At 54.6% G+C, this 70,287-nt stretch overlaps 2 protein-coding genes across 3 annotated transcripts; both read right to left on the reverse strand.

The window, feature by feature from the left end:
- Positions 1-31,187: 31,187 nt before the first annotated feature.
- On the reverse strand, positions 31,188-54,028 carry Jag2 (jagged canonical Notch ligand 2). Of its 2 annotated transcripts, XM_021179076.2 has the most exons (26): positions 53,653-54,028; positions 53,116-53,466; positions 46,243-46,300; positions 44,372-44,623; positions 43,579-43,639; positions 40,238-40,368; positions 40,033-40,152; positions 39,763-39,876; positions 39,283-39,396; positions 39,010-39,123; positions 38,876-38,922; positions 38,603-38,776; positions 37,765-37,915; positions 37,534-37,686; positions 37,344-37,457; positions 37,024-37,137; positions 36,799-36,912; positions 36,574-36,690; positions 36,105-36,132; positions 35,941-36,026; positions 35,321-35,434; positions 35,115-35,230; positions 34,463-34,711; positions 33,846-33,977; positions 32,907-33,063; positions 31,188-32,755 (listed from the first exon to the last, which is right to left on the reverse strand). In XM_021179076.2, exons 1-26 carry the CDS (start codon positions 53,716-53,718, stop codon positions 32,259-32,261), a joined length of 3,744 nt encoding a protein of 1,247 aa, XP_021034735.1. In that variant the 5' UTR covers positions 53,719-54,028; the 3' UTR covers positions 31,188-32,258. The 2 variants fall into 2 exon arrangements, with proteins under 2 accessions (XP_021034735.1, XP_029340782.1); XM_029484922.2 differs by lacking the exon at positions 39,010-39,123.
- A 4,919-nt stretch (positions 54,029-58,947) lies between these two features.
- Nudt14 (nudix hydrolase 14) lies at positions 58,948-66,319 on the reverse strand. The gene is made up of 5 exons (XM_021179333.1): positions 66,173-66,319; positions 63,427-63,470; positions 62,942-63,006; positions 62,514-62,751; positions 58,948-59,266 (listed from the first exon to the last, which is right to left on the reverse strand). Exons 1-5 carry the CDS (start codon positions 66,251-66,253, stop codon positions 59,026-59,028), a joined length of 669 nt encoding a protein of 222 aa, XP_021034992.1. The 5' UTR covers positions 66,254-66,319; the 3' UTR covers positions 58,948-59,025.
- Between the last annotated feature and the right edge of the window lie 3,968 nt (positions 66,320-70,287).

Here is a 70,287-nt window from a genome sequence, read left to right on the forward strand (position 1 = left end):
CACAGGTGCATGCTCTTGTGCATTAGTCACCAAAGCCTTACCCATGTATTCATGTTCCAAACCATATAGATGGCTATAAATGTCTAGTCCCAGAAGCCCTATGCTAGGTCACTGTGGGTTTCCCAAGTTTTGTGTCATAGAAAACAAAGTCTAGGACCAAAGACCTCAGCCTGACCCACACCTCCTTCAGCATGATCACCCGAAGGTTCAAGCTGAGTACGTTCTCCCAGAGGAGCAGTGATGAGACCAGCTGGCCTCCTCTGGCACTCGGACATAGGCTGGGAAAGCTAGCCTAAAACCTAAGTCAACCCTGCGGCCACAAGGGGGCACCCAGCTCCACAGATAAGGTGGGGGACCATGTTCTTGGAGCCAGAGAGGGCTCCGGAGGCAGAGTGTTTGCCGGGACCTCACATCATCATGACGACTCAGGGAAGTGGTATTGTGATGCCATTCTCCCACTGAGGACACGTGCCAGAGAAAGGGACATCACTGGTCCTGACACTTAGGGCTGGAAGATTTGGGCCTCAGAATTTTCCATGTCTACCCTGAACCAGCTTGTGTCTAGCTTGGGTCCAGCTTGCTGCATGACTCCGGGAATGCTACTTGACCTTGAGGTGATGGTGGTGTGAGGAAGCAATAATTGGACCCTGGGACCAGGGGTCTATCCTCCAGCCAGCACAGGGGCTTCAGGGCTGCTGTTTACAGGCAGGTTCCTATTACTCAGCGGGAGGAGAGTTTGCAAAACTCCATCGACTCCTATACAGAACCCCCTGCTACCTCATGCAACTGTAGAATGCCCACCTAACAGTGCCCCCTCCCCACTGTGGCCCTACCAGCCCAGAGCCAGTACAGCAGTCAGGAATTGGATTGGCAGTGTGGACCCCCTTTGACTCTCCTGCCTAATGCCATCCAGGGCAGCCAGATTGGGCAAGGCCACCGCCTGGACCTGGCAAAGGTTGCCGCGTGCCTCCCAGGCAGCTGGAGCTGAGTGCTGGTAGCGCAGTCTTTCCCACGCTCCGCGATGCCAGTCTTGGCACTCCAGCTCCGCCCCACCCTTGCCTTGCTGGGCCCCGGGCACCCGGAATGTGGCTGAAGATTCTGTCCCCCGGGGCCACGGATTCCTGTCTCAGTGGGTGTGGGCGGAGGCCCGCTTTCCGCCCTTTGATCCCGGCCAACTCCAGCTAGCGGGCCACGCCCAAACCCTGCCAGCCCGGCCCAGGCGCAAGATGGAGGCGGGGCTAGTCTCGACTCCCCAGGCTCTCGAACTCTGGCTCCTAGAGTTCTGGCTCTACCTTGGAGCACTAGCAGTGATTGACTCCTTACTACCCAATGTGCAGCCTGATGCCGGTCAGGGCTGCAGTTAGACAAGGAAATCCGAGACTCTTCTAGTACGGTTTCTCTCGTGGTCGCTGTGAGCTGGGTGGTAGTTTGCCTATCTCCAATCTCTCTCAACAACTAATCCTGGGACATGGGGTCGACTAGAGGGAAGGAGAGGCACCCTCTAAGCCCAGGAAGACAAGGGCAGCGTCTCAGAACCCAAAGGGATGGGCTAGTTCTGGAGTCCACCAGAGGTGGTCTCCAGAGGTTATGGGAGCTCCTGAGATGCAAGATGCGCAGCCATCTGGAGAGTTCACTTGCCTCAGTTTCCCCATTTACTGGATAGAATGACAGTAATGAATATCCTGTTTCCATTTGGACTTACTCCATCCTTCCAAGTGGCCTCACTACGCTTTTCTAGTCGAGCCACGGAAGCCATCTGGCATTGCTTAGAGCCTTGGAGGAATGAGCCGAGGTGAGCCTCGCTGCTTCTGTGGGCTACCTGCCTCGTGTTGGTGTCGTCACTCCTGGTCAGTCCTTACCGCCAGTGTCTACCTGGCCACCGAGTGCGAGAGTCTTGCCATGTTCGTTCAAGTAGAGCGTCTGCTGCGGAAACTCAGAATAGGAACTCCACAGGGTCCTTTGCCTCCTAGGTTGGGGGTGAGAAGGACACAAGGAAGGAACTCTCAACCCGGGAGAAGGGGTCCTAAAAGGGCCCACTGGGTGTAGGAAGTTTCCCAGGGAACGGAAAAACTGTGTGGCAGGACTCCTGAGCCACCCAGGTCCCTCGTGGCCGCTGACTCCCTCGGGACAGAATGGAGTAGGGGGTGGGACGGGGCGGCAAGCAGATTCCAGCACGGGGGTCAGACAAGCCCGCGCCTGCGCGCCGCCCGCCGGGTAGGGCTCCCGAGTTGGGGGTAGGGCGGGGAGGAGAGGACCCTGATCGCGACACACCCCCAGCGAAGGCGGGGAGGGACCCAGAGAGGCAGGCGGGAAGCGGACAGCGTGGGGCAGAGAGCAGGGGTGCGGCGGAATGCGCCTTTGTGCGCGCGGTCCTTGAGCTTGTTCTGGCGGGCCCTGCCGACCGCGCTCCAGCGTCCGCCCCCGGCCCGGTGCATACCTGGCGAGGCTGGGGTGCTGTTGGGCGGGGTTCATAGGCTGTCTCAGGTCTGTGCTGAGCCTTTGCTGACTGGAGAGGTAGAGGATCCCTTCAGCAAGGACTGGACCCTGCCAGGAGCCCTTCCGATGGCTGTAATCCTTAAGTCGTGCTCCAGTTCCTAGCCAGTGCAGGCTTGGCACCTATCGTGATGCAATGGACTGACAGGCCCTCAGGAAAGTGGCTAGGCTAGCCTAGGGCAAGGCTTCGGGGATTGATCTCCCAAATTATAGGTGTCTAGAGCCAGGTGGCTGCTGCAGCTCATGGCTGCAGAAGGCGACCAACTGGCCAACTGAGATTACCACTGGGTAGAGAATTTAATGGAGTTTCTCTATAGTTTTGACGGAAGAGGACCTGGAAGCAGCCTGTAGAGCAGGGGGCACAGGCTGTGGGGAAGGAGGCCAGTGGTGGGTGCTGGGAGCACCTGAAAGCTTGGTGATTGAAGAAGCATATTTTAGGATTGTGTGTTTCATCCCCCATGTGACCAGAAACCCTTCTAGAACCTTCATCATTGACTTAAGTCGTACCAACCCTGCTGTAACAGGAGGTGAACATAGTCTCCCTGGGCTTGAGGGCTCAGCTGTAGGAAAACTAGTGGGCTGAGCTCCCAGCTGTCCCCTCCTTCACACAAGCCGACCATCGTGTGACCCATCCGTGCGCAGACTCAGGGTTGATGGATCAGTACCCCTCAGAGAGATCCTTTAACAGGAATTATGGGTGACATCGTGGTTATAGTAGGGCGCAGAGGAGGGAGAGGCAGGAAGTGCACATGGGGTGTGGCCTCTGGGTTGAGTTAAAAGGCAGAGAGTAGAGAGCTACAAGGGTGGACCAGGAAAAAAATGTATGGAATCCTCAGGTGGAGAAATGGGGTGCAGGGTGGGGCCTGGGCTTTAGCATCATCAGGAGGCAGCTGGGAGCCATGAGAGGTGTTTGAACAGAGGAGCAAGGTCAGATCTGAAGTCTGGAGCAACACTCAAGTGCCCCTTGTAGCCTGACCCTCCCTCTGGTCTTCAGGAGGGGCCTTTGTGTACAGGAATTTTCCCTGCACGTTGGACATTTCCAGATTCCTACAGTGGTCTCCCACAAGGCTCGCTGTCCATGTCACACCAAGCCACTGAAGCCAGTCTCTAGGATAAGTATTGTTTGGTTCCAAGGAAGCCCAGACTGGCTTCAAACTCACTGTGAATTCAGGGCTGACTATGAACTCTTGATTCTGCTTTCATCTCCTGAATCCTGAGATTATGGTCGAGTAACATCATTTCCAGCTCTAGAGCTTCTTGAAGGTCATCGGCTGCTGGTGAAGGGTGAATACACACACACACACACACACACACACATGACCATCACAGATACCCTCTTGGTTTGTTAGCTGACTTTGGCATTGATGCTTTGATTTTTAAACTTGGATTTCCTGGGAGAATGATGAGCGTGGACGCGTCCCTCTGTGCTTCTCTCTGAGTTTGCTTCTGTTCTGGCGGGCAGCCCACCCTCCTGAGCATTGAGTGTCATGGCAGTCGACTCTGTGCGCACCCATTCAGCCAGCAGCCACAAAGGGTCTCACCCACAAGAAGAGTAACAGCTCAGAGCCTGAGGAATCAGGGTGTTGCTGTCTCCTCCATAGACACTGAATGTGCTGGTGACAGAGAAGAAAAGGCCCAGGGCCTCAGACCTCTGCAGTTAGAGTTCTTTCTAGAACCCTGGCCCTTCCATGGCCCTGGTAAGCCTGCATGGAGTGCTCACACTCAGTGCCTCATAGCAGACATATGCACAGCTGCAACCCTCCAACAGGCAATGGTGTCCTTCCTGCCACGAGCTGAGGTCCCACGTGTCTTCCTGCCTGACTCTTGGCTAATCTCCCTCTCACGCCTAGTCTTCCACATAGATCTAAACAGATTCGGAACCTGTAATCAATGTGGAAGGCAGAGGCAGGTGTGGCCTGGCTCTGGCCCTCACTGGCTGTGCCAGGCCTGTGCTAGCTAGCATTCAGGGCAAAGGAGAGTTGCTTAGAGAGTTTTGGGGAAGCTGGCTTAACACCACAGCTGTCTCTCTGCCTCCTCCACCTACCTTGGGCCTCTCTCCATCCAGCTGGCCCTATGTGGACACAGTCCCTATCCATGTCTCCGTGGCCTTCTGACTTCCAGGGAATCTTCCTTACCCTCTGTCCTCAGACCATCCCCTCTTCCTGTACCAACGTTCTCTCCAGTCACCTCCCCTAGAGGCCCTGCTAGGCCTTGGCTCTGGACCCTACCTTGGTGCTAACAGTGTTTACACCTGAATCACCAGCCCTGCCTCCTCTGACCACTGAGTCTCCAGGTGGCTTTGTTTCTTCCCCACATCTCCCAGTCCTCCCCATCTGAGGCATCCCTCCCAGATGGCAGGTTAGAGCTGTCTCCCTTCCCTTCCCCATCACATCAGCCTCCTAGCAATTTGCCCACTGAGCACATGGCCCAGCCCTATCTGCCACCATCCCACGCTGATGGATTCTAGGCTTCCACTCAGCTCTCCTGCATCCTGTTGCTGAGTATTTTTTTCAATGCCACCTCAGCTTTGGAGCCAGCCTCACTATTGACACCACCCTACACCACGGTGCCCTCCCAGGGTCTGCTTCACACTGGAGTTCAAGCCTAAGACTCTCACCCTGTAGGACACTGGCCTTCCTCCCCGTACCCCTGGGTGCCTCGAACCCCACGATCCAGCTCTACAGCTCCTCACTGTCCCCTGCCCAGGTGGGAAGATCAACACAGCCACCCTTGCTTCTTTGTCCTGCCCTAGCTCTGGGCTGTGCCCTGTGGGTGGGACACAGCACCCCTCAGAGAGGTCAAGTGACTGGCACCGAGTCACACAGCATATCACACAGGGCCAAATGACCCAGTGGTAAAAAAAAAAAGGAACCCTCTGGAAGCTGAAAAAATGCCACTCCTTTCCTGCTCAGGGTAAAGCTGGCTGTTACTGACTGTCCCCTTACACACACACACACACACACACACACACACACACACACACAGGAAAAGCTGAGCACCTTGCCTGAACCAGGCAGAGAGCATGCTCTAGCATGCCTTGAATTCCTGCCTGATGGGCTGGGAAGAACTCAGGTAGGCCTGATCACCATCTGATGTCTCAGGAACTCAGGCTACAGAGCGGGGTGGATAGAGGCTCCAACACAGCCCTATCTACCTGTGACCCAGTACACAGCAGGGACTAGGGCATACCATTTGCTTACTCTTAGTCCCAAGACCACATGGCAAGGGCAGCTTAGGAAGAACCTGGGAGTGGCTAGGTCTGAACACCTCAGGTGGGAAGGGCCTGAGCCCAGCCCATGGGATCACCAGGCACGAGGACAAATCTCTCCACTGAGGCATCTTGGGTCAAAGGCAGACCCACCGGACCCGTGGTTTTCTTGTTCCCAAGCCTGCTACTCAATGCTTCTCCCAAGCCTCCAAAGCCACAGGAATTTGGGTAGAGAAGCCAGCCCACTTGGCTAAGGCACCGGTAGCCTGGAGTGCACCCTGGCAACCTGGCCCCATCCACTGAGGAGGCAGAAAGATGCTGTCTGTTCCAGCCCTCCACCATGACAGAAGTTTGTTTGTTTGTTTGTTTTCATTTTTCATTGTTTGGTTTTATGTTAAGGGGGAAGGGGTCCTGGATTTTAAATTTAATTCATTAACATTTTATTCTTTCTGAAAATAGTATCACGTGTGTTTAAGTTGCATGTGTATTTTAGTATGTTAAAGTGATGTTGACTTTTTTAGTGGACAACCTTGCTGAGACCTTATGGGTGCTGATGGGTCATCTCTTGGTTGCTTGGGGCTTTCTGTGGAAGTTGACACATCTACTAAAAGGTCAGTAGATGTGGGGATCAATTTTGTTTTCCCTTCTGTGATTCCTGAACTCATGAAGTCTTTTCCTTGTCTTGCTGCATTGGCCAGGACACCCAGAATGATGCTGAGCACTGAGCGCCAGCATCCAGGTGACGCTGTGACGCTGGCCCAACTGTGTCCCACGGGAACATCCTCTCCATTGCTTATTCTCTAGAGTCCCTTTCAAAGCCCCACGTATGGCGTGTCACCAAACGCTTGATGCTGCACAGATGTAGTGCTTTCGTTACTTTCCTTCTTGCTCATGGGAGTCACCATGTTACTTCTTTTAGGACTTATTTTTACTATGGTTTAATTATGTGCATGTGCCTGTGTGTGGGCATGTGCACATGAGTGCAGGTGCCCATGGGAACCAGAGTTGTCCCGTCCCCTGGAGCTGGAGCTACAGATGGTTGTGAAGTGCCTCAGATGAGTGCTGGGAACTGAACCCAGGTCCTGGAAGAGCCCTGAGTGCTCCTAACAGCTGAGCTGTCTCTCCAGCTGACTTGGAGATTCTTTTTTAAGATTTTTATTTTATATATATATATATGATGAGTACACTGTAGCTGTCTTCAGACACCCCAGAAGAGGGCATCGGATCCCATTACAGATGGTTGTGAGGCACCATATGGTTGCTGGGATTTCCACTCAGGACCTCTGGAAGAGCAGCCAGTGCTCTTAACTGCTGAGTCATCTCTGCAGCCCCCAGTCAGTGTTCTTAACCTTTGAGCCATCTCTCTAGCCCCAAGATTTATATGTATATATATGCATATATAATTACATTTTTGTTGTTTTGAGACAGAGTTTTTCTGTGTAGTGTAGGCTTGGCTGTCCTGGAACTCACTTTGTAGACCAGGTTGGCCTTGAACTCACAGAGATCTGCCTGTCTGCTTCTGTGAGGATTAAAGGCATGCAACACCACTGCCCAGCATCTTTGAACTTTTTAAAACATCAGCAGGACTGGCTGACAGCTTTGCATTTCCCTTCCCAGCTCTGTGCTGGCTTTGTAAGGTGGGTGGCACTGCTGTTCTCTCTACTGTCCCCTTTTCGTGGGACAGCTAGTGTATAGCTACATTATCTGTTCACAGAGAGTTTTTGGTAAATGTATTTTAGGGTTGGGGCTGTAAAACATGTCTGCGTGTATGTTGTAGAAAATATTTAATCACAATTCAAGGTTTCTACCCCACCTTTGGTCATTCATTTCCCAGATAAAAAGCACAAAACCTTTATGAAAAACCCTTAATGCACTAGAGATGGGCAGATATCTACCCTGTAAGCTATTAGGATCTATTTCCCATCAATAACCCCGAGTTATAACTTGCCATGTTCTATATGGGCAGCTCTTAACCCCAATTGGCCAGCCCTTATGGCCATGTTTCCAAGATTCACCTACCCCATGGCGTCCTCTCTTCCTTCTTTTGTGCTCTTTCCTCGGACCACAAGCATCTTTATTCCAGTTTTGATAGCTGCATTCTGATCGTTTGTTGAGGATCGTAACAAGGAAAGCACACCCAGAATGATTGCTGGTGACGGATGGGCATTGGATTGGCAGTGGACTCTTAAGTGGTTCGGGGAAACATTAAGAATGTTTCTGACGCCATAAGAATGCTTAGAAACACTTTGTCCCTTTGACCTTATGTAAAATTTCAGCCGAACGGAACAACACATATGTAAGAGGTTTTCAAACATCCCTTCAAGCACATTTTCTCTTAGTGGATTTTGAGAGTTGTTCCCGCTGTTCTTGGGAGTGAGTTTTCTTACATGTCGCTTGATCCTGCTTATTTCATAGTTCTGCATTGGAGTTAATCAATGCAAAAATTTATGGTATTTTTCTGCATTTTAAAAGTTTTGATCAACATTTATTGAGAAATACTTTTAAACCGGAGTGTGATGGTACATGCCTTTAGTCAAGGGACTATGAAGACAGAGGAAGGTGAACTCTGTGAGTTCAAAGCCAACCTGGTCTACATAGTGAGTTCCGGGACAGCCAGGGCAATATAGAGAGACCCTGCATAAACAAACAAACAAAAACACCTTAAAATATGCAGAGCTCCTTATTATTTTGTATTCCGGATAGAAATGCTTCATGTTGTGATAAGGTTAGACAGTCTTTATAAAATGTACAGTATTCTGGGAGCTGGAAAGATGGCTCAGTGCTTATGGGCTGGTATCTGTTCTTAAGGAGGATACAAGTTCATTTTCTATTGCCCATGTCAGATGGCTTATGACCACCTGCAAATCTAACTTCAGGGCATCCAATGTCCTCTCTTAGCCTCCTGGCATCTATACTCTCAGGCAGGCACCCACACATGAGCACACACACGCACGTACACACACACACACACACGTGCACAATTTAAAAATAAAAACAAATCTCATAAAAATATGCAACATTCACGTGAAACGGCCTGGGTCTGGCGAGTTTTATGGGACTGCTCTCTGCAAATGGCCTCCTTAATTGGTATGCTTAAGTTTTTAGGTATTTTCAGGCATCTGTTGTAATATAATTATGGTTTTCAATTATAACATGTTTCTAGAAGATCATCTGTTTGAACCAGGCTTTATTTATTTGGTTGGCATTCAGAATGCTCTCTTCCAATTAACCTTTTCTCTCTGTGTGATTATTTTCTTCTTTTGTGTGTTTTAACATTCCTCTTTCCTTCCTTGGGTTTTCTATTTCTCTATTTTGATTTTTGTTCCAAATAATTAGCCCTTAGGTTTGTTTACAAGTTCTAATCATCTTTTTGTCTTCAGATCCATGTATTTTTTTTTTTTTTTTTTTTTGTGGTTTTTCAAGACAGGGTTTCTCTGTGTAGCTCTGGCTGTCCTGGAACTCACTTTGTAGACCAAGCTGGCCTCGAACTCAGAAATCCGCCTGCCTCTGCCTCCCGAGTGCTAGGATTAAAGGCGTGCGCCACCACGCCCGGCTTGTATTTTTCTTTTATCTCTACTATCTGACCTTTAAAACAAAACAAAACTGCCCACTATCCCCCATTGCCCACAGTACTGGCTGGTTTTGTGTGTCAACTTGACACAGGTTGGAGTTATCACAGAGAAAAGAGCTTCAGGTGAGAAAATGCCTCCATGAGATCTAACTATAAGGCATTTTCTCAATTAATGTTCAAGGGGGGAGGGCCCATCGTGGGTGGTTCCATCACTAGGCTGGTAGTCTTAGGTTCTATAAGAAAGCAAGCTGAGCAAGCCAGGGGAAGCAAGCCAGTAAGAAACATCTCTCCATGGCCTCTGCATCAGCTCCTGTATCCTGACCTGCTTGAGTTCCAGTCCTGACTTCCTTTGGTGATGAACAGCAATTTGGAAGGTGTAAGCTGAATAAACCCTTTCCTCGCCACAAGCACATCCCTGGGAATTGTCTTGATTGTGTCAGTTGCTATGGGAAACATCAGCCTGAAAGCAGGTAGCACCGTTCTTGGTTTGGGTCTGGGCTGTATAACAGCAGAAAACCTGAGCTGAGCCTGAGTGCTCGCTCGCGCTCTCTCTCTCTCTCTCAACTACAGATATGACAAACTGCCTTGACTTCCCCACAACGATGGGCTGTAACAAGGGGTTACATGCCCAATGGATAGTTTCTCTCCTGAGTCCAGGGCCAGGCAGTCTCATGGACTGGGCCTTTGGTGAGGGTTTGCTTCGTTCATGTCATGGTGCGCTATGCCACGGGGGCAGTGGGAGGTGAGATGGGGCTGGAGAGGAGATCCCAGACAGAGAGTCAGAGCAAGAGATAGGAGCCTCACAAGAACTGCAGTGACCCCTTCATGGGGACACACCCCAAATGATCTAAGAGCCTCCCATTGAACCCCACATCTTAAAAGCCCCACTCCCTCTTAACATGGCCACTGAGAACCAAGCTCTCAGTGCACGAACCTTTAGGGGAGAGACCATACTGAAGCCCTGGCAACTCCTATTTGCTCCCACCTGAGGGACAGCTACCTAGGTGTCAGAATGTCAAGTGTTTCACACCCCTCTTCCTCAGTGTCCCTGGAATCCAGGTGTGAATGACTCCTCTCCTCTGCTTCAGGCATCCTTTTCCAATAGACCACAGCATCCCAGCAACTCAGCCTCAGCCCTGGAGGTCACTCGCAAGAAGAAAGATGGCAACACCTCCTCTGCTAACTCCAGCTAATATCATGGGGTTGGGGGAAGAGACAGAGAGAAAGAGAGAGAGGAGAGAGACAGAGAGAGGCAGAGAGAGAGGAGAGAGAGAGACAGAGACAGAGAGAGAAGGGAGGGGAGGGGGGAGGGAGAGTTGAAGGACACAGGTCCCACGTGCACGTCTTCCCTCCCACACAGCCCCATCTTCTAGCCCTATAAATGGCAAGCCTTGCAAAGCTTTTGATGTGGAAGCCTTCTTTCCCCAAACTAGGTTTGTACTTATCCCCCTGGGACATGCTGGGATCTGATGCTAATTGCAGGTTTGCAAGCAGTGAGGGTGGCGGTGAGGAAGTGTGAGGAGGATCGGCACCTGCTTGCAGAGTAACTGCATCAGGTGAGGTCAGGGTGAGGTCGCCTGACAAGCCAGGGCAGGCTGGGGGCTGGGGAGGAGGGTTCTGCTGCCTCCCTTTCTCTCTCAAAATTCTAGAATCCTTCTCTGCCAACCCAACCAATACCCAGACTCTCCCCGTAAACTAGGGAAGCGGGGGGGGGGGGGGGAGGGGGGGGCTCAATCTGCATCAACCTTGCATCCTTCCTTCCTGCATATGCCTCTGGAGGCCAGGGGCTCAGCAGCCTTGAGCTGCAGTGACTATAGGACACTCCCACCCCCACCCCCCATCACTGTCCTTCCTGACAGTTGATGTGACTGAGCACAGCCAGCCCACTTCTCTCCCTGGCTCCAAGTGTCACTGATCTGGTGTCAACTGTCAAGTGTCACTGATCAAGTGTCAGGTGCCCTAGATGATTGTTTGGGGTTTGGGTCACTGCCTCACCACTGTAGGCTGTAGGTTCCAGGAGCACTGTCATCTGCAACCAAAACCAGCTGGAACCTAGCTGGTGAGTGCCTGCAGTCACTTCTGACTCTGCACATGGAAAGAGTTAGGCTTCCCTAGGGTCTAACACCTGGCCTCTCAGCAAACTGTGACTTCCACCTAGGGCAGAAGGGTCCAGGCTAAGACTGGGGGTGGGGGAAGGGAGAGAGAAGTGCTCCATGCTTTCCATAAGAATAGGGCCTCGACTGGCTGTCCCTTGGATATGGCTAATCACAAGCCATTTCACCACCCATGAATGGGAACCAGTCTTGGGACCAGCCTTGTGAAAAAGACACATGGAAGGATAGAGACCCAGCTGCTGCTTTTGGTGCTTCAGGGGCTGGAGGCATGTGAACAAGCATCAGCCAGCCCCAGACTGAAGCCCCAAGGCAGCAAGAGCCAATCAGACCCCCAGAAACATACTGACAGCAGAGCCAACAGCTTGTGAGCCTTGTGAGCCTAGGAGGGGGGGCCAACCGGTGGTCTGCAATCATTCCTGACTGCACTAAGGTTTCAGAGACAGGTGTGATCTCATCTTTACAGTGTGTGTTTGCCCACCTCCTCCACTAATGTGTGTGTACCCCAGAACTTCATAACAAATTTCAGTGGTCATGTCTAGTCCCATTTCCAAGTCTGGGCACTTTAAGCAGAAACACACACAGAAAATTACATATTGATGGAAGAGCCTGCTGTTGTGTAACAGTTTCCTCGGGGATTGAAACATTCTATCCTGAAGGGAAGCTCCTTAAGCAGGAAGGCAAACAATTCTAATAGCTTCAGGAAGTCCCTGAAACTGATCAGACTCACTAGGGAGAGCCCCACCAGAGTAACCAAGAAAAGCTGAGAGTTCCTTTCAGACTAGGAGAAGGAAAGACCCTCAGGCAAGCCAAGCTGCTAAGAAGATTCAGACTCAGTCCTGGAAAACAGAAACCAGCTGAGCTACTGTTTAAATCAACTGAAGATCCTGGAAAGGACACTCTCCAACCTGTTGAGCAGCCTAAGGCTGTACCGTATGCTTCAGGTTCCCAGCGTTGTGAATTGTCACCCATGCTGGGGTGGGCTTTGGTGATACAACTGTCTTTGTGACATTTCTGCTGCTGTAAGCAACCTTAACCCATACTCCTGAAAGTAACCCAAATAAAACTCATGGTTCACCAGGTTAGACTCTTCTTGTCTCTGTACTTTGATCTGCCATGGTTCTTGATCTGGGTTGAGTAGAGTATGTGTCTTCCTAGACATAGTGTCTTCCTAGGAAAGTTTTGTCACTCAACAGAGGCAAAGGAAACTGAGTGGAAAGGGACCTGACGTTCATCTGCACCTCATCACAACAGCCCCAGCTCATCCGCCCTGCCTCACAACAGCCCCAGCTCACCCACACTGCCTCACAACAGCCCCAGCTCATCCGCCCTGCCTCACAACAGCCCCAGCTCACCCACACTGCCTCACAACAGCCCCAGCTCACCTGCACTGCCTCACAACAGCCCCAGCTCTACGCACTGCCTCACAACAGCCCCAGCTCATCCGCACTGCCTCACAACAGCCCCAGCTCACCTGCACTGCCTCACAACAGCCCCAGCTCATCCGCCCTGCCTCACAACAGCCCCAGCTCATCCTCCCTGCCTCACAACAGCCCCAGCTCACCTGCACTGCCTCACAACAGCCCCAGCTCATCCTCCCTGCCTCACAACAGCCCCAGCTCACCTGCACTGCCTCACAACAGCCCCAGCTCATCCGCACTGCCTCACAACAGCCCCAGCTCATCCGCACTGCCTCACAACAGTCCCAGCTCATCCGCCCTGCCTCACAACAGTCCCAGCTCATCCGCACTGCCTCACAACAGCCCCAGCTCACCCACACTGCCTCACAACAGCCCCAGCTCACCTGCACTGCCTCACAACAGCCCCAGCTCATCCTCCCTGCCTCACAACAGCCCCAGCTCACCCACACTGCCTCACAACAGCCCCAGCTCATCCTCCCTGCCTCACAACAGCCCCAGCTCATCCTCCCTGCCTCACAACAGCCCCAGCTCATCCGCACTGCCTCACAACAGCCCCAGCTCACCTGCACTGCCTCACAACAGCCCCAGCTCATCCTCCCTGCCTCACAACAGCCCCAGCTCACCCACACTGCCTCACAACAGGCCCAGCTCACCCGCACTGCCTCACAACAGCCCCAGCTCACCCACACTGCCTCACAACAACCCCAGCTCATCCGCACTGCCTCACAACAGCCCCAGCTCATCCTCCCTGCCTCACAACAGCCCCAGCTCATCCGCACTGCCTCACAACAGCCCCAGCTCATCCTCCCTGCCTCACAACAGCCCCAGCTCACCTGCACTGCCTCACAACAGCCCCAGCTCATCCTCCCTGCCTCACAACAGCCCCAGCTCATCCTCCCTGCCTCACAACAGCCCCAGCTCACCTGCACTGCCTCACAACAGCCCCAGCTCATCCGCCCTGCCTCACAACAGCCCCAGCTCATCCTCCCTGCCTCACAACAGCCCCAGCTCACCTGCACTGCCTCACAACAGCCCCAGCTCATCCTCCCTGCCTCACAACAGCCCCAGCTCACCTACACTGCCTCACAACAGCCCCAGCTCATCCTCCCTGCCTCACAACAGCCCCAGCTCATCCTCCCTGCCTCACAACAGCCCCAGCTCACCTGCACTGCCTCACAACAGCCCCAGCTCATCCGCCCTGCCTCACAACAGCCCCAGCTCATCCTCCCTGCCTCACAACAGCCCCAGCTCATCCGCCCTGCCTCACAACAGCCCCAGCTCATCCGCCCTGCCTCACAACAGCCCCAGCTCACCTGCACTGTCTCACAACAGCCCCAGCTCACCTGCACTGTCTCACAACAGCCCCAGCTCACCCACACTGCCTCACAACAGCCCCAGCTCATCCTCCCTGCCTCACAACAGCCCCAGCTCATCCTCCCTGCCTCACAACAGCCCCAGCTCATCCTCCCTGCCTCACAACAGCCCCAGCTCACCTGCACTGCCTCACAACAGCCCCAGCTCACCTGCACTGCCTCACAACAGCCCCAGCTCACCTGCACTGCCTCACAACAGCCCCAGCTCATCCTCCCTGCCTCACAACAGCCCCAGCTCATCCGCCCTGCCTCACAACAGCCCCAGCTCATCCGCACTGCCTCACAACAGCCCCAGCTCACCTGCACTGCCTCACAACAGCCCCAGCTCATCCTCCCTGCCTCACAACAGCCCCAGCTCATCCGCACTGCCTCACAACAGTCCCGGTTTCCTACAGAAACTAGCAATTGATCCTAAAATTCATCTGAAAGTGCTCAGATACTCGAAATGAAAAATAAAACAGCTTTTGACTTAAAAATTACTACAGAGGGGCTAGGGAGTTTGCTTAGTTGGTAAAGTGCCTGTCATGCAAGCATGAAAACCTGACTTTGGATATCCAACACCCATTAAAAATTTGGGCATGGCAGCATGCAGTTGTAATCCCAATAATGGAGAGGCAAGGGGATCCTAGACCTCACTGGCTATTAGCCTAGCCAAACCGACAGCTCCAAGTTCAATTAGAGACATTGTCTTAAACAGTAAGGTGGAGAGCAATTGAGGAAGACACAAAATGTCTTACTCTGGCCTTCACATGCATGTACAAAATGCACACACACACACACACACATGAACAAATAGATTCAAACCACACACAAAAATGTTACTATAGTAAATTACAGTAATAGACACAGTGTGATCCTGCCCCTCCACAAAAAACATCAATGGAATAGAACTGGGAGTCTGGAAATAGCCCTGCACATTAGGGTCAGTTGATTTTCACTGAAGAATGCCAGCACACAAAATGTAGAGTTCGATGGTAGAAATAAAAGGCCAGGAGCTGGAGAGATGGTACAGCGAGAATATGCTGTTCTTGCAGAGGATCTGAGCTCAGTCCTTAGTGCCTACATTCACAACCATATATAATTCCAGTTCGAGGGGATCCAACATCCTCTTCTGGTCTCCTTGGACACTGCACTCTCAGGTGCATGCACATGCTCTCTCTCTCTCTCTCTCTCTCTCTCTCTCTCACACACACACACACACACACACACACACACAGACACACACATCATGCATACACACATATGCAAACACATAAATATTTGTATACATCAAATAAAAAACAATCTTGCTTTCAAATGGTTACGCTGGGTGTGGTGATACATGCTTTTGCTCCTTTTTGCTTTTTTTAAAAATTATTTATCTTATGTAGGTGAGTACACTGTCGCTGTCTTCAGACATCCCAGAATAGGGCATCAGATCCCATTACAGATGCTTGTGAGCCACCATGTGGTTGGTGGGAATTGAACTCATGACCTCTGGAAGAGCTGTCAGTGCTCTTAACGGCTGAGCCTTCTCTCCAGCCCGATGATGCACACTTTTAATGCCAGCACTTAGGAGGCAGAGGCAAGTGGATGTCTTTAAGTTCAAGGCCAGCCTGGTCTACAGAGTGATTCTAGACCAGTCAGGACCACTCAGTGGGATTTGAACACACATGCAGATACTTTTAAATGGCAAAATTAATAGAGAAATGCAAATCAAAGCACTAGGAGATGCCACATTGGCCTCAGGGGAGTGGCTTTGGGAAGAAGATGTCGGTGAGGACTAGGGAGGCTGTACAGAGAGAAGCACTTGTGCTGCTAGAGAGGCAGCGGTGGCACAGAAGCTGCTCTGAAGCCTTCTGCAGATCCTTCCAATGGGAAGCACTGATTTTGCACACGACCCAACAATTACACGCCTAGATATTGAGAAAGGAGAGATGAACATCTAGGCCTACATAGTCTCATTCATGAACATTCATAACTATATTGTCAATGATCACCCAGACTGGAGTGTCCTCAAGTGTGCTTCTCCTGATGGACAGTGTCTGGTCTGCCACACAACAGCCTCCAACAAGGTCCTGGTCCTGGTGCCATCAATCATTATCCCAAATGAAATCTAAAAGCCCCCTCCCCAGGAAGAACAACAATATCAACCAACCAGACCCCACCCCACCCCGAGCTCCCGGGGACTAAACCACCAACCAAAGAGTACACATGGGGGTGGGGGGACCATGACTCCAGCTGGATATGCAGCAGAGCATGGCCTTATCTGGCATCAATGGTAGGGGAGCCCCTTGGTCCTGTGGAGGCTCTATGATCCGGGTAGGGGAATGCTAGGACACTGAGGCAGGAGTGGGTGGGCAGGTGGGGGAGCACAGGGGAGGCAGGGAGGGATAGGATAGGGGGTTTGTTGAGGGGAAACTTGGAAGGGAGTAACATTTAAAATGTTAATAAATAAAATAACCAATAAAAATTTTAAAAATTAAATATAAAAGACAATGATTTCGTTCATACAAAATATCCAAGGCTGTGGTTGGCAGCAGGAGTGGGGTAAACTTAACAGCAAAGCCAAGTCCAACCCTGGGAAAGCCCTGGTTGCTCCGACCATGTCCTTAGGACACAAACAGGGCTGACCAAGCTATGCTGGACAGTTACTCTTTGCATATGTGTGAGAGTACATTCTGGGGGTCTGGGCCCACTTCTCACCTGAGCATGCAAGCCCAGCCTGGCTCTATGGTCTGGACCATGGTTCCAGAAAGAGGAAGGCCAATGGGAAGGAGCATCAAGCCTGGGAGTTCCTTGGCTACAGCAGGTGAGGGAAGCAGGGGAGTGAAGAATGAGATGGAGTCGCCTTTGCATGGCCTGGGTCAGGCTATGCCAGAAGCTTCAGGGGCCAGGGAGAGCAAAGGTGAGGTCCTCAGGCTAACACAGGACTCCTGGAGAACTTACAGCATGGAAAGCCCTTGGGCGTCTCACTATTTCTGGAGAAGGTGAGGGTGGGGGAGAGGAGGAGGAGGAGGAGGAGGAGGAGGAGAAGGAGGAGGAGGAGGAGGGAGGGGAGGAGGAGGAAGAGGAGGAGCGGGGAGAGGAGGGGAGGAGGGAGAGGAGGGGGAGGAGGAAGAAGAGGAGGAGGAAGAGAAGGAAGAGGAAGAGGAGGAGGAGGGGGAGGAGGAGGGAGAGGCATCAATCCAGAATAGACATCCTGAAGGCAGGACCAGGCTGATTCCCCAGTCATGGTGAACTCCTAAGTGGTGGGCCAACCTCTTTCTTTCCCTCTTTGTACCCCTAGAGGCTGAGGGGAACTGGGGCATTCCAGACTAGGCTGGCTGAATTCCAGCTATGCCTAAGTAGAAGGAATCACACAGAATTGCCACCATGTGGCTGTTTAGACTGAAAGAAAAAAAAAAAAAAAAAAAAAAAAAGCACTTTCACATGGTTCATCCTGACAGAACCAAAGACCACTAGTTGTGAAAGTCAGAGGGACCCATAAGGACATGCATGGGTGGGCCAGCAGTGTGAAGGGGGTGGGAGTCCGTGGTCCTCACTTCTTGCCATTCCTTCATAGGTGGAAGCTCTTGGTCAGGCAATTCCAGTGCTCTTGTGCCCGCCTACAATGGGCTACATGTAGGCCATACAGGCCATGCAGATGGGGACTCTCTCCTGGCACTTCTTAGCTCTGCTGCTGATGCTCGGGCACCCCACAGGGCTGCTGTGGTGGGGGTGCAGGAGGAGGATGCTATCATCTCAGAACTCTCCTGTGACAGGCTTCAACTGGTTGGCTTAAGAGACGAGCTCTCCTATGTATAAATCAGAAAACAGTTTTGGAAGCAATTTGGCAGCAGGGATTCTAAATGTTCTGTGACCCACAACCCAGCAATTTAGTGTCTAGGAATTTAAACAGCAAATTGGCCAGATGACTCAATCTCCACCTCCACCAATGGAGCTCAGGCTGTTTCTCAAAAGCAGAGACAAGCAAGAGAAGCCAGCCAGGCTACAGGATACAAGGTTAGTGGGGGTGAAGGATTCAGTGGGGAGAAAGAAGTAACATTGGGGAAAGATCCGATGCCAGTAGCAGCCCGGGGACGAGTGTGACGGACATGCTCTGCCTGTCAGGAGAAAACCACAAAGCTTGAGCTGAGCATGACGGAGGGTGAGACTGTATGACCTATACCATGTAGCCTTGCATGGTAACAAACACATGTAAAGAGAACAGAGAACCAAGCATAGGGGAAGCCCGGGACCACTGCTCTTGTTTCTGCATGGTGGGATGAGATTCCCACCCCCCCCACCCCCCGACGCTTACACAGTCTCTGTACTTTCCTGTCCATTCACAGTTCTCCCCAAATGGGCGAGTGCTACTTTATAATTGGAAATGAGTGAGCTAATTTTAAAATCAACACAGCATTACTGGGAGAAAGCCACAGAGTAGAGAGAGGACCAAAGCTCTCTGGCAGCTCAGAAGACTGGGCTTGCTAAAGTGTCAGTCAGCTCAGAAGTCCATCTCTGAAGAACACCAGCCCTGCAAGATCCCAGCAAGGGCTGCAGCCACTCAGGAAATCAAGCAGACACTTCTCATAAAGCCAAACAGGAACTTCCTCCTACCAGCAGTAAGGCACCGACCAGGAAGAAGTAAAACCACTGTCCTGGAGCTGGAGAGAGGAACCGTGAAGTTCAGGCCTCTCCAGAGCAGAGGTTTGAGAATGTGGGATTGGGGAAGCAGGCTGCTGGGGGCTTCTCAGCCAGGACTCTCCTGGAGCCTGTCGGGAGGATACCCCTCTTTCATGAACTTTTTTCATCCGAGATTCACCAGGTTATCACAGCTTGTGATGCTAGGCACGTCATAGACGCCGTGGGGAGAGAGAAGGGAGCCATTTACAAAGTCCAGAGCATTGGGTTTGCCCGAGAACCTGCCCTCAGGAAGCAGCTGCCAATCAGAGAAGTGCCCAGTTCCACCCCCAATCCAGGAACATAGGCTGTAGTGATGTTCACCAAGGCTAAGCCATTTGCTGGGCATCAGGACATGTCTTCTGCACGCGTGTCACCACCACAGCACTGATGGCTTGTTAACTGCGGTTCTCTTGCCTGTTCATCATGGCCAACGTGAGCAAGACTGACAAGCCTGTCAAAAGGCAACACAAAGTCTGTAGAGGCAGAGGCAGCCTCAGAGTCAAGGAGGACAGAAGTGCAGGAGAACCAGACAGGAGTTCCTGCAGAGGGACCCAGCTGGGACACAGAGGCTAAGGTCACGTCCAATAGCAGAAGTGGTGAATGAGCCCAGCAGGCAATAAGAGTGTAGAGGCAGAGTCCCAGGAAAGGGTCTAAAGGAACACAAAGACCCAAGCCACCCTGATGGAAATGAAGAACTCCCAGTGCTGTGCCGTGACTGCACACAGCCGAGGAAAGGCTCTCCCGGCTCAGGGCCATGGCAATAGAAACTGAAAACAAGAACCATGTTTGATGGTGCCAGTCATCCTAGCGCTTGAGACACTGAGGCGGGGAATCCAGAATTCTGGCAACCCTGGGCTATACAGCAGGGTGCTGGAAGAGGGGAGGGGAGGGGAGGGGAGGGGAGGGGAGGGGAGGGGAGGGGAGGGGAGGGGAGGGGAGGGGAGGGGAGGGGAGGGGAGGGGAGGGGAGGGGAGGGGAGGGAAGGGAAGGGAAGGGAAGGGAAGGGAAGGGAAGGGAAGGGAAGGGAAGGGAAGGGAAGGGAAGGGAAGGGAAGTTCCATTCCTGGGACCCACATAGTAGAGAAAAGAAAATGATTTCCACAAGTTGTCCCTCTGACTTCCTCACATGCACCAAGATGTTCAAGGTGTTCACATGTGTGCATGTACACACAGATACACACGAATGCACACACATACGGGGGGGGGGGAGAGAGAAAGGGAGGGAGGGAGAGAGAGGAAGAGAACCCAATAAAACACTTCATCCAGGAACTTTATTTTTTGTAATATATATATATATATATATATAGATATATATAGATATATATACATGAATGACAAGTACACTGTAGCTATCGTCAGACACACCAGAAGAGGGCATTGGATCGCATTACAGATGGTTGTGAGCCACCATGTGGTTACTGGGAATTGAACTCAGGACCTCTAGAAGAGCAGCCAGTGCTCTTAACCACTGAGCCATCTCTCCATCCCCAACTGGGGTATTCTTAAATAGTAATGGATGAGTAGGTGTGTTACATCCAGGGGGTAGGCCACGACTCCTTAGCAGGAAGAAATGAGCCCATCATTCCCAGAAAACACGGAGGAACTGAAACCTATGCGACTACGTAGGAAGCCAGCCTGAAGAGACCCCGTGCGATCCCAGCACTAGGATATTGTAGTAAAAAGGCAAAAAACAGTCACAGGATCAGCAAAGGCGGGGAAATAGGGGATGCCAGGGGAATAGATACAGCACTAAGTGCGGTGGGCCAACCACAGTCAAGGAGCCTCTGGGAGTAGAAGGTGCCAGAGGTTGAGGGCTCAGGGGGTCCGTGGGACCTCTACTTTCAGCCTAATTTTACTGTAAACCTAAAAGTATCCTAAAAATAAAATTTGCTAATTTAAAGAAAAACGTAAAAATACACTTAGCCTACAGCCCAGTGTTTACACTCTTGGACATTTGTTCCTGAGCAATGAGAAAATGCCCTCTCACAGATATGTGTACAGTAACATAGGCAGGTGCTTTATTGCTAATTGTCTGGAAGAGGAAATAACACGTGTCCTTTAATAGCTGAACAAACCTCGGTGAGTCCACATAATGGCGTAATACCCAGAAGTAGGAAAGGGACACGCTGTCCACGTGCACTGTAATTTGTGTGGTTATTAATGACTCGAGGAAGAGAGCCAGCCTCAAAGGTTATTTATTGTACAATGCAACACATCTCTAAAATGACCAGATTACAGAAGCAGTCAGTCAACTTTCTGTCACTGTGACTTATAGAAGGAATCTGGCTCAGGACTCCAGAGGTTCCAACCCAGTCAGGGTTCCGTTGCTTTTAAGCTGTGACAAGGCAAGGACGAGTGGCAGAAGAAAACCACTTCTTTCATGTCAGCCAGGAAGCCGAGGGGGGGCGGGAAGGGACAAGACGTCCTCTAAGATGCACACCCCTGTGACTCACGTCCTCCAGCCCAACCCCAGCTTCTGATGGCTCCTCCTGTCTGACCTCTCCAGTTCATTAGCTCACGGATGAAGTTGCTGCCCTGTGAGCCAATCAGCTCACAGCCATACCCCCACCTCCCGCTAGAGATGAAGCCTTCCCCACAGGGGCTTTGGAGGATATTTTGCCCAACCCATAGCAGATGAATGAGTTAGCGGCTGTCAGGGCCTGATGAAGGGGGCGGGGTAGAGTGTGACCCATGACTGTAAGGGACAACAGTAGCAGTCTCCTGTCAGCGGCTGTGATTACATCCCGACAGAGTTAGCTGTCTGACTGACTCTACATTCATGATAAAAAATGTCATAGAAACCTGTTAGTTTGAGAACTGGGGATCGTGACAGGTAGTTTGTAATAGTGTTTATTTCTGAGGAGGCAAAGCCAAGGGTGACACCCAAAGTCGCACAGGGGCTGGAACAGCTTTGTAGGAACAATCGTTTGCCTGTGCCATCAACGAAGCTTTCTCTTTGGATAATTCCCACGAGGAAAGAACTCATTTGACTCCGAGCAGCTTCAGCTCTGGCCACCACACTGTCTTCTAGTTTCTAAATAAAATCTTTTTTATGTATACCCAAATAAAGAGTGTCATCAAAATACACAAACGCAGGCTAGGAGACAAGTTGTGAGGCCCTGAGGAGACCCGAGAGCCAGGCGGGACACCTCCACAGAGGATGGCAGGCGCATGCATTGCTACAGCTTCTGATGAGACAGAATTATGTGAAAACTGGAAGACATGGAGCTGGAGCGATGGCTCAGTGGTTAAGAGCACCGCCTGCTCTTGCAGAGGATTGGGCTTCAATTCCCAGCCCCTACATGGTGGTTCACAACCATGCATAACTGCAGTGATCCAGGCCATCCGAGGCTCCTTTTTGACCTCAGCCCATGTGTGGTGTGCAGACATTCATACAGGCAAGACACTCAGACATTTAATATAAAATAAAAGAAGGAAATTGGTTAGAAAAAAATTGTAAAGCAACTTGCTTTTGGAGCATAGGAATTGGGAATTTGACCTGACAACTCATGTGGAGATGTAAGGCTCCTAGAAGGGCCAAAACAACTGTAAAAACAAAACAAAACAAAACACCAAAAAAACCAATTACAATGTACCAACTTACAGTAAAGCTGCGGTCATCAAAACCACGTGGTCTGTCACACGGATGCAGACTGATGCGTGAAGTCAAGCTGAAGGAAAATGGATTTTCAGCAAATTACACAGCGATAGCCATAGCCAAGCAGCTGTTTGTCACAGACAAAACTAACTCACATGGGTAGGCATCTTAGGGGTTAAACAAAAAGTGCCAAGAAAAAAAAATCTAATTAAGAAAAAATGGGGAAGCTAGGAGTGGTGACACACGCCTTTAAATTGAAACCTAAGGAGGCAGGCGGATCTCTGAGTTTGAGGCCAGCCTAGTCTACAGAGTGAGTTCCAGGACAGCGAGAGCTACACAGAGAAACCCTGTCTCAAAACAACAAATAAAGGGGCTGGTGAGATGGCTCAGTGGGTAAGAGCACCCGACTGCTCTTCCAAAGGTCCAGAGTTCAAATCCCAGCAACCACATGGTGGCTCACAACCATCCGTAACGAGATCTGGCGCCCTCTTCTGGAGTGTCTGAAGACAGCTACAGTGTACTTACATATAATAAATAAATAAATCTTTAAAAACAAAAAACAAACAAACAAAAAAAAACAACAAATAAAATAAAATAAGGGGATGGGCAATGATGTGGCTTGGTGAGTAAAAGTGGCAACCTGTGTTCAAGCCCTGGGACATACACGGTAGAAGGAGACAACCGACCACTCAACTTATCCTTTGACACCTATAAACACTGTGGCACCTGTGTGTGTGCATGTGTAAGCATACTTAAATAAATAAGTGTAGTTTTTAAATTATAATTCAGGCCGGAGAGGGGGCTCCGTGGTTGGAAGCAGCAGCTGCTCTTCCAGGGGACTTGGGTTCAACTTCCAGCACCCACACGGGAGCTCACAATTACCCTATAACGCATTCCTAGGGGATTCAAGGTCCTCTTCTGGCCTCTGCAGACACACTTGGTGCATAGACATACATGCAGGCAAGACATACGTACATATAAAAATTTTTTAAAAATTAAAAACCATAATTGTTCTAGAAAAAAGAACTGGTGATAGTAATTGTGTGCGTGTGTGTGTGTGTGTGTGTGTGTGTGTGTGTGAGAGAGAGAGAGAGGGAGAGGGAGAGAGAGAGAGAGAGAGACAGACAGACAGACAGAGAGAGAGAGAGAGAGAGAGAGAGAGAGAGAATATGCCTCTTTAGATGAAACCTGGCTTCTGACAGCAGGGACGCACCAGAGGCGTTTATGTTCCCAGACCCATCACTCTTGGGGTGACTGCCTTCAGGTTACACAGCTCCACACAGCTCACTCCCTATTGGCTGAATGGTGAAAGAAGGGAATCCTTCACTGCCCAGCACAGTGCAATGTGTCACTGTCTCAGGGACCCGCAGGCTGTTCAGAAAAAACATCAAGGGGCTGGTGAGATGGCTCAGTGGGTAAGAGCACCCGACTGCTCTTCCGAAGGCCCGAAGTTCAAATCCCAGCAACCACATGGTGGCTCACAACCATTCATAATGAAATCCGATGACCTCTTCTGGAGTGTCTGAAGACAGTTACAGTGTACTTACATATAAGAAATAAATAAATCTTTAAAAAAAAAAAAAGAAAGAAAAAACATCAAACAGCAGGGGGGGGAGTATAGACTCCAGAGCCCCAGGTCCCAGGGACACACACACAAACACACACACATAGAGCATCTCTAGGCTGCCGTGTGGCACTTGGGGACCTCAGAGCTCTGGCCCCTCAAGACGCGTTTACCTTTTTGGCCACCAGTCCTCCTATTCTTGGTCTGAAAGCATATTTCAGGTTTCATCTTCATATAGAACGTATGGAAGTCAGCACCATGATCAGATCACTTGTTGTTCGGAGCCAGGTTGGGGGCAGGGTGTCTGTTTGGGCCTGAAATTCACTATGTAGCTCATGCTGGCCTTGGATTTGCAGCAATCCTCCTGCCTACGCATCCAGAGTGCTGAGATCACAGGTGTGAGCCAGCAACACCCGGCTCAGATAGCTTCACGGGAAGCTGTGCTGTGAGCTCAGTTGTAACAGCTTTGGGGATATGCACATGTCAGCCTTTTGCCTGTTAAGGTAAAAACTGGTAGGTTTGTCATGCATCCGCGGAGTTAGGCGATGCTCTCAAGTGTAGAACAGTTCTATCCCTCCTCCTCGCCTGAGAAGGAAGTCACGGACTCAGTCACTAGGCCTGCCTCTGACTGGACCCTCACCACCTGCTAGCTGCTCTCTGCTTCCTGTCTTTCCATATCCACTCCAAACTGCTCTAGAAGGATGATGTAGTTAGCTTTTGTTGCTGTGGTAAGATATTGACTAAGCCAACCTGGGAGGAAAGGGGTTATTTGGCTTATGGATTGTAGTCCATCCTCAGGGAAGGCCAGGACAAGAACTCAAGAGGCGGGAACTGAAGCTTTCTTCAGAAAGCAGTGTCCACACTGGCCTGGACCCTCCCACATCAAGAAAATGCCCCACCTACATCCCCACAGGCCAATCTGATGAAGGCAACCCCTCAATCTGATGGAGACCGATTCTGGTTTGTGTGAGTCCGTTTCGTGTCGAAGGCGATTGTCCCTAAGCACTTTTCTTCTCCAGCAGTGTACTCATGTCTTGTCCTTTCTCCTTCTGCCTTATTCCATTTCTGGATACACAGTGCCCTCCTTATTTGCAGGGACATCTTCCAAGACGCCTGCAACTGTGGACAGTATGGATTCCAGATGGTTTTACGTCTCTGCATCTACGATAAAGTTTAATTTCTCGGGCACAGCCGAGATTAACAAGAGCAAATGATAACCCTGAACCGCTGTAACAACGCACCATAAGAAAGGCTATTTAAAACATATCAAGCCGGGCGTGGTGGCGCGCGCCTTTAATCCCAGCACTTGGGAGGCAGAGGCAGGCGGATTTCTGAGTTCGAGGCCAGCCTGGTCTACAAAGTGAGTTCCAGGACAGCCAGGGCTACACAGAGAAACCCTGTCTCGAAAAACCAAAAAAAAAAAAAAAAAAAAACCATATCAATTGTTTATTCCAGAGGTTTCCACTTACTATTTTCAGGCCACAGTGGACCGTGGGTACCAGGAACTATACATGGATGAGAGAGTTTGAGTTGTTATATGAAACAGGGTGGCATGGCACCAACCAGGGGTGCACACTCTTTTAAATATCACTTTACTGCCTGCTGTGGTTGGCGCACACTTTTAATCCCAGAACACTGGAGGCTGAAACAAGTGGATCTCTATGAGTTCGAGACTAGCCTGGTCTACACAGTAAGTTCCAGGCCAGCCAAGACTGCATAATGAGACCCTGTGTCTGTCTGTCTATCATTTGTCAATACTATAGAGAGATATGATATAGATGTGTGTATCACTTTACCTAACCCTTCTCCATCTTGCATAGATGTGGGTCCCTGATCCCCAGCTGGGAACATCTGCAGGGAGGTCAGGCAGGCCTCGGCCTAGCCATTGGGTTCCTGCTTGGTGGGGTATCAGCTACCGAAGCTGCTTATTGGCTTTTCCACTGTGCACTTCTTTGACAATTAGGTTGTAGTGTCCTCTCCTCTGCATATGTGTCACCTGCAGTAGTCATGGTGCCTCCCGACCCAGTCACTCTCTGGTAAAGCACCTAAAGTCCCTTGTCATAGTTCTCAGTATCTAACTCTGAGGAACCCAGCCACTGCAGAGGTGAGAAATGCACCCCCCCCCCCGAAGGAGGTGAGGAACCAGGAAGAAGCAGGGAAGGTTGCTGAGCTCCCAAGAGCCTGAGGGTCATGGTGACTGAGGTTTGCATGCTGGGATTAAGCAGTGGTTTGAGACTGTTCCTGGTGGGCCACAGGTGAGTGTGTTGCCTTCGTGGGACAAACCATGAATCCACCCCTCTGAGCACAGCGCTTTGCTGAGTGCACTTTAGCCCAGATCCTTGCTCAGTCCTTTTTTTTTTTTTTTGCGGGGGGGGGGGGGGGAGAACTTTATCAAGGCTCTGTATCCTTTCTAGATCTGGGGACCCCAAGTCACTCAAAAGCCAGAGAGTGATTTGAGTTACCTGTGACACTGGGAAATGGTGACACTAGATGGATATTGCTACTCCAGGGTTCTCTTGGTAGCCTCCAGATCTTTATTATTTTTAGTTTGTTTGTTTGTTTGTTTGTTTGTTTTTGAAACAGGGTCTCACAGTGTAGCCCTGGCCGGCCTCAATTCGTAGACCAGGCTGGCCTTGAACTCACAGAGATTCACTTGCCACTGCTTCTTAAAAGCTGGGATTAGCCGGGCATGGTGGTGCACGTCTTTAATCCCAGCACTCAGGAGGCAGAGGCAGGCAGATTTCTGAGTTTAAGGCCAGCCTGGTCTACAGAGTGAGTTCCAGGACAGCCAGGGCTACACAGAGAAACCCTGTCTCGAAGAAAACAAAACAAAACAAAACAAAAGAGCCAGGATTAAAGGCATGAAACGTCATGCCCGGCCTCTGGGCTTGTTTTAAATTTGCCTCTCAGGGTTGGGGATTTAGCTCAATGGTAGAGCGCTTGCCTAGCAAGCGCAAGGCCCTGGGTTCAGTCCTCAGCTCTGGAAAAAAAAAAAAAAAAAAAAAAAAAAAAAGACAAAATAAATTTGCCTCTCCATCTCTCTTCTGTGAAACAGAACCAGGCAGACACTTCTCTTCTGGGTTAATACCAGTTAAAAACCAGTTAAAAACCAAGACCCTGCACCTGGACAGACAAGCCACGGGTCCTTCCCAGCCCCAAGGCGCTCCTCTTCTCTGGTGCCCTTCTCCTACAGAAATAGCATTTAACCTGGGGGGTTCTGGCCTAGAGCCCTTTGGAACACCCCCTGCTTAGTACTGCTCACTCCCTGCCTGCTGCCTTCCTCTGAGAGCACGCCCCATGGGGCATCTCTTCCCCAAGCTGTACCCTGGCCACCTCTGCCACAAACTTCTGAGTCCCCTGGGGGTAGAAGCCAGAAAGAACACTGTAGGGCAGACCCCTGCCTCACAGGACATTGCTTTCCCCTTTGTCTACTGGTATAACCCAAACCCCAGATGCTGCCAACCTGAGATCTCCAGGCCCTCCTGACCTGGACTCCTTGGATAACCTAGGCCAGAGTCTGATGGAGAAAGGTGAGTCCAGCTGCATTTAAGAGAGATGAAGTCTATCCCAAAGCCACTACAGGGCCAAGCCAGTCATCTCCAGCTTATCCTGCAGGGGTTAATGGGCCCAGCTACCCTGGGACCAGGTTCCCATGTAGACTCTCCTCACTGCTCCCTGAGGCTGGTTTCTTCGGAGATACAGCAGTCAGAGCTGTCGCCAGGCAGTATCAACTGGTGCAGTCCCTTGGGCCAAGTGCCAAAGCAGCAGCCAGGAGTGGGGACGGCCTACTGCTCATGGCAATGTGAGAGTAAGTAAGAGAAGCATAGATTCATGACCTCAGACCTGTCTTATAGCCACATCAGGCTGCCAGCCAGGACGTGGTTCCCTGGGTCAGGAAGGCAATTGGGATGCACCCCCAAGATCCAGACTGTGCAGACTCCAGATACATGGGAGCATAAGGGCAATGTGACCTCAGCTCTGAGGAGGCTCATGTTTCAGGTGCTGGGCTAGAGGCTCTACCCTGCCATCCTGACTGCGGTGCCAGCCACGGTCGTGGGAAAAGATGAGGCTGTATGCTTTGCTGGGGGAGTGAGCACCCACTGTCTACACCTTAGTCAGGCACCCCTCAGAATCCAGACCCCGGAGGCACATGGCCCATACCTGCTGGTATACAGGAAGTTCCCCTCAAAGTAATCTTACTGAGTGCCCTGCCCCCCACACCTATCTTTCTACTCTGCCTGGCTATGTCCTTTCCTGGTGGCTGTTCTGAGAACAGCTGTCTTCTCCTACTGCACAACACTCCATTTCTAAGAGTGAAAGAGAGGATCAGACCGTGCTAGGACGCATGGCCTCCAGACCCCAGTTGGAAGCAGATCTAAAAGGCAAGGTATGGACTCTAAATGAGTCAGTTCCAGACGTTCGGCCTGATGTGGGGACTGGAAAGCACAGCTTCCCTCATCTCACCCACGAATACAAGCTGTCTTTCTCAGTTTCCCAGTACAAACAAGAGGATAGGAGGGAGGAGGGGCCCATAGTTTCCCAGTGGCACAGACCACAGTAGGTTCACTGCAACAAGATGGCTCTGGGGTCCGGAGCAGGTATGTCTGTAGCTGGACCACAGTTCATCCCCAAATTTCTCTTTTTCATCTAGGCAGCGGGATTTGTAGACAGGGGATAGGAGCAATGTTTCCAGTCAGACGGTCACCTTGAAGGCTGCAGCAGTTCCAGGGACAGACGTGGATTTCTCTTCACTTGGCCAGGGAAAACCCAAGGCCAGTAACAGCCTCCAGGTGACAGTGCATGCAGATAGCTAGCCACATCTGGCTAGCCACATCTGGCTAGCCACATCTGGCTGGCCTTCCTGAGGGATGAGCCTCTGTGCATCTGACTGTCCAGCTCTGCAGAGGGAGTGGGCTAGTATAGGAACAGGGTGACCCTGGGTTGAACCCTTGCCCATGGGAACCCTAGTGTCAGCTGAATGGCCTATATTCCCCTACAGTCAGTGGCCACAATGAAAGTGGGGCCAGCATTTATGACCCAGTAGGGACTCCAGACAGAGGGGACTGTGGAGTGAGCAAGGGAATCTGGGCCTGTTTAGTATTGCTATCAGCATGGGCTAGCTGCAGCCAGTCTGTCCCCATTCCTGCTGGGTAGCAGGTTACCTGAGTGAAGACCAATTCTCAGTTACTGACCAAGCCACACTCGAGTAGGATATAGTTTGCCAGAGAAGCCTGGAACCTGAAATGGACTTGAGACACTGGACAGTAGATGTGGCGGGAGGTGCAGGCCTGCAGCATGTGAGCATGTGGGCCTCTAGAGACGCCAGCTCTACTCAGGCACTTGGTGCACACCTCACACGAGTGCCACTCGCACTTCAGCCTCCAGCAGCACCTTACCTTGGGCAGGCAGATGGTAAGACTTCATCCTATGAGCCCCACCTGGTCTATGGGGCCTTCCCTGGCACCATCCATGCATGAGCATTCCATACACACCCTTTAGGAAAGATCTAGCAGCAGACACAGATGCACACACAGACACACACAGGCACACACAGACACATACACACAGACACACACAGGCACACAGACACACACTCACACAGACACACACACAGACATACCTACACATCCACACAGACACACACAGGCACACAGACACACACACAGGAGCACACAGACACAGACACAGACACACACACACACACACACACACACAGAGACACACCCCTCTGCTTGTCCTAAGACTGTATTCTTGAGGTAGCAGGACTACCATGACAGGCCCTCAACCCAGGACTCTTGGCTGCTGTTGCCATTTCTATCTGTTGTCTCTAGCTATATCTGGACTGTGTATGTGTGCTCACATGGAGGGAGATGTATGGGTGTGTGTAGGTGCATACGCACTGTGAATACATACGGAAGCCTGAGATCAACCTTGCAGAGCATTTCTCTGAAGCCATCCACCTTTAGTTTGAGGCAGGGTCTCTTGGTCCATAACTGCCAGGGCTGAACTCATTTCTCGTGCTTCTGCAGCAAGCGCTGTACCAACTGGGCTCTCTCCAAGTGCTGGTCATCTTCTGAGGGTCATCTTCTAGTTCCACTGTTTCATTTGCGGTCCATATATCTTCCTTTCTGTGGCTTCTCTGGCTGTCGGTGCTTCTGATGAGGCATCTGCTTTGGGCATGGTGAGCAGCCTTGCTCTATGGATGGCGACTGAGAATCCTAACGTCTGCATGCAGGCCTCTCTGCAGTCTGTCCTTCAGGCTGCTGCTCACAGGCCGGGCTTCCCATCGGTCTGAGAGTCTTGGCTGTAGTCTGCTCAAGGACCATATAAAGTCATTTAAGTGACCAGTGGGTAGCATTCTAGAACAGGGGAGGTTGATATTCATTTCCATCATGCCCTCGAGGGCCTCAAATTATCATTTAGGAAGAAGCTTGAAGCCTAGGGGGTGTTTTTTAGCCAGCATAATGGTGGGAACGTAACTTTCAAATCTTACCGACTTAGGATGAAGACCACGCCTCCTTGGCAGGCTTGCGACTGGACTGCCCAGTACCTGCGAGTGTTGCTGCTGGTCTAGCACTTCTCTGAAGAGCCTGGTGGGAAGACTCATCACACACTGCAGTATTAGAGAAACAGCACAAGGCATCTCCAGAAACAACCCTGGCAGGAACCGGACCAGCTTTTTACCCAGCAAGAAGTATAGTGAGTCCCCCTCCTCTCAAGAGCCAAGCAATCTTTCTGCTCTTCTAAGCTGTGGATGCTGGCCTTGCTCTTTACCGTCTGCCAGCCTCTGCCAGAGAGGGCAAACACCCTGTGCACAAGCTGGCAGTTGGCTCCAGGATTGGCTCCCAATGCCCAGCCCCGAGGCCACCACTGCTTATTCCTTAGCTCCTACTGTAGATATAAAAACAAGAGGGCACTGGCCAGAAGTCTGTGGCATCCTTGGGCTTCCTTCTCTCAAACTTGAGGTCCCCAAACCTTACTCCCCAGGAGGGTTCCACTAAACAGGTGTCAACTACTACAGTAGGACTCCAGCAGTGCCTGAGGCCCAAGTCACCCACTGCGCTGAGGTCGACAGAACCAACTGACCTCTTAAGACCCCACATCAACATGACCCAACCCTCAGGCCATGTCCCACTTCCACCTACGTCCCAACTGCACATGGAGAAAAGGAACAGAACCCAAAGAACAGGGAGGCCAAAACATTTAAGTTATTAAATCAAATATACAGAGTGATTCATTTAATATGTACATATTTACAGAAATGCACTTTCACAAGGAGGGTGGCCGGGGCCGGCAGGTGGGCAGCGGCCTGGTGCCCACGGCAAACGCTGACAGCTGGGAGGGGGTCTGTGTGAAGGCACTTGTCACAAGCTTCAATACTGCCGCCGTCCCGGGAGGGAAACCGAGCAGTTGGGAAGGGCACTTCTGAAAGCACAGTTGGAGATCTCTGGAGAGTTCTGGGCAGGAGGAAGCAAGGACAGCAGGCTGGAGGGGCTAGCCAAGGCATGGGCCAGGTTTACGTGCCAGCCTTAGGCCACACCAGTGACCTCCAACCCCACTGACAACCACAGGCGCCACCAACAGCTATGGTAACCGGCATCACACGGGCCACCACGGGTCCCACTGACAGTACGCCAGCCCAGCAGTCAGTGCCACTGACAGCCACAGGTCCCACTGACATCCACAGGCCGGGCCAATTGCCATGGGTACCATGGACAGCCACAGGTCCCACTGAGAGCTACAGCTAAGACAACAGCCACAGTCCCACTGACAGCCTCGGGCCATGCTGTCAGCCACAGGTCCCACTGAGAGCCACGGGCCACACAGAAAGCCACAGATCTCACTGAGAGCCAAAGCCCAGCCCACAGGTCTCGTGGGCTTTTGGGCCTCAAGTGAGAGAGAAACCCAAATGAGGAATAAAAAAGAAGGTTCTGTAAACAGCAACAGCCTGTGGTAACAAACATTATACGATTTGGTGAGAACACACACACACACACACAAACACACACGCCCTGCTCTCCTGCCACAGTGCGTGCGGACGCGGAAACTTTACAAAAATAGCAATGATCCGAGAATACTCCGTTGTTTTCCGCCTGACAGCCGTTGAATAATTTATACAAGGTTAAAGAAACGTAAAAAATAAACATTTGTTTTTTGGTTTTGGTTTTGTTTTTTACACAAAATAAAGAAACTATGCACACGGCCTTGGCCTCCTATGGTCCGGCAGGCAGCGTGGTGCCGGCAAGGGTTCTGGGTGCCAGCCTGGAGGCTGGCTACTCCCTGCCAGCACGGCGCACATCCTTGGTGCTTCTGACGGCGCGGTTGTCCACTTTGGGCCCTGGAGCCCAGCAGGCTGGCCTTCCAAGGGAGCAGCTGGGGTCTTTGGTGAATTTGTGTGAGATGAACTTCTCTGCCTCTGGGGAGTCCCCATCTCCACGGCTCAGCTCCTCGTCCTCCTCGTCCTCCCCGCCAGCCCCATGGCCAGCTGGCCCGGGCAGTGCCTCGCCTGCCCTGCGGGGCGGTGGTGTGAAGTTTTTGCACTGGTAGAGTACGTCCTTGTGACCCCCAGTTCCCAGACCGCTGCCGCCTGGCCGCTCAATGGGGTTGCGGATGGGATTGAGCGGGGCCCACTGGTTGTTGGCGCTCTCATCCCGTGGTAGCCGGCTCCTCTCACGTTCTTTCCTGCGCTTTCGTGTCCACCATACGCAGATAACCACACAGGCGAGCCACAGCACACTGAACACGCTGCACAGCACGGGTACCAACAGACCTGGGTAGAAGAAGAGGTAAACATCCCGTGTCCACATGGGCCAAGCAGGGACTCTTCTGGTTTCCAGAATGAAGCTGGGTGGCAGCAGACACCTCTTCACTGCAGATTCCCACTGGTCTCGAGTCTGGGAGCCCCTACTACCCCAGCTTACCTGTGGAAGAGCCACCCATAACAACTGTTTCCACCTTGACCTCGGTGACAGCCAGCAGCAGTGAGCTATTTCCTCTCTGAGTGATAGCAGCCACGATGGCGTGGGCTGTGCTCTGGATCAGGCTGCTGTCAGGCAGGTCCCTTGCAGGGCTGAAAGACTGTGGCAGAGGATGACACTGGGGGATGGCCCAAAGGTACCCTTCCTACATCCCAGGAGCCTGTTATAGCCACTGCCCAAACTCTGATCGGGTCCTAGCCAGATGTACAGAGGGCTGCCACGGGTAGAGCTGAATCAGTGCTGCGCTACACACGGCAAGGACCTGACAGGGCTTGGAGACCAAGAGACGGGAAGCTCAGTGAGGTTGGATCTTGATGTAGAGGATGCACCCGCCAGATAGATAAGGGCCTGGCCCTGCCCCTGTCAAACCCCTGCATCCTGTATGGGGACCGCTGGCCTTTCTCAGGCCACTCAGCTCCCAGATCTGAAGAGCTACACAAACAATACCAAACAATACCAACCCCAGAACTCTCTCTCTTCTTGCGTGCTGGGACCCGACCTGCACCCAAGCCATTTCCTCACGATAAAACCCAAACTCACATCCTTGTTGCCTTCCCATCGAGCAGCTGACCCTACGGACTGTCAGTGACCACCTCGACAGCCTGATGTTCTTCTCTTCTAGCTCTGGCCCCTACCCACCTGCCGCATGCAGTCCACGTGGATACAGCTTCCCCACCCAGCCACACTCAGCTGTGGAAGTCCTCAGAGGGACGCTAGATCTGGCTCCCATCTCAGTTCCCACCGCCCCGGGTCTCCATTCATTCCACCATGTAAGTGCCTCCCCGTCATCTTCAACTCTGCCACTGCCCCGCAGGATGCCAGAGTGTCACTGCTGCTGAGGGTCTAGAGGCCTGCTCAGTTCAGGTCACCGCCCACACTCACCACAGCCACCTCCACAGCACTAGCCCCCGAGGATGCTCGATCACAGAGCAGCAGGAGGAGGCGGTCGTGTGCCGCTGCCCTCGTGGCAGGCAAGGCTCGGATTCCAGAACAGATAGCGCCCACAGTGGTGCCCTGGGCAGATAAGCAACAGGTTAGCGGGGTCTAGGGCCAAGGTCTGAGGCCATGTCTCTGCTGACAAGGAGCCTACCCTGCTCCTGACCCAGTCTGTCTGAGGCAATGGGAGGAGCTTGGAAGGGCCGCCGTGAGTTCGAGCCCCAGTTCTGGGGAACGGGTAGGCTAGTTCGGAACATCCAGAGGGTGAGGATGGGACACATCAGAAACGGGAACTCTCCTTTGCATGTCAATCCAAAGTAGGGTGGCCCACGGCACCCGTGCAGTCTAGACCCCAGGAACCCTGGGCACTTTAACAGCCCAGCCTGGACCCACTCTCTCTTGCCCAACAACGCCTAGGCTCAGTGCTTTCTCGTGTGATCCATCTATCTGCACAGCCACGGGGCTTCTGGACCTACGTGAGCTGAGCCTCTAGAGAGAGAGAGCAAGCGGACTATCACTCTAGGGGTAAGCCTGGGAATCCTGGGTCCCCCAGGAGCACTCACCTGAGGCACTTGATCACGGTTGAAGCGCAGTGTGAGTCGAGCACAGTTGTTGTCCAAATGACTGCTCCGTGGCTGACAGGGGGTGCTGGGTGGCAGAGGCTCCTCTGCTGTACACTCCCCCCAGTTCTCACAGGGTGGCTGCAGGCACTGACCCACGGCCTTCTCCCGACATTGCTGCCCTGGGGGGCACTGGGCACTCAGATCGCTGGGCTGACCAGAGAGCAGGCAAGGCTTCCATCCGCACCATACCTGGGAGAGACACGCCCAGGAGACACATGGGAGCGGGAGCACAGTCAGGCAGCACACAGTGCACAGTCAGGCAGCACAGAGAGAAGACGTCAAGGAGTCAGTAAGTTTCAAGTCAATGTCTCTACCACCCAGGGGCCCTAGGGAGGCAGGCAAAACTCCAGTCCAGAGAGGACTTTCTGCCAAAACAGAAAGAACTAGGCAGAGAGCCTGGGAGTGGACAGAGAAGAGAGGCGGGCCCAAGGCCCCTCCCAGCTCATCCCCTTAGGATGGCCCTCAGAAGTGGGCAGCCTTATCAACCTACACCTCTACCCCTGCATCAGCCTCTTGATAGCTGAGTGAGCCTAAAGGCTCAAGATTACTCAGGGTCACAGTGCAAGAGGGGCGGAAGAGGGGCTGGCCCCACCTTGCTGCAATCCCGGTGGCCATCCAGGCAGCGGCAGCTGTTGCAGTCTTCCATCCAGGAACTCCCGTGCGGGAAGGACATGCCCCGGGACCAGCAGGGCCTCGTGAATATGACCACTGTGGTGAGAAGGAGGAGGCTCAACAGAGTGTCCAAGCGCTGGAGGGTGGATCTGGCCCCTGCCCTGACCACGGGCACAGACAGCCTACCTTCCTGGCACCTGGGGCCAGAACGACCTGGTGGGCAGCTGCAGCGGTACCCGTTGATCTCATCCACACACGTGGCTCCGTAGGCACAGGGCGAGGACTGGCACTCATCGATGTCTGCAAGGAGAGCGGCTGTGTTCTTAGGGGTGTGCACCCCACCCAGGGACCAGCGTGTGGGCGAGGCAGGGGGCTGGAAGGCTGTACCTCAGGCCACCTGTCGCACAGCTACCTAGGCTGTCTCTGTCTCTGCCCATCTGAAGCCTTCTAACCCTCAGGCCCTCGCCCTCTTCTACTGCCTCTGTGCTGCATGTACGCAGGGACCTCTGTGCTCCGCTCTCTCTGAGGTGGCCATGTACACAGAGGCATCCTCACAGCCTGAGGGGGCAGGAGCATTCCACCCTGTAGCCCCTCTCCCTCTTCTCAAGATGCAACTGGCTCTTCAGGAAGGAACTAGGCTCTCATAGGATGCAGACATACTCATGGGAGGCAAGAGAAGGCTGCGGCCATGTCCCTGTCAGGATGTGGATGTTTATGCTTCCCGGCTTTCGACACTGAGATTGTCAGGAGAGGGCCCCAGATGAAGCCCCCAACCCTAGGCCCTTCCATCCACCTAGGCTGCTTACTGATACGGCAGTCAGGACCCGCAAAGCCAGGCGCACACTCGCAGCGGAACCAGTTGACGCCATCAACACAGATGCCTCCGTTATAGCTGCAAGGGAGAGGGTGGCCATAAGGGGTCCCCTAGGATGGGCCCTGCCCCCCACCAGCCTCCTGGGCCGCCACTCACCAGGGTAGAGGGTTGCAGTCATTGGTGTCTGGATTTAAGGGGAAAGATAGGGTGGTTATTTCAGCACACTCTTGCCCAGGACACTTCTGCAGCACATCTCTGTGTCTGAGGCTCGTGGGTAGACACTATCCTGTCCATACCAGCCTGGCACAGCCAGTGGAGAAGTACGAGGAAGGCTCAAGACCCCAAGGGAAGCCACCAGGAGTGGGAGCTATAGTTGGAATGGACCTATGTCTTAGCAGGAGCCCAAGCCTGCAGAGTGTTAGATCAGGGTAGGTAGAAGGACCCTGCAGATATGGCACAGGGACTGAATTACAAAGTGGCAGAGCAGGTCTCAGAGTGTGGATGTGTGAGGTAGGCAGGTGGAAGAGTGGTTCTTCCTGGAAGTTGGAAGGAGGGATGGGGGTGGGGCTGGGTGAAGTTAAGCAGAACCCACAGGCCTCCCCCACCTGAAGCCCCTCCAGCTCACTATGTGTGCAGGTGCGGCCCTCCCAGCCATCCCGGCAGATGCAGGAGAAAGAGTCTCCGCTGCCCACGCAGGTGCCTCCATTCACACAGGGATTGGGCACACAGCTGCTGTTCTTGGCTGCAGGGAGGGAGAGGGGAGGATTGTGATGCCTGGGGCAGACCACAACATGGCTGGGGTCGGCAGCCCAGGGCTAGGGGAGGCAGCCAGCCTGGGTAGGGTGCTCACCGATGGTGCAGGTGCTGCCCTTCCAGCCCGGAGGGCACGCGCAGCGGAAGGTGTCACCGCTGTCATAGCATGTGCCACCGTTGCTGCAGGTGTAGGCATCACACTGGAACTCGCCTGCAAGCACATGGCCGCTCAGTGGGTGGGCCATATTGACCCCAGCAGGGTCCTGGCAGGCAGCCCCTCCGCTTGCTCGCTCACTCGTTTGCAGGGACCCCAGGCACTTACGTGAGTGGCAGGTCTTGCCCTTCCAGCCATCGTCACAGGCACAGTAGAAGTCATTGACCAGGTCATAGCAGCGGCCGCGGCTGTGGCAGGGGTCGGGGAGGCAGTCGTTGGGATCTGGGGGGAGGACGCCGGTCAGCGGGGGTCACCGGCGCTGGGGAGGGCTTCACGGAGAAGAGCAAGAGCTGGGCCCAAGCACATGGGAGCCTGGGATTCCACCCCATGACTTCAGGCCCAAGCACACAGTGCTGAGTAGGACATAGGGGTGGAGCCAGGCCTTAGCCAGTGGGGGCAGTCCGGGTAAGGCAAGGGTGCAGACTCACTGATGTCACAGAGTTCGCCTTCCCAGCCACTGGGGCAGAAGCAGCGGAAGGAATCCACTTCGTCAATGCACGTGCCCCCGTTGCGGCAGGGCTGGCCCATGCAGTCGTCAATGTCTGCGGGAGAGGTTAGGTGAGCTGTCCTTGTGGCTGGCCAGCTGGCCCCACCCCACCAACTCTGCTCACCACTCACTTTCATGGCAGTAGGTGCCTGTGAAACCGCTGTCACAGATGCAGGAGAAGTTTCCCCCAGGCAGGCTGACGCAGTGCCCGTGAGGGCCACATATACCAGAGGGCGCGACACCGCGTGCCCTGGACCCTGCCTCAAACCCGCAGCCATCGATCACTGTGGCAAAGAAATGGACAGGGGTCAGACCCATCTCCACCAGGGTACCCACCCAGCCTGAAGGGTCGCATCACGTACCTCTACATGCCCCGCCAGGGCATGTGTCCCTGGGCACCGAGCAGTTCTTGCCACCAAAGTCTTCTGGGCAGGCACAGTAGTAGTCACCCTCAAGGTTGTAGCAGCGAGCACCATTGAGGCAGGGGCTTGGTTCACAGAGATCCATGTCCACCTGCAGGTAAGGAGTGGGGGATGCATTTGTGAGTATCCAGCTCTAGATAGAAGCACTGTTTCCTATAGACAACCAGGCCTCTCTGCCTTAGACCCAGCGGTGCCAAGCTGAGCTTGAAGCTCCCACCCACCCGAGAATGTCTGAGCACCGTCAGCTGGACGGAAACACCTGTGGGCCACCAGCCCCCTCCTGCCGCCCTCGCCTCCACAGCAGCCAAGCTTCCTCTGCCTCCCACAGACAGCATCCGGTCTTGGCTCCTCCCGCCGGCAGGAAGGCCAGCTTCTGACCCCCATGTTGCCAGGCTGCCCTCAGAGCCAAGAGAGGTCCTTCCTACAGCCAGCACCACCATGCTCTGGGGACCCGAAGTCAGGCCTCTGCCACGGGCCACTAAGAAGCCCACAAGGCCAGAACAAAACTATGTGCAGCTCAGGACAAGGGAGATCACCCAACAGGGGTCAGGGTAGCAGCCGTGTGGAAAATCACCCGTTTCTTCCCAGGCCCACCCTTGACCCATGATGTCCGCACATCAAATACACAATTCTGCCTTTGGAGGTCCTTCTTGCAGGCTTCTACTCTACACAGTCCCATACAGGGAGTGAAGCATATAAGATTGTTGAGACAAGGGACAAACTGGCTTTGGTGACCCTCCCAGACAGGGCTCCCACCAAAGCCCCTCTAGGTTATTACCTCACAGTGTGGCCCAGAGAGGCCCCGTGGGCAGTGGCAGCGGAAGCCATCCACCAGGTCCTCGCAGATGCCACCCCGGCGGCAGGGGCTGCTGGCACACTTGTCGTACTCTAGTTCGCAATGGCGACCTCCAAAGCCCCGCGGGCACACACACTGGTACCCATTGACCAGGTCCTAGGCGTGTGGACAGGTGGGTGGGTGAGCGAACCTCATACAACCCTGCCTGCCTCCTCCAGCCACATTCCACCCTCCCAGACTTGGCAGCCCCCTTACCTTGCAGGTGCCCCCATGCTGACACTGCCCATGGCAATCGTTGATGTCTGGAGGCAGAAGGGCACGCGGGTGGGGTCAGGGGGGCCCTCTGTGCTCCCCAGCCCCGCCCACCGGCGCCGCCCACCCATACTGACTGATTTGGCAGTTGATGCCCTTCCAGCCCGGGAGGCAATCACAGTAATAGCCGCCAATCAGGTTTTTGCAAGAAAAAGCATTAAGGCACGGCTTCCCTTCACACTCATTGGCGTCTGTGAATGAGACAAGGGAGCTGTGGGGCACGGGCCCCACTCACCCACTGGGCCCTGCACCTGACGCCCGCAGCCCCAGCAGTGCCAGCAGCAGCAGCAGCAGCAGCCACATGCACAGCACACAACCCATGCACAGACAGCCCCCCAGGGAGCCCTTACCCAGCTGGCAAGTAGCCCCCACCCACTGCTCTGGGCAGATGCACTCGAAGCCGTCCACCTGATCCACGCAGGTACCACCCGCTGCACATGGGTTAGAGGCACACTCATCAATGTCTGCCGGGGGAGGAGGAAGAGAGAGAGAATGAAAAAGAGGGAGGTAGGTAAGGGTGCGGCCAGCAAATGAGAGGACACAGTCAACGGGTACAGACTATGGCCAGTGAACGTGGGATCATGTCTAGTTAGACCCATGGACAGAGGACATGGGGTGTGGTCAGTGAGTAGGGACACAGTACACGAGGTCTTAGTACACGGAGTCTCAGTACACGGGGGTCTCAGTCTGCAGCAGGGAGTCACAGTCCCATGTAAAGCAGCAGGAACCAATTGTTTGGCTGCAGTGTCTGCTGTGCAGCGGATTCAACCACTCTGTCCACACCCTGAAGTGCTACCCACTCCTACCTTGTGAAGCCCCCAGACACTCACCGAGTGCACAGGTGGGTCCGCTCCATCCCGACGGACAGTGGCATTCAAAGCCAGACGGCACTTCGTGGCAAGAGCCCCCATTGGCACACGGGTTGGAGGCACAGGCGTGCTCAGCTGCAGAACCAGAACGTGAGTGGAGCGATGCCCACTGAACTCGAGCACGCCTCCCCGAGCCCACCAGACCCAGAGTTCACAGGGGTACAGCCCACTGTACAAGGCAGTGAAGAAAGGCCTCTGCCAGGCTCCCTGAGAGACAGCATTCCAACCTACCCCGCTCGCAGTTCTTGCCCAAGTAGCCATCTGGGCAGGCGCAGAGGTATTGGTCAGGCTCAGCATTGATGCAGGTACCCCCGTTGACACAGGGGTGGTGGCTGCCACAGTAGTTCAGGTCTGGGCACAAGGGTAGGGCTCTCAGGGATGGGCCCAGTGTCAGAGCTTAAGGCCTGGCCCTGCCCACTGCCCACCATCTCTCTACCTTTGTCACAGAGCAGGCCACCCCAGTTGGTCTCACAGTCACAGTGCCAGGGTTCCACACAGCTGCCATGCACGCAGCCAGGGTAGGGGACACACTCGTCACAGAACTTGCCCTGCCAGCCGTAGCTGCACCTGGGGGACCGAGCGAAGAGGCCATCAGCCGGGCAGATGAGGAAGGGGCATGGGAGGCAGGCACAGAAGTGCAGGCCACCCCTACTGGGTGGTGGTCCTGGAGAACAGCTCTGAACCAAGCAGGGGTTACGGCCTGCCGGCCAGTCTCGCTATCACAGACATTCCCGGCCACTGGCCGAGATGGTCGGCCCAGCTGTCCCGTCACTCCCCCTGAGCTATTCTAGGACTCAGCTCTGAGCCAGGCGCCTGGAAGGAAGGCCCAGCTGGGGGAGGCCCAGGGGTACAGTGCCAGGTGCTGCTCACCAGGTGCTGCTGGGACACAGCAGCAACTGGGATCTGAGAGGGATGAAGAGGCATCAGGAGAGATTCTAGCTACCCTGGTCCAAGGGCTCTGTGACCTTGGGTGCCGCCCATATCCTCACTGCTACTCAAGGGCAGAGGTTTCTCTGACTCCTAGGACAGTCCAATCCAGTGGCTGCCCAGCCAGCCCTATGGGAGCGCCACACTGAGTGGGGCTGAACCCAACACGTAGACCCGAAGACCTCGTCAGAGGCTGTAATCTTACGACCTGGCTCTGACCACACTGGGGACTAGTGTAGCCTCTGGGGAGTCCCTCAGGATGTAAGTAGGTGGCCGACACAGAACCAGCAGGTGTGAGAGTACAGGGCTCCAGTAGGGCTGCCCTCTGGGCCCTGGACAAGACTCTGGGGGCCCCTTCCTTAAAGGCTAAGGTCCTGTGGGGCAGGAATGACGTGCAGGCCACGTCACTTCCACGCTGACACCCGCCACAGGAGTTATTTTTATAGAAGGAAAAACCACAGCCCTTCCTGAGCTGCCCTGGAGCCACGCACACAGGCACTTATCAGCCCGGCTCACCCAGGCTCACATAGGGAAACTGAGGCTGGCTCCGGAACGTCCAAGGCAGGTCCACAGTAGGCCTCCCCTGTCTCTACTTGGGAGTCTTCTCTCCAGGTGATACGGGGAGTCGAGGGGCAGAGAGGGCTGCGACTAGCCTTGGGTCATCCACCAGGGAACACCAAGGCTAGCTTTGAGCCCAGACCCCGTGAGTCCCAAGGGCAGGTTCTCCACCCTGGGCGGGCCATCCCACACCAGACCCCACCTTGTGGCTTTCCTGCCAGCCGTTCCAGGGCCTGGGGAGGGTGGCAGGAAAGCACGGCCATCTCCGCAGTAGCATCCGGTTGGGGAGGGGTGTCCTCTGCTGAAACCTGAGCTCTGGACAGCAGGAGGCCACTTGGCCTCACCCTCTGGCCCAGGGAGAGGGTGGCACTCACCTCCCACCCCCTACCCTTGCTTTCCTCCCCAGGGCTCCTGCCTGTGTGCTACCCACAGCCTTTCTGCACAGAAGGAAGTTGCTTCATTTTTCATCTCCCTCCAGCACTGACCACTTTGGAACGCTGCTGGTATAGCCATCAAGATAACGTAATATACCTTGGGCTACAGAGTGAGTGTGGGGTTAGGCTCCTGCGTTTACCACCAGTGGGGCACATCTGCCCAGAACCCAAGCCCAACTCCAGCACAATGCTCAGAGCCGGGCTGTGAAAGACTGCACTGGGGCAGAGGGCTGTGCGGATGGACGATTTCTGCTGCCTGTCCCACCTCCATCTCCCTCCTTGGATGTGGCTCCTGGAGTAAGAAGCCAGCCCATCCTGAGACAGGTGCTCCTTGCACTGCCTTGAGTCCTGCCAAGACTGTCTGAAACCACATTGTGTGCAAGTGGCACCTGGGATGTCTCCACTGCAAACCCATCTCTTTCTGCCCAAGGACCAGCCTAGCTGCTGAACACATCACTAATGCCACTATACAACCCCCCCCCCAGCCCATCTCAACTCCCCAACTCCCTGGCCAGCCCCTCCAGACCAAACAGTACACATCCCCATTATCCTCATCTGAAAACACACAAGGTATACCCACTGCTCAGAGGGCACTCAGGGACAGTGAGAACCAGGATGGCAGGAGAGCCTTGGCAGGCCTAATGCTGTGGCTCCCCTGAGTCTAAGATGCTCATCTCCAACCCTTTTCCTACACCCTCCAACCCCCTGGGCCCCCACGCTCCCAACTCACACATCCCAGGGTGCCAACCTTTGCCTCTCTCTATCCTCTACCCCTAACTTGACCTTATCACCTCCATCACCTTTATTAGCCCCAATGGCTTCTACTCTGCTCTGGGCTGCAGGACCCCGCTCTGTCCTCCTTACCTGTCTGTCTACAAGCCTCCGAGTGCTGCAGGCCAAGCCATTCCCAGCCCCTCCTCTCCACCTGACCACTGGACTGTAAATATACCTGATTGCCACACTCTGTGCTGCCTTAAGGCCAGGCCTGTCCAATGCGCCCTGCTTGGCACACACTAGCCCGCCTCTCTGACAATCATCCCTATCTCAGCCACCACAGATCCACTGTTTAGTGGCTCAAGCTAGCAGGTTTGCAGCTCCTGCTTGACCACACCCCCCCTCCTAAATCAAACTCATCATCAAATTCCTATTCCTCGGAACGTCTACAGGTCCATCCCACCCCTCCACCCCACTGGCCCATCGCTCTCTTATACACCTTCTTCCTCACTGCCACGCTGTGTGGTTCTCCTCAGCCTCTCTTGATAGGGCTCCTCTTCCCCCTAAGCCTCTCTCTGAAGAATCATGTCAGTTTCCCCCACTAGCATGCCACGGTGACTTCCTACTGTGTTCGCCTGGGCACCAGACTCCTCACATTTATGTAGTGTTCATATGTATGCATACCACACACATGATCACCACACACATACACACACACACACACACATGTGCACATGAACGCACACACGTATGCACAAATGCACACATGCGCACGCGTGTGCGCGCGCACACACACGTACATGCACACACACTTGCACATGCATGCACGCACACACACACCCCTTAGCCTTTGCTTCTTGGTGATGTGACTACCTGGCCACTTTCCCTTGTCCCCTTCTAGCTGTCCCATGGAGAAAATGTCACTGGACATGCCACATGCTCAGGACAGCAGTGCCCCCTTCGTGGCCACAAGCTTTGTAAGGGCAAGGTTCCAGTCCAACTCTATAGCATCCGATTCCCTGCATGGTGGGCACCTGGCATGAAGCACCTTCTGCATGGCCTACTAAAGCCCGCAGGGTGCCCCAGCTGCTGCAGGCTCAACAGCAGCTCGGGTGAGGAAGGGAAGGGCAGGCATGGTGCTCACCTGCACTCCCCAGGCACAGTGCATCCCCCGTGGAGCAAATTACATCCTTGTTTACACACGGCTGGAACAGAGGGGCAGAGAGAGGCACAGCTGCAGCCAGCCATGCTAGCCCTGCCCGGTGCCCATTCCCAGCCCCACACTGGGAGACAGACCCCAGCCATGCTAGCCCTGCCCGGTGCCCATTCCCAGCCCCACACTGGGAGACAGACCACAGCCATGCTAGCCCTGCCCAGTGCCCATTCCCAGCCCCACACTGGGAGACAGACCCCAGCCATGCTAGCCCTGCCCGGTGCCCATGCCCAGCCCCACACTGGGAGACAGACCACAGCCATGCTAGCCCTGCCCGATGCCCATGCCCAGCCCCACACTGGGAGACAGACCACAGCCATGCTAGCCCTGCCCGATGCCCATGCCCAGCCCCACACTGGGAGACAGACCCCAGCCATGCTAGCCCTGCCCGATGCCCATGCCCAGCCCCACACTGGGCGACAGACCACAGCCATGCTAGCCCTGCCTGATGCCCATGCCCAGCCCCACACTGGGAGACAGACCACAGCCATGCTAGCCCTGCCCGGTGCCCATGCCCAGCCCCACACTGGGAGACAGACCACAGACCCCAGCCATGCTAGCCCTGCCCGGTGCCCATGCCCAGCCCCACACTGGGAGACAGACCCCAGCCATGCTAGCCCTGCCCGGTGCCCGTGCCCAGCCCCACACTGGGAGACAGACCCCAGCCATGTTAGCCCTGCCCGGTGCCCATGCCCAGCCCCACACTGGGAGACAGACCCCTCACCTTCTTTGCATTCCTTGCCCATCCAGCCATCCATGCAGGCCTTGTTGCCGTACTGGTCGCAGGTATAGTGGCCAAAGAAGTCGTTGCGGGGCCGGCAGAACTTGTTGCAGGTGGCACTGTAGTAGTTCTCGTCACAGCGCACTCGGATCTGCAGCTCCAGGTGTGCCACGTGGCCGCTGAAGTGCAGGCTCTTCCAGCGGTCCTCGGGGTTGATCATGCCAGCGTGCGACACCCGCTCAATCAGCAGCTCCTCTTTGGGAGCAGCCGAGTTAGCTGGCGGCAGCGGCTACCCATCTGTCCCCCAGGGGTGCCACGCGGGCCCTACCAGGCAGCTTCAGGGGCAATGGGGCAGCCAGGCAGAGGAAGGCTGCCAGCCCTGCAGGAGCCAGGGCGGAGCGGACACAGTCCAAGGCCCTACGAGAAGGCTGGGCAGAAGCTCTAAGCAGGATGCTTTAACCCTGTAAGCTAGCACCACTGCTCCTCTCCCACAAAGGGTCAGGAAGGCTCTATGCTCTAAGGGTCAGGAAGGCTCTATGCTCTAAGGGTCAGGAAGGCTCTATGCTCTAAGGGTCAGGAAGGCTCTATGCTCTAAGGGTCAGGAAGGCTCTATGCTCTAAGCTTCCTTCCACATTCACAGGCACCTCACCACCCATGGGCCACCATTCTCTCCTCCTCCTCCTTCTGCCTCTGGCTCTCAGAAGCACCCTACTGATCCAACTGAAAACAAAATTCTGGGACCCCAGGATGGACTGTCCCATAGTGGGGGGGGCCCCCAGTGCACTGAAGCAGGCTACCTGAGTGGGCTGCATAACACCCGCCATTGCTGTTTGGGGTTTTCTATGGCAGCTAGGCATACAGTCCTGCTGCTCCACTTTTTCTTCCTGTTGCATTAGTACAGGCCCAGCTGGGCACTCAGTGCCCTGGGCTTTGCGTTTTGGTAAGGCCCCCGATTGCCTTCCTTGGACCTTGGCTGACCCCCTACTCTGAGCTTCCTGCTCTCCCCATTCACCTATCCTTGGCGACATCGCCAGGACTCTGGGTTCATCCCGATCATGGCACATTGCTCTGGAAGATCTCGAGGGTTACGTCTAATCATAACCTCGGGTCTGATCCATCAGCCACCCCGCGCCTCTACCTTTTGAGAATAGCCAGAACTCCTTAGCCCCTCAAGCTGCCTGTCTCAGCCTCTTTTGTCTTGATGCAAGCAGCACCGTCTTTGTTGGTCTTTGTTTCGGCCTTGCAAACTGTGTCCACAGGGCAGCCAGGGCAATGCATCCCCAGGAAGAAGCCGGCATCCTCCCGGGCCTAGGAGCTTGCTCGGCCTGAACCAAGCCTCACTGACTGCTTCGTCTCCCAGTCACAAGACCTCCACCCAGATCCTCAGATACTAGCTTGGATCCTTCACTCTCTGCTCAAGAGGCTTCTCCGTTTGCCCACAGAAAAAGCTCTGCCTCTCCGCTAGAAGGTTGAGATGACCCCCCCCCCCGCCACCCACACAGACTGCACACAGAATGGCCGGCTTTGAAGTGGTGACCCTCGAGCTTCATGTTCTAAGATAGTGAGAACGCCACAAAGCCAGAGAGAGCCACTTGAGGGTATCTCATTCCATGGTGTCACCAACATGGGCCTCAGAAGAATGCACTGAGGACACCGGGAGTGAAGGAATAGTATGAGCAGCTCTGGGAAGCCACAGGCATGCGTGGAAAGGCCCTTTCACCAGATTAAGACCTTCTAGTCATACGAGCCATTGCCCCCAGCAGACAGAGAGGGCCATGGGCCTGGCCACAAGCACTCTGGCCCAGGGGAACCAGAAATTCTTGCTGGCAGCCTCCCTCCACCCACCCACTTCCCCCAGTACAGGGCATACTCACCATCTGGAGTGGTGTCATTGTCCCAGTCCCAGGCCTCCACGATGAGGGTGAAAGAACGCTGCAGACATGGGAGGGGAGCTGGTGAGGTGCCTGGGGCTCCCTCCCACCTGCTGCTATTCGGGATGGAGGCAGGGTGCATGGCCCTGGCCTGTGTGTCTCTGGGATGCTCGGGCCTAGCAGAGAACTCTGCTCCACGGCTCTGTGGTACCCTCCCTTCCCCATCCGTGTCCCCAACACTGGCCCATCTCTTCTACAGACCTCCATATATCCCAACTCGGAAATGGAGGACAATTATCCCTGGCTGCACCTCTCAGGAAGTTTTGGCTCCTTGCTCTTGGGGTCCCCCAAGGCCCAGTTCAGCTCCACCCTGTGCAAGCTCCTGAAGTCAGCAAAGGGTGAAGGGAGGGGTTCAGGCATCTGTGGGCAGAGCGCTTCCGTTGGGAATACATCCCTGCACCTCACTGAGGGCTGAGCTGAAGTTGAAGATTATGTGGCGCTATATACTTGAAGCCCACTTGACAGGGCTGCATCCTGGCTACTCAGCAGTCATTCTACCAGTCACTCGGCGGTGCTTACCCAACAGAAAAAAAAAAAAAAAACCATCAGAGAGCACACAGTCAGCCTCCTAACTATCACCCCAGGACAAGGCTTAGGGAGGTCTCTTGCTGTACAGATGGGGGACACTGAGGCCCAAGAGCTGCTGTGCTAGGCACAGCCTCAGTCTGTAATCATGGCCAGCCCTCACCATCTGTCCCTCCTGCCCCAGGCCATGGCGATGAGTGCTACTGTGAGCTGTTACCTTGGCAACATAAGACCTGCCCCTGTAAGAGGGCAGCCTGAGCTCACTGTGACCTCAGGCACCCCTTCCTCTGCAGCTCGACTATGCTGAGGAAACCTCATGTTTTCCTGGATGGCTGAGAGCACCGGCCATTCCTCAGCCCTCAGAGCCCTTCCCCCAGACTCACTGGAGCCCCATCTAACCTGGGCTTTCTAGAACTTATCCCACTGCCATACCCAGCCTCACTGGGCCTCATGTTAGGAGAGCCTGTCCTTTCCCTATCTGTTGGCAGCTCAGCACGAACACTCTCATTCCCTATTCTGGTACCTCCTCTGAGCACCTGTCGTCACACATAGGGCCCATGCCATGTGAGCCAGGCCAAGAGCAGAGGGCCACTGGTCCCCTGGCTCCATGAAGCCACTACCAGGTTTCCTTTTTTCTTTTCTTCTTTTTTTTTTTAACATATTTATTTTATGTATATAAGTACACTCTCTTCAAACATACCAGAAGGGGGACTCAGATCCCATTACAGATGGCTGTGAGCTACCATGTAGGTGCTGGGAATTGAACTCAGGACCTCTGGAAGAGCAGTCAGTGCTCTTAACCGCTGAGCCATCTCTCCAGCCCACCAGGTTTTTTTTATTGCCATCTAAATCCCCCTTAGATCCTCTTCCTCGTTCGCTCCCCTGCTCCCCGTTCCCACCCTGACTGCTCCTCTCCCTGGTCTCTCAGCAAGCATAGGGCCTCTCAACCCTATGCAGAGAAGCCTAAGAAATCCCTACTGTGCTACCCTCATGTGCCTGGGTGCAGAGCCTATCTGGGGGCCCTCTCCATACCACCCTAACCACCTGCAAAGCACTCCTCAGAGCCTCCATTTGTCCAAGGCTAGCTCCCCGGTGATAGGCAGGGTCCCCAGTCCCTTCCCAGCCCCTTCAGTTCTTTACCTGCCCACTCATTAGAGTGCAGAACAGAGTTCAGACTGCCTACAGCCCCTGTATCAACAGGTGGAGCCAGAGAAAGTGAGGGACAGGCCCAGGTCACATAGACCCAGGAGAAACAGGCTATAGCCCAAGGGAGGAGGAGGAGGAAGAAGTGGAGGAAGAGGAGGAGGAAGAAGAGGGGAAGAGGGAAAAGAGGAGGAGGAGGAGGAAAAAGAAGCAGGGGAGGAGGAAGAGGAGGAGGAGGAGTCAGAAAGAAGACCAAACAGGGCTAAGAGATCGAGGAATGCAGAACAGAGAGGACCATAGCACAGGGCACCAGAGACCCCACACCGTGGAATCATCAAAACAAGTGACCAGTAAGATCTGAGGCTATCAGGTTTTATACTCGATCAGCTGCTACATAGGAGCAAGGAGCTGATGGGCTGTGAGAGGACAAGGCCAGGCTGTGCCTGAGATCTCTGCCACCATCGCTACAGGCCAAGCCCACCAGCTAGGTTCAGAGGCAGTAGCCACAGGGCAGGCGGTAAGATTCCCTGCACACACCTGCGCTTCGGATGATCCAGGAACACTCCCAGGAAACCCACCCCAGCCGCACAGGTAGGGTTACCACCACCTCAGCCTGAGCCCTGGGCTCCAGTTACCTGCTCCCGCAGGGACGTGGCCCGCCTGCTCGCCCGAGAGGGCCTGTCGCCCGCCAGCTGGGCTCCCTACACCTGGATGGCAGGAAGTCATCCAGGGAGAACCTGAGCCAGCAGGCAGGCGGCACCTGTGGCTTCTCCCCACCTGCCACAGTGGCCCCCCAGCTCCTCCCTCCCCCCAGCTTCCAGTACCATAACCCTCACTACAAATGGCTCTGTACATCCCTTCCTGGGAAGCCAAATCCTACTGGTTGACAGAGAGACAAAGGCGACTGGGCTGGAAGCCTGTAGGATCTTGGGGCTTTTAGAGTGGGTGGGGGCTGGGGAAGCTGGAGGACCATGGGCGAGACAGGGAGCTACCACCTGCCCAAGTTCCCCAGAAGCCTGGTCCCTCCTCCTAGGGCAGTCCTCCTGGGCCACCTGCCTGTCAGACTCTGGAGTTCTATATCCTACAGCCTCGGCTCAAAGCCTGGCCCCAGACACACCCCCGGCCAAGTCCATCACCGTCTGGTCAAACTCCAAGTCTAACTGTACCCCCCCCCCATCTAGCCCTTAGACAGAGCTAAAAGAACAGCAGAGGACCACGGGAAAGGCAGACCAAGGGACAGTTGTGCCCCCTGGCCCTGTAGCCAGGGTTACTCACAGCCTAGCCTCAGGTACAATGCTTGTTCTACTCTCTAGCTGCCTTTCTTGGCCCCTGACAGAGCTCAGCACTTGCTGCCAATGTCCAGAGCCCTAAGCACAGACATATTTCCTGAAACCAGAGCTTTGGAGAGGCCTAGGCCTCTGTCGCCATTGTCACCCAAGGGATAACCCTCTTAAGACTCCAGGTCTCTGGGTCACAGGAAGAGACAGTAGGTTAGCCCATGCTAGGGTTGGACACGTGCACCCCACATCAGAGACCAGCCGAGACCTAGCCTAGGTGTGCCGCTCACCGACTGCTGGGAAACCCAGGCTCCCACCGTGAAGAGGGGAGCAGCAACCTGTGTGGCCCCTAGCATGCCTCATCGCTACTGCAGCTAGCCCAGGATCAGAATGGGTATGCGACAGCTAGCTCAGGATGGGTAGATGGATGGATGGATCGGGGCCTTTGCCTGGCTCCCCAGCATCTCTCAGTGGACCAGCCCATTTCCCATTCCATCCAGACACCGTGACAGTACCTTTCCTACCAACCCACAGGTACAGCACCCACCCCTTGCCCATCTCACTACAGCTCAGTTTTCCATTCACTCCTGTGGGCCCAGGGACAAGGGCCAGATCCACTTCCACGTCTGAATCCTCCACTGGCCCAAGTTAGCACTTTCTGCCTCAGCCGACCCCCCACCCTCCGCCCGTGTTGCTGGCTACAGAGAGCCCTACCATAACGCATACTATGTGGCCTGGATCAAGACACCCAACCTATGAGGGAGACAGTCAGGTACAGAATGAAATAGCACCTGCCCCTAGCTCCAGCCAAGGTCTTATGGGGATGCTGTGGGAGGCATGTGCCTCAGCGTGGGTTATGATGAAGAGACCGGTGCTCATCCCAGTCCCAAAAGGCCCGGAGGGCAGCGGGGTCCTTTGGTGTACATACAGGACACACATTCTAGAATAGTCCACTTGGGTCAGATAGGGTCAGGCCCTCTCTGCCGGTGCTCCCAGATCTGTTCCAGCACCCTCTGATGTGACTCCTTACAACAACCTTCAGTCCTCTGTCCTACTGGGACAGTCCTCCCTGACCACCTTGCCTTCCCTCCCTCCCTCCCTCCCTCAAGTACACACAGGGCCGTGTGCTAGACAGCCAGCAGGGGGAGAGGAAGAACTTAAGCAGGACAAAGCTACATTGGGGACTTCAGTAGGGGACATGCTGGGCACCCTACAGCCTCAGCTAGCCTCAGGAATCCTAGTGGAAAAGGCCTTGCATCCATCTCAGGAGAGGGGAAGCAGGTTACAGGACTGCGAGCTCAGCTCTTCCAGCCTTAGAAACCAGGTCTGCCTCAGACCTGCCTCTCTATCACTCACGACCCCAGAAGCACAACCAAGGAAAGAGACCGGGACAGGGCTGCACCCTGGGCTCAAAAGGCAAGCTGGTCAGACAGAGGGAGAGAGACAGACCTGTAGTAGAGACCTCTTCTCTTTTGGCATCCTTTCCCAAGCACAGCCCCACTAGACAGGCCAGCAACCACCTTGTTTCTCATTTAGCCAACAGGGACCTCCTGAATATGCCAACCACCAGACCCCAAAGAAAAGCCTCCGCTCTCCTCAGAACTCTCCATCAACCACCTGCTCAGGCCACGGATCTCAAGCATGCGTGGTGAACGAGGCCTCCCCGCTGCTGGGTACAGACAGGCACCAGAGCCGCTCCAGGGAAAACGTCCATCTCCCGAGGACATCTGCAACATGCACAGCCTGGCGGGGTTTGCTGCGGCTTTCTGCATCGAAGAATCCACTCAAAGAGGCTCTGAGATGGATTCGAAGCCACAGCTACCTCGGTGCAGGCACAGGAGGAGTTGCGAGAAGACCATGCCTGCCCTTGTCCACCTTCCAACACTGTCCCATCTTTCCACAGGGCCCTCCACCAACCCAAGGAACCCAAGTCCCAGCTGGTTCTTGCTGTCCCCAGGAACCAAATGCTCCAGTGGGCGCCTGGATTCCCAATGTACCCTGGCTCAAGGGACAGAGATGAACTTGTGGCGGATCAAGCAGCATGGCCGCAGGGCTGTTGCCAAAGAGCGGAAATACCAAGGTACTGGCATCACAGCACCAGCTCCATGCCTGGCAGCCAGGACACGCAGCAAGATGGGAGACGGGGGAACCAGACCTGCCCCCCAAACACAAGGTACCCTTCAACCTCCAAACTTCCATCCATGCTAGAAACTTCCCTACCCCTGAAGCATCTCGGGAAAGCATCTGGGAACAGAAAGCTAAGGTGTCCCCAAGACCAAGTACCAAGAGTCGAAGGAAGGCAAGGGAAGGGGCCTGTCCCATCCCGTTCCACACCAACCGGCTGGCCAGCGGGGCAAAGAGCCACAAGGGACACGCGTTGGCCCGCCACATTCCTCCAGGCCCTCCCTGCCCCCCACACCCACCGCTGCCAACTCGAGCAGAAAACACATCCTCAGGTAGCGATTTGGAGCCACGCTGGCTTGGGCCCAAGTGCAGATGACAGGCTGTCGGCCCTGCTCAGACCTGCCTGCTGTGCTGCTGTGGGGGCGAGGGGGGCAGGGCCAATAGTAACTGCCTAGGGCCTCTCCCATGCCTGCCCCTGCCTTTCTCCATCTCAGGGATAAACTTCCTATCACAAGACCCCAGGGTCAAGGCTACCTGGCTAGGCAAGGGTATCCTACGTAGGGGGCAGGAGCCTAGGGAAAGGTAAAGATGGAGGCACAAGCTGGGTGGCCTTGGAAGAAATACTTGTCCAGGGCTCAGAGCAAGAGCAGAGCAAGGCAAACCCTGCCCACCCATGCCTGACTCCCCAACCAAAAGTCTCTTGTAGGACCAAGGCACCAGGCAGACCCATTCCCATGGCTCTTGGTAGCTGGACCAACCACAAGCCCTTGGGCCATTGCCTGATACCCCCTCTACTCCCTAGTCTCAGGCCTCCAGATCCACCTTTACCAGCTGTTTTTAATCTCACTCTCAAGACTATGTCCATATTCACATCTGTGCCTAACTAACTTCACACCTGCAGACAATCAGGTGAGGGTACAAGCCAGGTTCAGAAAGTGAATAAAAGCAAGCACCATAAGGCTTCCTGATCCCAGGCCTTTATACTACAGGCATGCTACCTGTCTCCCCCAAAGCTGGATCCCCATCACCCTTCTTCCCAGCATGCCCAGGCTCGGGTTCTTGCCTGACCTGACCACCCCTAAGCAGACAGGGTGCTTCCCAATTCCAGAAACTAAGAAGCACAATAAAACATCCACAAACAGCAGTGCCACAGAAGGTTACAACTTGGAGCCTAGTTAGTGTCTCTTCCCTTTCGGAGGGGGCGGGAGGGGGGGGGTCTTCCCATCTCTAACAGCTTCTGCCAACACACACAATCAGGCCATCCCCGCGCAGGTCCCAGGCGCCTGTCCGTGCCCCCGGGCATCCAGGAAACTGCAGGGCAGGAGCAGGCTGGCCGCGGGCCCGGACGGCTCCGCCACGGCCTGCCCCGGACCAGCCCCAGCACGCGCAGCGCACATGCCTGCACAGCCTACCGGGCCGCAGGCGCCTCGCACCTCCCCACGCACTGACACGCGCAGGGCGACGTAGGCACACTCCAAGGGCCGCCGTGCACGCGGACCTTGGCCGCCCAGCCCCGCCGCGACCCCAAGCCTGTCGGCCCTTGGGAACCCCGCGCGCCCACGTGGCCAGGCGCGAACCTGGTCGCAAGAGCACGCGCCCCAGGCCCGCCCGCGGCGCGGCGCCCCCTGCCGGCCCCGCCCCGTCTGGGCGCGCGCGGCCCGCACCCGCGCGGCCGCAGGTGCTGAAGGGACCGCGGCGGGCGCCGAGGCGCGCAGGGAAGCTGAGTGCGGGGGAGGGGCGCACGTACCGGCCAGGCGAACTGAAAGGGAATGACGACGAGGCCCGGGTCCTGGTGGCCGCCGGTCCGAGACCGCGCGCGCGCTCGGTCCCCCGCAGCGCCCGCCGGCGGCAGGTAGAAGGAGTTGCCACCCAGCACGGGCGTGGCGCCGTAGCCGTAGCTGCAGGGCCCCGTGGGCGTCACCTTGGCCTGGTACTCCTTAAGGCACACGCGCACGTACGTGTCGCACTCGTCGCGGCCGCAGCCCCCCGCGCGCGTCGTCCGGCCGTCGCCGTCACAGCAGGCGCCGCTCAGCAGCTCCCCGTTCACGTTCCGCAGCGCGCTCAGCTGCAGCTCGAAATAGCCCATGGGCCGCGTCGCCTAAAAATAAGGCAGCGCAGGGTACAGGGAGGCGCGGGCCGGGGTCGCCGAGCCTCCGCCCCGCCCCCACCCTTGCGCCGTTCCTAGGGCTCCGGACCGCGGCCGTTTGTGCGCCGCCTGGCCCGGAGGAGCGGCCCGGCCCGGTGCGCCCCGTCCGCGCCCGTCGCCACCGCGCGCCCCGCTCACCTGCACGCACAGAACCAGCAGCAGCAGCAGCCGCCGAGGCAGGCGTCCCCAGCCGCGTGCCCGCATCGCCGCCTCGACCCCGCCCGCGGCCCCGCCGCCGCCGCCGCCGCCCGCGCCCGCTATAGCCGCCGCGCCGGCCTCCAACGCCCGCCCGCCCTCCGAGCCCGGCGGCGCACAGGCGGCGGCGGCCGCACAGGCGGCGCGGGCGGGGTCGAGCAGTGCGCGCGGGCTGCGCGGCGGGCGTGCAGGGGAGGCGGCGGCTCCGGCTTACTGCAGCCGCTCTCCGGCGGCCGGCCCGGCTCCCACCCGGCGGCGGCGGCGGCGACGGCGGCGGCGGGTCCTGGCCTCGGCTCTGCGCGCCCGCGCTCCCGGCACCGCAGCCAACAAGTTCGGGACGAGACTGACAGCTCGCTCGCCCATTCGTCACCCGCGCACCTGCATATGCATGAGGGGGCGGGGCCTCGCGGTGGGGTGGGGCCGTGGGGGGTGCTGGGGGCACCCCGAGCTTTAAAGGAGGCGAGGGTGCGGTCTATGCGCGGGGCGGCAGGGCGCGGGGCCACCGGGCTGTGGCTTCTCCTGCGCCCAGGCTCGCTGAGGTAGAGCCTTTTCTGCTCCAGAATTCTCGCCCGGGTTAACAGCCTGGGAGTGAGTGGGGCGCCCCCTGAGGTCACTGCCTTGGTCCCCTCCCATCAGAGCTCAGCCACTCTCGCGCTGCTCTTGGTCCCAAGGGAGATGCTGCCTGCTGCACACATCAGGATTTTGCCCCCACGCAGAGCGGGTTGGGCACTGGGACCGGAGTGAGCCCAACTCCTGGTGCGCCCCCTTCCCCCGAGGAATTTCCCCCCAGCTCCGCAGCCTCCTGTTACTTTCACGCCGGCTACAGGGGGCGCTACTCCCCTCCGGCGCTCAGCCCTCCCTTCCTCCAAGCGCACAGGTTGAGTAGCCAGTCAACAAATGCTCCTTCCTGCAGGCTGTTCCCAATTCCAAGCTGAGGTGGTGGCCATCGCTAGATTCTCTTTATCTTCAAGGAACGTGCCGGCCTGAGGTTCAAATTTAGGGGAAAAGAAACGGGCATAAAGGATAGTGGACCATGTCAACAGAGCTATCGGAAGAGGACTTTCCAACAGTCTGGGAGTCTAAGTCACAGAGCCTGGGTGTCCCAACCCTCCATTACCATTTCTTGACCCTGTTCCTAGGTGATCATTTCCTCTTCCACACGTCAACACCAAGGGTTCTTTGTCTACAAGCTGCCTCTCTCCCACTAAGCAGGGCCCTTTGCGATTCCAGTGGTTAGCCTCCGTGATTGGTGATGTGTTACTCTGCCCTTACAAAAGGCTCCTCTCTCTAGTCTCCCTTTCTGGCCCAAGTCACTGCCAGCCAGGATTTCCTCAGAGAGGGAGAAGTTCTGATACCGGTGAATCAGAGGCACAGTAGAAGGAACTTGGGTCAGGGCAGTACCAGGTAGTAGTCTACACAGAGAGCCAGGCCTTGATCCAGTTTGCCTGCCGTACACTGTGTAATGGCCGTCCAGGATCTCCTGCAGAAGCAGTAGGCCTGAAGGGGTGAACCAGTATACCACCATACTCGAAGCATACCTGGCTCTGACTCAGAGTGCTCCCACTCCAAGGAGTGGAGCACTCGCCCAGGGAGCCCACACGCAGGTAGGGTAGGTGATAGGGCAGACACAAGCCAGGCCTGGCTACACACAGAGCCTCCCCTCCTCCACACCAAATAAGGGAATCGGTGCATATTAGGAGTCTTTCTGTTGCTTGTTAAGAGACATCCCCTTAGCAAATTCAGCTTCCCCGTCCCTCTTGCTTGGAGATGGGAGACCACAAAGGACAGAGAATCTGAGCTTCCAGCTTACCCAAGTTCACCACCACCTCTGAGGCACTCAGCCAAGCTGTGAACTAGACAGCCACAGCCCTGGCCTACCTGGCAGGGACCTCTGTCTAAGGATGGATGATGGCTTAGACATACACTGTAGACCAGCAAACCATAAGCGTCCAAACCAGGGGGGAGGGGGGCATGAGACCCCGACGGTAGGGCCAGCAAGGTGAGGAGAAGGAACAACATGCCAAAGTTCTGGGGCTGAGAGAACCTGACAAGAGCTTGTGAGGACAAGATAGCCCAACCAAAAGCAGGTGGCAATCCTGCAGTCAGTCTTCCTACTGAAATCAATGAGATGTCACAAAGACCAGGGCTGGGAAGTGCCACACCATGACTTAGGAGGTCAGGGTGATGCCGTGGTGCTGTTGGGAGGCACGGGCATAGTCTTGACAATGACTAGCGGTGCAGGGGCTGAGGAGAGGGAGTTTAGCATGAAGCTGCAGCCCCTCCCTGTGTACCTCTGTTTCCCTGCTGTCAGCCAGCTGTGGGGGGATGGGGTGGGGGACAGGCCAGCAGGCAGAGCCAGGGTATGCTGACAAGGACTTCTGTGTGGCTGCCTGACTCAACCTACCTGCCCTGCCATTCAAGCTCAGAGCTGTGGGTGCAGTGGCCCAGGGGAGGTTTCTTCCCATCTGGCTGAGACAGAGGGGTCACCTTATACACTGGCTCAAGGTGGATATGCCACCAACATACCTTGGAAAGTGGGGAGATATAGTCTGCCTCTCCTATCTATCCAGGCACTTTGTGAGGGAGAACAGCTGGCAAGTATTACGACGGCAGAATATTCAATATCTGGGCTACACCTGCTATGTCCAGGCGTCATCCCCACAATGGTAATAGCCTCCTCCTCCTCTTCTTCCTCCTCCTCCTCCCCTTCCTCTTCTTCTTCCTCCTCCTCCTTTTCTTCTCCCTCCTCCTCCTCCTTTTCCTCCTCTTCTTCTCCCTCCTCTTCTTCCTCCTCCTCTTCTTCCTCCTCCTCTTCCACCTCCTCCCCTTCCTCTTCTTCTTCCTCCTCCTCTTCTTCCTCCTGTCTTCTGGGAGCCACAACCTTGCCTGATGGTGACCAGGAAACGCTCAAGGTGTGAAAGGTGGTTACTTGCATTGAGAGGAACCCTCCCATGGGAATCCCCTCCCTGCACAGAGTTCTGCAGCCCTTGGGCAGGACTGCCATGGACACCCATCCAACCTCGTGCTTTCCTTCATGCTGTACTTGGGGGCTCAGGATCCCTGACCTGACCCTGTGGGGTCAGATGTTCTGTCTTTTCAGGAAGGCCTGCATCACCCGCTGGGCACAGCACCCTTTGGTCTCCCACATGGTGGCTGGCTCTAAGACCCCCAGCACTGGGGTCTGGACCTTTTCTGAATGGGTGCTTAGCTTGAGCTGGAGAGGCACAGAGGGGCCTCAGGACCAGACTGAAGGATGAAGCAGCCCAGGATTTGGACAGAGCTGGCTGGACTCTGGAGTGAGCTATGCTTCCGCCCATGTCCTGTGATGCTAAATATAGCGTCCAGGGAGGGGAGTTTCCGGTTACAGCCCCCCCACCCCAAGCCGGGAAATCGATGCCAGCTCCATTAGGCCCAGGAGTGGTGCCTGCTGACCTGCCCGTCAGGCTGCAGATCTGAGTGAAGGACTGGACTCTGCCCAAACCCAGGTGCCCTGACTCCTAACCCATCCTTCAGGCCACCAGAGCCCTCCCCCACTAGAAGCCCCTCCGGCAGCAAACACCTAAGGGCAACCCTAGGAGGCACAGGACTCTGATGGTGGGTGTTCGGCAGCTGCAGAAAGTCAGGGAAGGACATAGATGGTACACTCCTGTCCCGGAAACATCAGGGTGAATCTGGGTCACTGTGCCCCCTCCCACATATTTAGCTCCTGGACACACACTACACACCTAAGGACCCTTCACCAAAAGCTGTGTTGCTTGTCTGACTGGGCCCCACCTAAAGCTGCAAACATTTGCATACAGGTGGTGCTGTGTGAGCAAGTTCACATGTCACAGCCTCCTCAGGGTGGTGCCTCAATGTCACACCCACCTGGGGCACAGGGAGGAGGTGAGGCAGGTGTCCCTCATCTTCCAGGGCGGGGAAGGGGACTATAAGAGGAGAGAGAACATTCATTCCAACCCAGCATGCCTATCTCAATGTCTACAATTAGGACTCCAACACTTCAGCTCTCATCCAAAGGTTTGCTGGAACACAGAGCCCCAGGGCATGCTCAGATAGCTCATCACCTGAGCTCCACTGTACTGAATGATGAGGGTGGGAAGGGATATACCCCTCCAGGCTACCTCACTGCCTGGGGATGTGGGGGAATGGTAATCAGTGGTCCATGACCCAAGGAAGTCATAGAAGATGCTGACTGGAGGGTTTGAAGCGGGGCCACTTTTCTGAAGCCTGATCTTATCCTGAGACAGACTGACCCCTCAGATGTTGCCCCAGCATGCCTTTCCTAAATATGTGCCTGTGGCTCACACAGCTGGCTAGGTGGGACAGAGTGCTCTTTAATCTATGCTAGGCACTCTAGGGACCTGTAGAATGGCTCTAAGCTACGCATGTAGGCCCACCCTCAGGCTAGAGAGCCTTAGGCCAGCAGCACTGTGAGCTGTCACACTAAGGCAGTTCTGCGCAAGAACCAGGCTGCCCACGCCAAGACGGCTGCTCTGGATCCCCATGATGACCTAGCCTACAGACGTGACTTTACGTCCTGCAGGCCAAGTGAGGTCCTCTTCCCAACTTCCGATGGCTCAGAAGTCATGGGAAGAGTACCGGAGACACCAGACACAAAACATCACCAGATCCAAGTTCCTGGACAGTGGGAGTGCAGTTCTAGTCCAGCCCCAGACATGGCAAGGTCCCTGTTTCTGCCCAGATCATGGAGTACATACTCTCTAGCATGGGCAGTACTGTGCCCATTTCCTCTCAGCTGAGGCCAGTCTATCTCTACTCCTGCGGACACAGTTCATGTTACGTATGAGAATAATTAAAAACATTTTAATGCTTTGTAGACATATCTGTCTTATTAGACAGACACCATTAAGTCATAAACCTTTCTCTTCCATATGACTACCCCTTTCCACATTTGGTCTATAGATCTACCATCCTCCATGAAACCAACAACCCACTCACCTACATCCCTCTTTCCCATCCGGGCCCAAGAAACTTGGGAGGTAGCTGATTTGAAACTTTGTCAGACATCCAAGGCTAAACACCTAGCCTGGTTCCCTCATGAACTGGCTACTGTTTGACAGTACCCCCAGGCTTGCTGTGCTAGCCCGCTGACAGCCATCTGCCTCCCAGAGCACCACCAGAGGAGGACCAGAGGGTTTCTATGGAGACCTTGCTACCCTCCCAAGACACAGTGCCTCCTCACCCCAGGTCACAGTGCTCAAAGCCAGCAGACATCAGTACAACTTGCACAAGCTTTATTGGGTGTGCAGGGCAGGAGGATGAGTGGATGGGATAGGCCTGTCCAGCCCCAGGGTCTCACTGGAGATTCAAATGGGGAACCACCTGGCTAAAGAACCAAGAGATAGCATAGATAACCCCGAGAGTCTTGGGGATGTCAGCATTGTCTGCAAAGGCCTGGGCGTCATCCAAATTCAGATGGATCACTTCGATGAGTTCTCCCTCCTCAGCCAGCCCTCCACCAGGCCCGCCTCGTTGGGCATCCGTCACCTCCGCGTAGAACATGGTCTGCCTGGAGCTAGTCAGTCCTACTCCAGACCTGTCAGGTAGGACAGGGACTGCTGAGAGACCAGTGTGGCCCTGCCAGACACCCTGCTTCCATGCTTCCCACTCTGCCTTTCTGGTGATTAGAACTCTGTGTATCTTCACCCTTCCCAAATACCACTCCCGGGGCGGGGGCGGGGGGGCATGTCCACGAAACATGCCCCCTGCAGCAGGCGAACCTCATGCATGTTGGGTATGCCAGCTATCATATGGCAGAGGTAGGCATCAAGGGCACTAAAATGATTTTTGAGATGAATTTGATAACCGGGCTAGAGAGGTGGCTCAGCCACCAGTGGCTCGGCTCATCATCAAACTGTCAAGATAAATATGACATCGGACACTTAGGGGAACACACAAATGTCAGAGGCACCTTACATATATCTTGGACCTAGGACCTGTTTGGCTAGCTGACTGAATTCATCCTGAGGGAGATACACGGGTAGGCCTGGCCTAATCAGGTGAGCTCACAAGACAGCTTCATGCTCACAATCTAAAGAGCTCTGGCACTCTCTGCTAGCACAGAGACCAGACAAGCTGCTGTGTTGTAAAAAGACGTGTGGCAAGGACCTGCAGGCATTGCTAAGATCTGAAAGTGGTTCCCAGCTATCAGCTAGTCAGGAAGTGGCCTCTATCCCATAGCCACAAGGACCTGCTACCTTTGCACCTGGACAGATTGTGGATGTGGCAGGTGTCTCTGAATGCAGCTTATAAGACCCTACGTGGAAGATCAGGGACCTTGGACACAGACTGTGCATATACAGACGCCATGAGGTCATAAGCAAGTGGTATTAGAGTCTGTGATAGGCCCTGCGGATCTGTTAGGCCCCTGCCCATGTCTCCTGTGCCCAACCAGGGCCTCTGACTTCCATAACTGCTAAGCCCAAGCCAGTTCTATCCATATCAGGTCTTCTGATTGCCTGGGGAGCCATGGACTGGATGTGGTGGTAGAGGTAGGGAATCTCACAGCAGGGCAGTTCACGGAGGCAGGAACAAGCTGGAAATACTCAAAGCCTCCCAACTCCCATCCCAGACTGACCATGCCCAGCTATCTCTTTATCCCCACAGACCCCTACCGGATAACCCATTTTTCTAGTAGCCATGGCTATACCTGTCATAGAAATCAGTGCCCGGCCTCAGTTTCCCTAGCTTATAAGGGAGACAGCTCCAGCATGTGGTCTGATCAGGCTAGACGCTCCCTCCAGCCTAGGCTGATTCTAATCTCATTTATATCACAAGGTAACAATAGGCACTGGGCTTCCCTGGGTGGGCCTAGCCATCTATGGCTTACCTCTGGGGCCTCAGGCAGGGAAGTAGTTAGGGGGTAGGCTCTGGTCTGTTCAGTCCCCATAAGGGCCACAGGGACAGGTGCTCTGATGTCATTCAGCCTTACCCTCAATCTTGCTTCCACACAGCCAAACCCTCCTCCTCCTCAAAGTATAAACATGAATGAGATGTTCAATGTTCCAAACACTCACTGCTCTCTAGTATCTTCTTCAGTCAGGATGCAGCCAGAGGCCCTGCCTATGAAACTTCTCAAATGTCAGCCAGACAGACACAGACACACACACACAGACACACACCACAGAGACACACACATATAGAGACACACACACACACAAGACATATACATACACACACAGACACACATACAGACACACACACACAAGACACATATATACACACACAGACTCACACACACACACAGACACCACAGAGACACACACATACACACACACAAGACACATACATACACACACAGACACACATACAGACATACACACACAGACACACACAGAGACACATACACACATACAAACACAAAGACATACACAGACACACACACAGACACCACAGAGATACACACAGACACACACAGAGACACATACACACATACAAACACAAAGACATACACAGACACGTACACAGACACATACACAGACACGTACACAGACACATACACAGACACACACACACAGACACCACAGAGACACACACAGAGACACACACACATACACACACAGAGACACATACACACATACAAACACAAAGACAGACACGTACACAGACACATACGCAGACACACACACAGACACCACAGAGACACACACACACATACAGAGACACACACATACACACACAGAGACACATACACACATACAAACACAAGACATACACAGACACACACACAGACACCACAGAGACACACACAGACACACACAGAGACACATAGACACATACACACATACAAATACAAAGACATACACAGACACACACACAAAGACACACACAGAAACACACACAGACACACACACAAGACACATACACACACACACAGAGACAGACACCACAGAGACACACACAAACTTTCCTCCTGCCCTCTGTCCCTGTTTGTCCCCCACACAGGCCACACTCTTATCATGGTCAGGTTTCTTAGATTCCCCTGGCCCTAAACACCTCCATGTTGGAAGCTGAAGGATTCAGGCATCACTGGCTGTCCACATGGAGGATACAGCATAGGGTACAGGCCAGCCCTTCAGAAGTAAGATAATGAACACCCTGGATCCAACATGGCCCAATCACAGCTTGGTGTTACAGAGTGAGGTCAGCAGGGATGGAGGCAGGAGGGCCCTGGCTGTGTTGAGTGTGCCAGGAGAAAGGTGGCAGGGACTCTGGTCCTTCTTGGTTTTAGGGGGTGGGGGGTGGTCAGAAGTACACAGCCTTGTTGGGGGGGGGGAAGGTCCTTTGCACCATAGGACCTTCTTTCTGCCCTCAGACCTCAGCAGGGGTCAGGAATCCACACAACATCCTGAGGCAAGGGGTGGCTTTGCATCTGAGGACCGCAGCCCTGGTTGGCTGCCTGAGGGAGGCATGAGTGGCTGGCACCTGGGCTTCAGTAGGGGTAGCCCCTCCTTCTTCTCCTCCCCAGGACTTGTCCTTCCCTCATTCCTGAGAACAGAGCTGTGACTCACCCCACCCCCAGCGCCCGGTGCTTAATCCCACAGGAAGTGGGGCATCTGTCGACAGCAGCTGCCACCCGGAGCCCAACCCCACGTGGCTGGGGCTGCAGGGTAGGGGCACAGGGTTAGCACACTCCAGAACCAGCCCAAGCACCCCAGGTCTGGCCCAGCCTAGGAGCCGAGGCATGGTCCACCAAGCCTCTTCCAGCCTCATGCCTGTATACCCTCTGGGGCAGGGTTCTCACCCACTCCCTGGTAGCATTCCGCCCCGCCACGCCTCCTTACATGTATGTGGCAACTCTGCGCAGATCGGTGGGGACCAGGCGATAGCCGCACTCTTCCCAAGCCTCCTTGCAGGCTGCCTCTTCCAGTGAGAGCCCAGGCTGGTCCACAATACCGGCACAGAGTTCCACCATCACTCCCGCTGAGCCAGGCAGTGCTTGCTGAAGTTCTTGGGGCTGGTCCTGGTTCACAGCTGTCAGGGACCCTGGGAAGTGACGCTCTACCTCGCCTGCATATACAGCTGGTATGGGGGGGAGCACAGCCACATGGTGGTCACCTCAGAGTAATCTATTCTAGGCCAGGCATCTCTTGCTGGACCTCAGTTTCCCCTGTAGCCACCACTGCACCAGCATCCAGAGCCTCAGGATCAAGGGCCTGAAAGCATGCTACAATTCCCCAGCCCTGATTCTTGTCTGCCCAGCTGGACTCACCTGGCCGGAACTGTTTCACCAACACCAGGCTTCTCTGAGAAGAGTTGAACATGAGAATAGTCACACTGTGTGGGGAAACACACTCAGTAAAGACACACACCCCTCTCCCCAGAGCCCTGGTTCCCATCCTCCTAGTCTCTCTCTTTCATTGACAGGCCTTGCTCAGATGGGAAGACCACACAGTCAGGCTAGGGCCCTGACCTTATGTTCCAGCTTACAGGATAGGGGCAGGGGAGGCAACATATTGGGCAGTTGGGGAAGTGGAGGCCCCTGCTGGCCAGTTTCCCAACTGTCACACCCCTATGCTCTGCATCCTGAGGAGTAAGATCAGATCTTACCAGGAGCCTGCCACCGGGGGGCCTGGTGTCCCCAGCTACTAGCCACCAGGCCTCAGGGACATAAGAACCAGAGACTGGGCTGAGGTGGGAAGTGTCTGAGGAGCAGAAACTGGGGAGTTCCCCAGTGGTCAGGCCAGCCCCTCTCACCTGTCATGTGTCTTCATAAAGTCCCAGGACTTCTGGACACCGTCCTAAAAGAGATAGGGCAGCAATCAGGAAGGGTGAGCGGCTGCCAGCAACAGATGGAGGTGCACGGGCCAGACAGACCCATCAGTAGCAGCTCCCAGCAGGGAGGCCTGCTACCTGCCTACGCCCTTCAGGAATGGGGACTTGTAGCAGGTGGAGGTGGAGGAGATTGCCCGGGAGGTCAGGATAGCCTAATGTTCTGGGAAGGGTAAGGCAGAAAACCCGGGCAAAGGGCAGGAAAGGCATTTCGTGAGGACAAAGGACTACAGAGACCTGTGCGGCCCGCCACCAAGTGTGGGAAGGCGCTAAGAGGATAACAGGGAGAGCAGATGTGATGCCCTTAGGCAGGGCAGGGAGGATTCCAGGCAGGCAGAGCAGAAGTCGCGTATACATGGCCGAAGCTCCTGTGGGCCACTGGACAGCTTACACTTGCAGTTGTGGATCTGCACATGTCAGATGGACGGTAAGTACTTGCCCCACCCTGTTTCAGGCTCATGCTATCTCTTACACATCCCCTAGTCCTGCCGCTCCTGTACGTAGGGTAGCACTCAAGAAATAGCTAAGGTGGGCCCCGCGGTATTGGGCAGCCAGAAAGGATGTCATCGATGCTTTGTATACAAGGTTAGGTTAGGGTGAGGATCCCATGGTCCCCACCATCCAAATGCCACTTGGAAAGACAGGCTGTCTCTGGGGGCTGAGCCAGCAGAGACATTCCTCCCTGAAGGGTCTCTGCAGGTGGGGCTGGACCTATCCACCCCTACCCCCACCTGCTTAGTCCACCGCTGGGTCATTCATGAGCACAGGCTAGCTCACCACAGATGCAGGGGCTCCAACCAATCTGCATAAAAAGACAGGGGCCCGGGTCCCAGAGACAGTGTGTTGCCAGGCAACAAAGAGGGAGGACACTGAGGAGAGAGCCACAGGGCTTCCTCAGGAGGAAAAGGGTACTGCTGTCAATGACGGGAGAGTCTCACAGGTAGAGGTCTCAAATCAGAAAGACTGACTTGAGCCTGCAGGCAGAGATATCCTGAGAGGGTAGCAGCAGCCTGGTTTCCAGGGGGAAAAGAGAGCCAATGTCCTGGGCAGGGCAGGCTGCCCAGGAGGCCGTTGAAGCACCACCTTGAGAGGCGAGCCCAGGCCTGCCCAATATCCAGCCACCTAGGCAGGCTCCAAAGAAGGCTGCCCGCCCAGGCTGCAGTGAGCCTGTCTTACCTACCCCCACAGCTTTCCTTCGGGGGGGGGGGTCACCCTAGGTGATTTACAAGGACCCTCTTGACTCAGGACCAAACACTTTGTCAGAGCTGTGAGTAGTAGGGACAGAGAAGCTGACATCGGCCTTGGGAGGGAGAGACAGTTCTAGAATGTAGCAGTGGGCACATTCTATACAGGGGCCACTGCTGCTTTGGAGCAGTTAAAGGTTGCAGACCCCTACAATGGCAAACACAGCCCAGCCCAGTATCCTTCAGTTCCCGAGGAAATACCGCCTACCCCCCACCCCCACCCCCACCCCCACCCCCACCCCCACCCCCAGCTATGACTATGGCTATGGCGGGCGCTGCCTGCTCAACTGAGCTCTGGTTACCAATGCCATCAGCGGAAATGTGCTGGTGGGATGCCAGCCAAAGCTGTAAAGCCACCCCACGGCACTTCCCAGGAAGTGAGGGAGAATGAACCAGCCTGGACCATCCACTGCCCACCAGAACCCCAGATCCTGGGTAAAAGAGCCACATGGCTACCCCCATGTCACCAGCCAACAAAAGGGAAAAGGAGTGTGACCCCCCCTTCCCCCCCCCCCCCCCCCCGTCTCTACCCTTTGTTCCTCAACTGAACCCAATTGCTCCCTCAAGCCTGTATTACTACCTCACTGCACTCTGGGAGAAGAATTCCCTAGCCTAGTGGGTAGGTGGAAAGGACCTCCACACAGCAGACACACCAGAGGCAAGGGAATTTGCAGGCTGGAGGCCACAACACTGGTGAGAGAAATGGAGTGGGAGAGCTGGGCAAACGCCAAGCCCTGGGCGGTCTGATCTAAGCTGAAACTCAGTCAGGGCTACATTGATCAGGTCAGGAAAATTGTGTATCAGACAGCATAGAGAATGGAAATGGGCAACGCGTGCCAGGGGCCTACTAGACAGGGCCATGCAGAGTAGAGGAGAAGGAAGAACCACGGGATAAGACGAAAGAGAAGAGGCAGCAAGTAGGTTCAACAAATGTTTTCTGTGTGCTTACTAGGTGCCCAAAGGTGCCATGTGAGATAGCTATGTATGGCCCTGTTGTTCTGGGAGACACCTGGGAGCTGCGAAAGGCTGAGTTGAAGAGGTTTCTTGGTGACGGCAGACTTTCTGTTAAGGCTTGAAGGAGGAGCTAGAAAGAAGGCGCAAAGGAGGGTATCTGCAATTGTGGGGTTCCCCAAGAGTTCTTCCTGCCCTGATACCCAGAGTAATCAATGGGTCTAACTGCATAAAAGTATCGATGGGCGGTCAGAAATGGAGGGCCAGTCAAATCTTCCTTAGGAAAGAGCGATTCTCTTCGCATGTCCTTCCTTGACCATTCCGGGTTGACCGACCGGCGGTCAGGACGGCAGGAGGGCGGAGCTCAAGCGCTGAGAATCTGCTCAGGGCGGAGTCGTGAGCTCGGGGGCGGGGCCAGGGCCGCAACGCGGGGGGGCGGGAGGCGAGCGCGGAGACACGCGAGTGGGGCGGATCACCTGGCGGTAGTGCAGCGTGAAAGGCCGCAGGTAGGGCGAATGGGCACAGAGGCCCACGGCCACCCCGTCGATGCGCTCCATGGTGGCGCAGAGTCTTCCGCGGATCGAAGCCGGCGGGCGCGTCTACGCACTTCTGGGCATGCCCAGTTCACGCGCGGGGCGGGCCGGGGGGCGGGGCGGAGGGCGGGCCACAGAGTCCAGGTAGCACCTGCGGGAGTGCTGCGCAGGAGGGAGGCGCTTTCAGACAAGTCCCCAAGCCAACATAAAGGGAAAGCGAACTGTGTAGGGTGGAGAGGGCTTCATAATATATGAAGCCTCCAACGGGTGGAAATCAGAGGGGATCACCGGGGTAGGTCAGCTGAGCGGGAGTCTGTTTGGCCGGGGTTAGCAATAACCTCATCCCCTTCCCAAGTCTGGGGAGCCAGGGCCCCTTCTGAAGCGTACAGAAGGGGAGACTAGGTAGAAGACAAATCTGAAAAGACTGGTGAAGGAAGGCCCCGGGAAGGGCACTAGCCACATAGAGGCTGACCTGACCCTGTTTGAGAGAAAGTGCGACTTCCTGTCTCTGTTCTTCACAGAGGCCATGTTGCTGCACACATTTCACGACAGCTGTTCAGGGCCCCAGATCTGCTCCATCACTATGTCAATCCAGATGCATCCAAAGTTCCAGGCCACTCTAGATTCAAGGAGAGATGGCTTCACTATATGGGACACATGGTTCACAGAGAGCCATTCTTAAAGACTACACACACACACACACACACACACACACATTCCTCTCCTAAAGTACTGAACTTTCCAGGCTTTGGCCTGGCCACCTAGTGTCCTGGAGGTCAGAGTGACTACCAACCAAGAGCTCCTCTAGTTCCCACAGCCAAAGCCCTCATAGGTGTTTTCCTTTATTTCAGAGGCCTCCTGGCAGACCCTTTCTCCCTAGACTGTGTGTAGACAATAGGGACCAGTCACAGAGTTCTCACTGCTATAACCAGTAGTTCAGGCAAAGGAAGATGTTAAAGGGCCTAGTGTCACTGGCCGGGGGCTACCTGTGCTCATTGGGCCTGCCTGAGAGGAAAACAGAAAGCCCCCACAACTCTACAGATCACTGTAGGTGGAAAGTCACATTTGAATGTTAGTATAAACTGAGGTGAGTAGAGTTTCTGGGATCCCTAGGCCACAGGAAAGGGCTACCTATGTGAAGGAGCAAGAAATATGTCTGTCCAAGGGGCTTTGGCCAGGGCCCAGAGTGGTGCTGTTAGATAGCTGATCATTGTCCCCATGGGAGCAATGCAGGAGCCTGAATGGAGAGGGGTCTGTCAAAAGTGAGTGGGGTGAGGTGGGAAGGCACCATGCTGCCAATGCCCAAGACTTAGAGAAGCCATCTCTGTGTTCGGCAAGCTGCTTCCTGGAGTTCCAAAGACCCCGTTGAACACATGTCCAGGACAGTGCAGACATCATGAGGCATGAGGCCACAAGTCAGCGTTATTACATCTGCTGTCTTTCAGCAAGACAGACTTCTATAGAGTCAGTTCAGGATGCTGGGACTCCAACACAAGGTCCCTGGCTGGGGTTTGGGTGTCTCCAGACTTGTCTCTCAGATCCTAGAAAGGCCCACTCTGGCATGTGGTCTATCCCCTACCTTCAAAACATTGTTGGCTCCTTGCTCTCTGACATTCTGCTGGTGGTCTCTGGACTCTGCCTCCATCCTCTCAGGACAATATGATCACATCTGGGGGCCCTCATAACTAGGGCCACCCTCACCTCAGGCTCCTCAAGCAGTCACACCTACAACATTTCTCTCTGCCTCTTTGGGCCCCATGTGAACACAAAGCAGGCACACAGTAGGGCAGGTCCTATACCCAGAGAGCTGTTGGGCACAGATGGTCTGACCTCTGCTGGCTCAGGGATAGAAAATGCTCTTGGGGGCTGGTGAGATGGCTCAGTGGGTAAGAGCACCCAACTGCTCTTCCGAAGGTCCAGAGTTCAAATCCCAGCAACCACATGGTGGCTCACAACCATCCGTAACGAGATCTGGCGCCCTCTTCTGGAGTGTCTGAAGATAGCTACAGTGTACTTACATATAATAAATAAATAAATAAATCTTTAAAAAAAAAAAAAAGAAAAGAAAAGAAAATGTTCTTGGGCAGTGCCCAGGGTCTGGGCGTGTCTAGATGGGTGCTGGGTTCTGCCAAGGTTCTGTGGTTTTCTAGTGGGGTGACAGGAAGTGTAGGTCTGGGGACTTAAGGATACTGTACAACATGAGGATCCCAAGGCACAGGGTGGCTGGAAGGACTGAGCCAAGACTAGAAGACCAGGTAACTATGGAACACAAAGGCCTCTTATTTTTTTGTAAACTGAGACCCTGCCCCTATTCTCCTGTGTCAGCTGTGGCAGAGCAGACACATCTGTAAGAAGCAGCTACCCTCAGCTCTGTCCACACCACCCCATACCAAACAGTAATCAGGCCCAGCATTGCTTGCTGCCGGCATCACTTGCTTGAGTGTGCGTGTACAAGGGTGACCGGCTTGGATCGGCTTCCTCCAGCACCAGGAGGTTGCTTTGCTGTCTGTCTCCAGGGGCTACTTCTACCAACCTGTAGGTCACTGAAGCCTTTATGGGACCTCACTTCTGTCTGCCTCCCTTGTGCTGGACAAGGGCCTGCGTGCTGTGTTGGCTGGACCTTCCAAGTGTCTGTGTGTTTGCTTGGGGGTGGCTGGGCTAGAGTTGCCAAGGAGTTGAGGCTTCCAGGAGGGAGAGAGGTGGACTAGTGCTGTGCCCCGGTTGGGTGGGTGGGGCTAAGGGTGGTAAAGTTCTTTACAAGTCTGTCCTTTTCTGCGTTTGAATTTTTTACAAAACAGATCCCACCCACCCGACCTCCTGTTTTCTCAGTCTTCTTGAGGGTTTGGATCTCCTAACCCATCACCAGCCTCTCACGTGCTAGGATAACAGTTCTGAGCCACCACACTGGATGCAGGACAGATGTGTTTGCTGTTTGGTGATGCAAGCCTGTGGACCTGTATTCAGTCTTTGGACCCACATAAAAGTGGGAGAAGTGACTCTAAAAGTTGTCCTCTGACCCCCCCAGAGGCTGTGTGACACCACCCCACCCCCACCATCACACACATACCTGTGTGTATGAACATGCCTGCCCCTCCTAGTTGCTGGTGTCTTCCTATATTCTGTCTACCTTGTTTATCTTCCCTCCCTCCCCAAGAGCTGCTGAGATTATAGATGCGTACATACCCTGGCATCTGTGTGGGTGCTGGGGACTGAATGCAGACCCTCAGGCCTGTGTAGGGAGCACTTTACCCACTGAGTCATCTCTTTAACCCCTCAGACATGTTTTCAAGAGGAATGGATCCCTTTCTACCAGCCTTGGCCTCGGCCGTCCTGAGCACACCTCAGGCATGCATGTGTACTCTCAGACAGACTTTAAACTCACAGCTTCTTAGAGTCAAGAGTGAAGGACACAGAATCAGGTTTTCTGGCCCAAACAGCTGGAAGGAGGCCAGTGGAGCAAAAGCAGGTTGTGGCATTCTACTATGGGGTGGAACCTGGGGCTTTGGTCTCTTCTGACTGTGACATGTCTCAAGGGACATGGGTGTCTACAGCAAAAGCACGGAGCTGGAGCCTTTCCAGGCACCAAACACAAAATTAATTCAAATGGATCAGAGGCTTGGACAAAAGAGCTGAAATTTAAAATCCCAGGGGTAGGGTCAGGGTAAGGAAGGGCAGAAATTCATGACATTTAACTTGTCAGTGACAGCCAAAGGAAAACAGGGAGATCGGACTTCGTGAGAATGTAAACCATTTGTGCATCGCGATGTGACTGTGAGTGGATGAGTGAGTAGACAGATGAGCTCGGTGTGCAATGGTCGATCGCTAGGCCTTGCTGGGATGGAAATGGAGGCAATGCCACATAAAAGGAGAAAGAAATGAGCCAGGCAACAGAGCCATGTGCTTCCATCCATGTGAGGTCCCTGAAGTGGTCAGACTGGTAGATGCGGGAGACAGACTGGGATGACGTGCCTGGGGGAGGTGGTTGGGAAGTCCCAGGTTAGGACGGTATTTTAGTGTGGGATGATGATAGTGTTCTGGAGGTGAGCTTCATGCCATTG

The sequence above is a fragment of the Mus caroli genome, unplaced genomic scaffold (genome assembly GCF_978045245.1).
Source record: "Mus caroli unplaced genomic scaffold, Mus_caroli_1 scaffold_14, whole genome shotgun sequence".
Classification (NCBI taxonomy): Eukaryota; Metazoa; Chordata; class Mammalia; order Rodentia; family Muridae; genus Mus; species Mus caroli.

Coding starts and splice junctions, on each gene's coding strand:
- Jag2 (XM_021179076.2), bottom strand. CDS start 53,718: ATGCGGGCACGCGGCTGGGGACGCCTGCCTCGGCGGCTGCTGCTGCTG. Junction 39,877..40,032: donor GGGCAAGAACTGCGAGCGGG/GTAGGTTGGAAT, acceptor CTGGTTCTGCAG/CTGAGCACGCCTGTGCCTCC. Junction 33,064..33,845: donor GTGCTGTGGAGGTGGCTGTG/GTGAGTGTGGGC, acceptor CCTCTGCCACAG/TCTTTCAGCCCTGCAAGGGA.
- Nudt14 (XM_021179333.1), bottom strand. CDS start 66,253: ATGGAGCGCATCGACGGGGTGGCCGTGGGCCTCTGTGCCCATTCGCCC. Junction 62,752..62,941: donor GGTGAAACAGTTCCGGCCAG/GTGAGTCCAGCT, acceptor CCCCCATACCAG/CTGTATATGCAGGCGAGGTA. Junction 59,267..62,513: donor CGCAGAGTTGCCACATACAT/GTAAGGAGGCGT, acceptor CCTACCTGACAG/GTCTGGAGTAGGACTGACTA.